The 72,089-nt window shown below is 43.7% G+C and overlaps 1 protein-coding gene and 1 long non-coding RNA gene across 2 annotated transcripts; both read left to right on the forward strand.

Moving 5' to 3' along the window:
* The first annotated feature begins 9,827 nt into the window (after positions 1 to 9,827).
* Positions 9,828 to 47,489, forward strand: LOC132394762 (low-density lipoprotein receptor-related protein 8-like). The gene is made up of 18 exons (XM_059971171.1): positions 9,828 to 10,032; positions 13,250 to 13,465; positions 17,089 to 17,235; positions 21,607 to 21,836; positions 24,990 to 25,116; positions 25,223 to 25,401; positions 27,258 to 27,444; positions 30,076 to 30,288; positions 30,955 to 31,138; positions 31,692 to 31,893; positions 31,992 to 32,129; positions 32,919 to 33,116; positions 39,174 to 39,711; positions 44,657 to 44,782; positions 44,855 to 44,953; positions 45,148 to 45,381; positions 47,261 to 47,364; positions 47,454 to 47,489. The coding sequence occupies exons 1-18, from the start codon at positions 9,828 to 9,830 to the stop codon at positions 47,487 to 47,489; spliced, it is 3,363 nt and encodes a 1,120-aa protein (XP_059827154.1).
* A 112-nt stretch (positions 47,490 to 47,601) lies between these two features.
* On the forward strand, positions 47,602 to 58,294 carry LOC132393718 (uncharacterized). The gene is made up of 3 exons (XR_009512052.1): positions 47,602 to 47,735; positions 48,939 to 49,023; positions 58,210 to 58,294. It is a non-coding gene; the product is annotated as an uncharacterized LOC132393718 (long non-coding RNA).
* The last annotated feature ends 13,795 nt before the right edge of the window (positions 58,295 to 72,089 follow it).

Consider the following 72,089-nt stretch of genomic DNA (forward strand, 5'->3'; position numbering starts at 1 on the left):
CTGGCATACATTCCTGCAAGAATGTTAGTACCCTTCCAGTTCAGATGTAGACCGTCCCTTCGAAACAGATCCCAACGTCCCTGGAACAAAGACCAATTATCCAAAAACCTGAACCCTTCCTTCCTGCACCATGCTCTCAGCCTCGTATTAATGTGCATAATTATTCTATTCTTCGCCTCACTCGCACATGGCACAGGTAGCAATCCTGAGGTTGTCACCCTGGAGGTCCTGCCTTTCAGCTTCACTCCTAACTCCCTGAACTCTCTAAGCAGGACCCCCTCACTCACCTTACCTACATCGTTGGTCCCTACATGGACCACTACATCTGGGTTCATGCCCTCGTTCTCAAGAATAGCCTGCACCCGATCTGAGATGTCCCAGACCCCAGCACCAGGGAGGCAACATACCATCCGAGACTCCCGATCTGCCCCACAAAATCTCCTATCTGCCCCCCTGACTATAGAATCCCCTAAAACTATCGCTCTCTTCTCTTCCCTCCTCCCCTTCCTAGTTGAGGGTTCAACCTCTGTGCCAGAGGCAGGACCACTACAACTCATTCCTGGTAGGTCATCCCCATCAACAGTATCCAGTACGGTATACTTATTGTTAATGGGAATGGCCGCAGGGGTGCTCTGCTCTCTCTGCCTGCTCCCCCTGCCTCTCTGGACCGTCACCCATCTGCCTACTTCTGTGACTACCTCCTGATAACTCCTATCTATCTCTGCCTCTGCCTCCTGAATGATCCGTAGTTCATCCAGCTCCCGCTCCAACTCCCTAACTCGGGCTGATAGGAGCTGCAGCTGGATGCACCTTTTGCTGGTGTGGTCATCAGGGACAACTGTGTTGACCCTGACTTCCCACATACTGCATACGGAGCACACCACTGCTCTGACTGTCTCCCCCATACCTGAACTGGATTGATAGAATAAGTCTAAAAAGCACCTAGCGACCTTACCTTCTTCCCCTCAGCGAGCAATCACACAGGCTTACCGAAGTCCCCTTACGCCGAAGCCCACTTAGCCAAAGCCCAGGACTCTGCTTCCACGGATTCCGCTGCCCGCTCTGAAAAGAAGTCCTGCCTTCTTTTGAACACCTGATAAGCATTAAGCAACTGTGACAGCCTTTGGTTAGTGCTACCATTTGGGCTGCAGTTGCTTGTTGATCTCACACTGAGAGCTTAGAGTAAGTGCCAGTCTAGTTGGATTTTTCTCAACCATACACATACGAAAAGCTCTGGCTCTCCACTTTTCAGCGCATGAAGCTCTAACTTCATATGTCACATTTACCTTCAGTTTGCCTTTGGGAGACACTTTTTCACCTATGCAGGTCTTTCACGTCACTGAGGAATTCTATACTGTATGGTAGAAAACAGTTTGTTGTAGTCAGCTTCTGGAACTATGTATCCAGTTCCATTTTCAGTTTTACACCGGAATCATCTATTGTAATCCAGATGACTTAGTGATTTCCTTCAGTTATACTATGCAGTTCTAGGCATGACAGTTCACCTTTGTCAGGCTCTGTGTTCTGATTCTGTTTTACATTCAGTAACTTCATGCATTTGCTTCATTTTGTGTTTGAGACTTTTCATTCAGTTGTGCTTTTTCTCTGCCTTGCATATTCTCTCTGATACTTTCTGCAAACTTTTTCTTTGATCCAACAGTTATTCGCATCATGGGAGGATTTACCACATCAATAACATTTTTGGCTTTTTGCACCATTCAGCTATATTTTGTGCATTTCACATTCTAACCTACTTTTCTGAAGCTCTGCTGCATCTTTTGTTGCAGTCTCTAATGATATTGCAATGGTCAATGCCATTGGTTAGGTCTCCTTCTGCCAGTAGCCTTGTTTGAATGCTTTGACTATGCATGCCAATATAAGCATGTCCCTTAATGCATCAGAAAGTCCATCTCCAAAGTCAGAGTACTAGGAACGTTTGCACAGTTCGCAGAGCATTCAGAAAGACTTTCATTGTTTCACTGGTTCACTTTTGTAAAATCTAAATCTCTCAGCTATTACCAACGGTTTAGGGCTCAAGTGATTCTGTAAAATTGCAGCAATTTCATTGAATGTCTTGCTTGCTTTTCAGGGGTTGTGTAAGAGACTACGTTCTTGCTTTTCAGCGGTTGTGTAAGAGACCGCATTCTTGCTTTTCAGAGGTTGTGTAAGAGACTGTGCGTTCTTGGGTCCATTAAGATAAGAAGCATAGGGGCTTTCTATTGTTCCTCCATGTCGTTTGCATTACAATATAGTTAAACTCTCTTGATATCTGATTCCCAGCCTTCATTAGGGCTATCAAATTCGTCAACTTTCCTGACTGAAGATATCCACATTATTTTCACTATAAATTCAGTGTGTCTTTCACTGTTACTCATGGGTCCTTCGGCTTTCTCGTGCAGTTTCACTCAAGTAACTATCAGTGCAGTTTGTGATATTTTCTGACATTCAGTTCATACTCATCGGCAATTTGTTGTGTCTGTGCACAACTACATATATTAAGCAAAAACACAGACACGGGAAATAGCTTTAACTGGTGTATTCTCATTGGAGCAAGAGAGAAAACACTACACATGCATAGACAACAATCTATACATATTACTCTAAAAGAAATAGATCCATACATTACACATACCTTACTATAACTATAACCCTGCTCCACGTTTAGGATCAGAGTTCTACAAATTATATTATGACCAAACCATTTCTACTGATAGGACAATTCATAATGACTGTCCGGATATAATATTACAAGATAAACAAGCAAAAACAAGTTATTTAATAGTCATAGCCATTCCAAGCACACTTAACATACAGAAATCAATAAGTGAAAAATGCCAGAAATATGCTGAATTAAAAGAGGAAATTGAAAGACTATGAAACATGAACAGGGTATACATTGTCCCTATAGTAATATCTACAACTGGTGTCATCCCAAAGTCACTACACAATAGCATTAAACAATTAGAGGTACACAGTAATATCTATGTAAGTCTTCAGAAAGCCACAACACTAAACGCCACTAGAATAGTCCAAAAGTTTCTAGCCACTGAGAAATAAGTGTGCTTGGCTATGCCCGTACCTTGAGCTGGGGAAAACACAATAATAACCTTATTTATATATCATCTTTAATTCATTAAAATGCTTTACATAAATTGTAAAGACAAAACAATTTAGTTATAATAATGAGACAAAATTAGAAAGCATAAGACAAACATTATATAGAATAAAATGTAATCGAATATACCAAATTAACATCAACATAAGACATAGGAGCAGAATTAGGCCATCTGGCTCATTGAGTCTACTCTGCCATTCTATTACGGCTGATCCTTTTTTTTTCCTCCTCAAACCCAGTTCCTAGCCTTCTGCACCCATTTCTCTTCCTTCACACACTACAACATCAGGCATACTGCTGGTATCTCTCACAGTGAAGTCTAATGCAAAATTCTCATTTAGTTTAGCAGCTATCTCCTTGTCCATTATTTCTCTTGCCTCATTTTCTAGCGGTCCTATATCCAGTCTTATTTCTCTTTTATTTTTAACATACTTGAAAAACCTGTACTATCCACTTTGAAATTATTTGCTAGCATATTTCATCTTTTCCCTTCTAGTGATTTTTATAGTTGCTTTCTGTAGTTTTTTTTTTAAAAACTTCCCAATCTTCTATCTTCTCACTAGTTTTTTCTTTGTTGTATGCCCTTTCTTTTGCTTTTTTTCCCTTGTCAGCCATGGTTGTACTATTTTACCATTTGAATATTTCTTCATTTTGGAATACACATGCCCTGCACCTTCCTCATTTTTCCCAGAAATGCACGTCATTGCTGCTCTGCTGTCATCCCTGCCAGCAGCTCCATCCAATTTACTTTGGCCAACTCCTCTCTCATATCACTGTAATTTCCCTTACTCTACTGAAATACTGCTATATCAGACTTTACTTTCTCCCTATCGAATTTCAAGTTGAACACAATCATATTATGATCACTGGTTCCTAAGGGTTCCTTCACCTTAAGCTCCCTCATCACCTCTGGTTCATTACATTAGACCCAGTGCAGTCTAACTGATCCCTTAGTAGGCTCAATGACAAACTGCTCTGAAAAGCCATCTCATAGGCATTCAACAAACTCACTCACTCTCTTGAGCTCCATTAGCAACTTGATTTTCCCAATCAACCTGCAGGTTAAAATTTCCCATGACTACCATAACGTTGTCCTTTTGACTGGCCTTTTCTATTCTGTGCTGTAACCTGTGGTCCACCTCCCAGCCACTGTTGGAAGGCCTGTATATGTCAGCCATCAAGGTCAAATCAAGTCTCTTTTTATTGTCATTTTGAACATAAACTGCTGGTACACTACACAGTAAAAATGAAGCAACGTTCCTCCAGGACCATGGTGCTACATGAAACAACACAAAACTAAACTGGACTATGTGAGACAACTCAAGCCTACACTAGACTACATAAAATAACACAAAACTACTCTAGACTACAGATCTACACAGTACTGCATAAAGTGCACAAAACAGTGCAGGGCAGTACAATAATCAATCAATTAAATAAATAATTAATAAACAAGACAATAGGCACAGTAGAGGATAAATTTCAATATAATGATGTAGATGTCAGTCTAGATTCTGGGTAATGAGGAGTCTGATGGCTTGGGGGAAGAAACTGTTGCACAGTCTGGTTGTGAGAGCCCAAATGCTTCGGTACCTTTTGCCAGATGGCAGGTGGGAGAAGAGTTTGTATGAGGGGTGTGTGGGGTTCTTCACAATGCTGTTAGCTTTGCGGGTGCAGTGTGTGGTGTAAACGTCTGTAATAGCAGGAAGCGAGACCCCAATGATCTTCTCAACTGACCTCACTATCCGCTGCAAGGTCTTGCGTTCCGAGATGTTGCAAATTCCGGACCAGGCAGTGATGTAGCTGCTCAGGATACTCTTGATACATCCTCTGTAGAATGCGGTAAGGATGGGAGGTAGGAAATGGACTTTCCCCAGCCTTCGCAGAAAGTAAAGACACTGCTGGGCTTTCTTGGCTATGGAGCTGGTTTTGAGGAACTAGGTGAGATTCTCTGCCAGGTGAACACCAAGAAATTTGGTGCTCTTTACAATCTCTACCGAGGAGCCATCGATGTTCAGCGGGGAGTGGTCGCTCCGTGCCATCCTAAAGTCAACAACCATCTCTTTTGTTTTGTTCACATTCAGAGACAGGTTGTTGGCTCTGCACCAATCTGTTAGTCACTGCTCCTCCTCTCTGTATGCTGACTCATCATTCTTGCTGATGAGATCCACCACGGTCGTGTCATCGGCAAACTGATGTTTTGGTTTGAGCTGTGTTTTGCTGCACAGTCGTGGGTCAGCAGAGTGAACAGCAGTGGACTGAGCACACAGCGCTGGGGGGCTCCGGTGCTCAGTGTGATGGTGTTGGAGATGCTGCTCCCGATCCGGACTGACTGAGGTCTCCCAGTCAGGAAGTCTAGGATCCAGTTGCAAAAGGAGGTGTTCAGGCCCAGTAGGCTCAGCTTTCCAATCTGAGCTGAGGAATGACTGTTGAATGCTGAACTGAAGTCTATGAACAGCATTCGAACATACGTGTCTTTTTTGTCTAGGTGGGTGAGAGCCAGGTGGAGGGTAATGGTGATGGTGTCATCTGTTGAGCGATTGGGACAATACGCAAACTGCAGGGGGTCCATTGAGGGGGGTAGCAGGGTCTTGATGTGCCTCATGATGAGCCTCTTGAAACACTTCATGCTGATGGATGTGAGTGCAATGGGACAGTAGTCATTGAGGTTATGGGATATGGAGAGAAGGCAGGAACGGGGTACTGATTGTGTATGATCAGCCATGATCACATTGAATGGTGGTGCTGGCTCAAAGGGCCGAATGGCCTATTCCTGCACCTATTGTCTATTGAGGCAGGACACTGAAGACTTCTTCGCCACAGGAATGATAGTGGCGGCCTTGAAGCACGTTGGAACGACAGTGCTGCTCAGGGAGATGTTGAAGATGTCAATGAGAACATCTGCCAGCTGGTCTGCACATTCTCTGAGCACTCTACCAGGAATATTGTCTGATCCAGCAGCCTTCCATGGGTTGACCCTGCACAGGGTTCTCCTCACATTGGCCACGGTGAGACACAGCACCTGGTTATTGGGAGGAGGAGTGGTCTTCCTTGCCACCACATCATTTTCTGCCTTGAAACGAGTGTAGAAGTTGTTCAACGCATCTGGGAGGGAGGCATCACCCACACAGTCAGGTGATGTTGTCCTGTAATTGGTGATGTCCAGGATGCCCTTCCACATGCGCTGCGTGTCGCCGATGTCCTGGAAGTGGCTGTGCACGCTTTGCCCCTCTGATGACCCTGGACAGTTTGGCCCTTGCTGTTGTTAAAGCTGCCTTGTCGCCTGCTCTGAAGACAAAGTCACGGGTCCTCAGCAGCGCACAGGCCTCTGTGGTCATCCATGGCTTCTGGTTAGTGCATGTACTAATGGTCTTGGACACACTGAATTCATCAATGCACTTGCTGATGTAGCTGGTCACTGATGCTGTGTACTCCTCTAAGTTGGTGGAGTCGCCATCGGTTGCAGCCTCCCTGAACATGTGTCAGTCAGTGTGCACAAAGCAGTCTTGAAGAGCAGAGATGGCTCCTGCTGGCCAGGTTTTCACCTGCTTCAGAACGGGTCTGTATTCCAGTAGTCTAATTCCCTGTGTAGGGCTCTCAGTACCATTAACTGGTGTTAACTGTTCAGGCTAACAAAATGGCTTCTCTGTAATGTTACTTAATGATGTAATGGGTTCCTGTAGCTGGAATATTTGGGTTATAACTGTAGATAAAGGGGTTACAACCAATGGAGAATTGTTAAGCTATCTTGTATGTGTGAACTGAACGGGAGTTTGCGGTCTTTTTCGGGAGGCGAGTGAGGAGGACGGACATGTGAGGAGCGGACAGCGGTTCCAGAGCGGCGGATACTGGACGTCGGAGGTTCGGACAGTGGCCGAAGGCTCAGAAGGTCGTTGTGGATGGAACTGGAGGTGTGAGCTCCAACGTATTAAAATATTATGTGCACAAAGTGATAAACTTACTGATTTGGCGCCTTTAGGTTATCTGTTTCTACTAACCCATGACTAAGAAACAACTATAAAGTTGCAATTATTTACTCGCCTTTGGTGTATTGTCTGACATTTGTGTTGTGAGCATGCACTGGGGTCCATTACACTGTATTTACACTGAAGTATTGCACCGTTGGTGGGGCGACGGCGGTTCACCCTAGACAAGTGGAGGTAAACTGGGGGCACAGATGCTACACCTAAGAAATCAAACTTTTGCAATGTTCCTTAAATGAAAGAACACAGTCTTAGTAATATGGTTAGTATGTGATTTGTAATTTAGCTCAGTGTCAAATATGACACCTAAATTCTTTCCTTCTGGCTTGATTTGTAAAGCCAGATGATCAAGCTTATTCTAAAATTCTTACTTTTGTTGTTACTTAGTTTAAGGAAATTTGAACTCATCCAGTCTGTAATGATAGTAAGACACGAGGCTAGAGGGTTTAGAGTTGTAGGATCATCTGGCATCAGAGACAAATGCACTGGTGTGTTGTCTCTATAGCTGTGGTAATTCATCTTGTGTTTTGAAATAATCTGACCTAATGGAGGCATGTAGAGAGAGAACAACACTGGGTCAAGAATTGATCCTTGCAACACAAAGACAAAATCATTCATTAATGAGCAATACTTGTCGAGAACAAAAGTGAAGAAAGTGAGTCCATAGTTTGTGGGAACAGTTCAGTTATGAGAAAATCAGAGAAGAGAAAATCTGCAGATGCTGGAAATCTGAGCAACACACACAAAATGCTGGAGGAACTCAGCAGGCCAGGCAGCATCTATGGAAAAGACTACAGTCAACGATTTGGGCCGAGGCTCTTCGGCAGGACTGGAGAAAAAAAGATGAGTAGATTTAAAAGGTGAGGAGAAGAGAGAGACACAAGGTGATAGGTGAATCTTGGAGTGGGGCGGTGAAGTAAAGAGCCGCGACGTTGATTGGTGAAAAAGATACACGGCTGAAGAAGGGGAGTCTGATAGGAGAGGACAGAAGGCCATGGAAGAGAGAAAAGGGGGGAGCAGCACCAGAGGAAAGTGATGGGCAGGCAAGAAGATAAGGTGAGAGAGGGAAAAGGGGATGGGAAATGGTGAAGAGTGAGCCATTACCAGACTTTCTGGAAATTGATGTCCATGCCATCAGGTTGGTGGTTATCTAGACGGAATATAAGGTGTTTCTCCTCCAACCTGAGTGCTGCCAGAACAAGTGGAATCTCCCAATGGCCACCCAGTTTAATTCCACTTCCCATTCCAATATGTTAATCTAGGCCAGGGCCTCATCCACTGTTGTGATGAGGCCACACTCAGATTGGAACAACACCTTATATTCTATCTGGTTAGCCTCCAACCTGATGGCATGAACATCAGTTTCTCAAATTTCTGGTAATGCATCCCCACTTCACCATTTCCCAAACAGCTGGTGTTTCTCTCTCCCCCCCCCCCCCACCTTTTAAATCTATTCCTAATTTTTTTTCTCCAGTCCTGCTGGAGGGTCTCGTCCTGAAACATTGACTGTAGTCTTTTCCATAGATGCTGCCTGGCCTGCTGAGTTCCTCTAGCATTTTGTGTGTGTTGCTCAGTTATGGATCAAGTGAAGTTGAGTGATGTTATCCCCTCTGGTTCAAGAGCCTGAGGGGATAATGTGAGGGGTAATAACTGTTCTTGAACCTGATGGTGAGGGTCCTGAGACTCTTGTACCTTGTACCTGATGGCAGCAGTGAGAAGCAAGTATAGCTTGGATGTTGGGTTTTGTGATGATGGATGCTGCTTTGCTGCAACAGCTCACTGTGCATAATGGTGAAGACTGTGATAAACTCAGCTGTATCCATCACCTTCTGTAGGATTTTCCATTCATTGGTGTTTCCATACCAGGGTATGATGTAACCATTCTCCACCTCACAACTATAGGTGTTAGTCAAGTTTTAGATTACATGCCTGATCCTTGCAAAATCCTCAGGAAATAGGGCTGCCATGCTTTCTTCGTAATGGCACTTACAGTCTTGACCCAGGACAGATCCTCTGAAATGATAGCACCAAGAGATTTAAAGTTGCTGACCCTCTTCACCTGTGATCCCCAATGAAAACTGGCTCATGAACCTCTGGTTTTCCCCCTCCTGAAGTCAATGGTTTTGCTGACATTGAATGGGAGATTGTTGCTATGGTACCACTCAGCCAAATTTTCAGTCTTCCTCCTATATGATTCGTCACCACCTTTGAATCAGCCAGTAACAGTGACACTTCTGTGGAAAAGAAAGGTTTGTACAAAAACAGGCAATCTGTGAGTATTACCCAGCAGTATCAAGTGTTAGGTTAGGTTAGGTTAGTTCGTTAGGTTTCCAAAAAAAAAAATAGAAGGATTTTTGGCCTAGGCCTGTGTTTAAATGAAAATGTGAGACATCCAAGATTGGATGTTGGAGGCTCGTAGATGAATATAATTTAAATTTCACATAGGCACAAGGTTAACAAACTAACATGTCTCATTTGTCATTGGACATGGAGAAGAAAGTCAAGCCTCTGAGTGAAAATGAAACTATTCAGCTCACTGGTGTCTCCCTTGTGGAAAGTCTACAGTGTTAGCTAGTGTTGATCTTTTTTTAATCTAACAACTGATAGCAGATATTGTTAATCTTGAATACTTCATTTTCTATTATGCATTAATTATTACAAATTTCCTGACTGTCTCCTAAAAGATGTTGTACATTAACTATATGACTGGAATTTGAGCTTGGAAAAGGATGATCATTGCTTTGTTTGTAGTCTCAACTTTGGATACTTGGGAGGTTCAACAGGATTCCAAGTCAACACTAGAGTGTGATCGAACATTCTTCCTTTGTAAGGATGGATCCGAATGTGTCAGTTTTGAATACCTTTGTGATGGTGACCAAGACTGTCCTGATGGGTCTGATGAGATGGACTGTTCTGAAATGTGTGATGAACCAGGTATCTACCTACATCAATCTTTTCAGAAATCCTCAAATGCGATAATTCAACAGGGCAATTAGTATGACTGATTTAATACAAATGCTATTTTCCCCTCTTGGAGGGTTTTCCCAATTAAACCAACTAAATCAATTCTTTACTTGCAACAAATGTCTTTCCATAACATCATTGTTACAGAGCAATGTAGAGGCCCCAGGCTCTGACATAGAAACATAGAAAACCTACAGCAGAATACAGGCTCTTTGGCCCACAAATTTCTGCCAAATGTGTCCCTACCTTAGAAATTACTAGGCTTACCTATAGCCCTCTATTTTACTAAGCTCCATGTACCTATCTAAAAGCCTCTTAAAAGACCCTATCGTATCCACCTCCACCACTGTTTCCACAGCCCATTCCACATACTCACCACTCTGAGTAAAGAAACTTACCCCTGACATCTCCTCTGTACCTACTCCCCAGCATATTAAACCTGTGTCCTCTTGTGGCAACCACTTCAGCCCTAGGAAAAAGACTCTGACTATCCACACAATCAATGCCTCTCATCTTATACACCTGTATCAAGTCACCTTTCATCCTCCATCACTCTAAGAAGAAAAGGCCAAGTTCACTCAACCTATTTTCATAAGACATGCTCCCCAATCTAGGCAACGTCCTTGTAAATCTCCTCTGCACCCTTTCTATGGCTTCCACATCCTTCCTGTAGTGAGGTGACCAGAACTGAGCACAATACTCCAAGCAGGGTCTGACCAGGGTCCTATATAGCTGCAACATGACCCCTCGGCTCCTAAATTTAATTACACGATTGATGAAGGCCATTACACCGCACACCTTCTTAACCACAGAGTCGATCTGCATAGCTGCTTTGAGCATCCTATGGACTCTGACCCCAAGATCCCTCTGATCCTCCACAATGCCAAGAGTCTTACCATTAATACTATATTCTGCCATCATATTTGATCTACCAATCTGAACCACTTCACACTTATCTGGGTTGAAATCCATCTGCTACTTCTCAGCCCAGTTTTCCATCCTATCAATGTCCTGCTGTAACCTCTGACAGCCCTCCATACTATCCACAACACCCCCAATCTTTGTGTCATGAACAAACATAGAAACCCCTCCTTCCACTTCCTCATCCAGGTCATTTATAAAAGTCACGAAGAGTGAGGGTCCCAGAACAGATCCCTGAGGCACCCCATTGGTGACTGACCTCCATGCAGAATATGACCTGTCTGCAACCATTCTTTGTCTTCTGTGGGCAAGCCAGTTCTGGATCCACAAAGCAATGTCCCCTTGGATCCCATGCCTCCTTACTTTCTCAATAAGACTTGCATGGGATACCTTATCAAATGCCTTGCTGAAATCCATATACACTACATCTACTGCTCTTCCTTCATCAATGTGTTTAGTCACATCCTCAAAAAATTCAATCAGGCTCGTAAGACACGACATGCACTTGACAAAACCATGCTGACTATTCCTATTCATATTATGCTTCTCCAAATGTTCATAAATCCTGCCTCTCAGGATCTTCTCCATCAACTTACCAACCACTGAGGTAAGACTCACTGGTCTATAATTTCCTGGGCTATCTCTACTCCCTTTCCTGAATAAGGGAAAAACATCCACAACCCTCCAATCCTCTGGAACCTCTCCCATCCCCATTGATGATGCAAAGATCTTTGCCAGAGGCTCAGCAATCTCCTCCCTTGCCTCCCACAGTAGCCTGGGGTACATCCCATTTGGTCCTGGCAACTTATCCAACTTGATGCTTTCCAAAAGCTCCAACACATCCTCTTTCTTAATATCTGCATGCTCAAGCTTTTCAGTCTGCTGCAAGTCATCACTACAATCATCAAGATCCACTTCATAGTGAATAAAGTATTCATTAAGTACCTCTGCTATTTCCTCCGGTTCCATACATACTTTCCCACTGTCACACTTGATAGGTCCTATTCTTTCACATCTTATCCTCTTGCTCTGCACATACTTGTAGAATGCCTTGGGGTTTTCCTTAACCCTACCTGCCAAGCCCTTCTCATGGCCCCTTCTGGCTCTCCTAATTTCCTTCTTAAGCTCCTTCCTTTTAGCCTTACAATCTTCTAGATCTCTAACATCACCCAGCTCTCTGAACCTTTTGTAAGCTTTTCTTATTGACTAGATTTATTACAGCCTTTGTACACCACAGTTCCTCTACCCTACCATCCTTTCCCTGTCTCATTGGAATTTACCTATACAGAACTCCACACAAATATCCCCTGAACATTTGCCACATTTCTTCCGTACTTTTCCCTGAGGACATCTGTTTCCAACTTCAGCTTCCTATTTCCTGCCTGATGGCCTCATAATCCCCCTTTCTCCAATTAAATTATTTTCTAACTTGTCTGTTCCTATCTCTCTCCAATGCTATTGTAAAGGAGATAGAATTATGATCACTATCTCCAAAATGCTCTCCCACTGAGAGATCTGACACCTGACCAGGTTCATTTCCCAATACCAGATCAAGTATAGCCTCTCCTCTTGTAGGTTTATCTACATGACAATGAAATCATTGCATCTATATGATCAAATTTCCTTCAGTTGTTCTGTAGCCTTCTATGCCCTGGTGATTCAAATACTCATTCTTCTAATCTGGGAAGTGAGCTGCTCCCTTGGTTGGCATTGCATTCTCTATTGACTGGGGAAAATAGGGCAACATCTGCTCTAGGGCTTCTTGACTATAGAACCAAGGTTTAGAGTTTGACCCAATAAGTGTTAGCAAGAAACTCCACATATCCTGCAAGGGGGCCGCAAAATCTTCAGAAGATCTTGAATCTGTTCCAGCTGTTACCATCTGGGAAACGGTACCACAGCACAAAAGCCAGCACCAACAGGCTCTGGGACCGCTTCTTCCACCAGGCATCAGACTGATTAACTCACACTGATTTGAATGTATTCTATGTTACATTGACTGTTCTATTTATTATAAATTACTATGATTGCACATTGCACATTTAGATGGAGACGTAACGTAAATAATTTTACTTCTCATATATGTGAAGGGTTTAAGAAATAAAGTCAATTCAAATCAATTCCACTCAAATTCAAGGAAGATACATAGTGGCCTAGATTGCTTCCAACACATTGTGACATCTGTCTTCTGATGAATTGTCTCTTATCTTTAATTCTTCTAACTGTTTTGAATCTGGGCACTGACTTTTTCCTTCTCCATCTCTAGATGCATTTAAATGCCTAGAAGGAATTAGTTGTATTCAAGGTCATCTACGTTGTGACGGTATTGCTCAATGTCAAGATGGATCTGATGAAAGGAATTGCTTTCAAGAATCTGACCCATGTGGTTTCTGGTGTGATGATCACCAAAGATGTATTCCTTCTGATTGGAAATGTGATGGCAGTGAAGACTGTAATGATCAAACTGATGAACTAGGATGTGGTAAGAGGAGCGAACAATTTTGAACAGTTAAATATTTTATATTATCCCACCACCTACTAGATTGTGCGAGTATCCCTAAAGCTGATCCTTTAAGGACCTGCATTAATAAGATGAACTCTATCTTGGCATAGCTTTCATTATAACCATATGACAATTACAGCATGAAAAAAGGCCATCTCGGCCCTTCTAGTCCGTGCCGAACACTTACTCTCACATAGTCCCACCTACCTGCACTCAGCCCATAACCCTCCATTCCTTTCCTGTCCATATACCTATCCAATTTTTTTTTAATTGACAAAATCAAACCTGCCTCTACCATTTCTACTGGAAGCTCGTTCCACACAGCTACCATTCTGAGTAAAAAAAGTTCCCCCTCGTGTCACACCTAAACTAATGCCAAGAGAACTTCGATGAAAACTTTATAGAATAGATGTTTCTTAAAATGAAGCATGCTCCATACAGATTCAAATTTAGTCCTTAGAAAGCAACCTAAAATGGACCAAATGCAGTTGAAATTCAAATACTTTGGACCATGGTTCAGCAATAGAGTCTGCCAGTCTGCTTAATTGTCTCTAATTAGGACACTGGGAGCATACAGATCTTGAACCTAAGAAATTCTGCAAAAGTTGTAAATCCAGGGCAACACATACAAAATACTGAGAAACTCAGCAGATCAGACAGTACACACAAGAAAATCTTCAGATGCTGGAAATTCAAGCAACACACTCACAATGCTGGTGGAACACAGCAGGCCAGGCAGCATCTATAGGGAGAAGCGCTGTCGATGTTTCGGGCCGAGACCCTTCGTCAGGACTAATTGAATGGAAGTAAGAGATTTGAAAGTAGGAGGAGGAAGGAGGAAATACGAACTGATAGGAGAAGACGGGAGGGGTGGGGTGAAGCTGGGAGACAAAGATTATTGGCAAAAGGTATATGGAGCTAGAGAAGGGAAAGGATCATGGGACGGGAGGCCTCGGGAGAAAGAAAAGGGGAGGAGAGCACCAGAGGGAAATGGAGAACAGGCAGAGTGATGGGCAGAGAGAGAAAGAAGAAAAAAAAGAGGAGAGAAGAACAAAAAAAAATTAAATATATCAGGGATGGGGTAAGAAGGGGAGGAGGGGCATTAACAAAGTTAGAGAAGTCAATGTTCATGCCATCAGGTTGGAGGCTACCCAGCCAGTATATAAGGTGTTGTTCCTCCAACCTGAGTGTTGCTTCATCTTGACAATAGAGGAGGTCATGGAAAGAATGGAAATGGGATGTGGAATTAAAATGTGTGGCCACTGGGAGATCCTGCTTTCTCTGGCAGACAGAGCATAGGTGTTCAGCGAAATGGTCTCCCAGTTTGCGTCGGGTCTCCCCAATATATAAAAGGCCACACCAGGAGCACCAGATGCAGTATACCACACCAGCCGACTCACAGGTGAAGTGTCGCCTCACCTGGAAGGACTGTCTGGGGCCCTGAATGGTGGTGAGGGAGGAAGTGTAAGGGCAGGTGTAGCACTTGTTCCGCTTGGAAGGATAAGTGCCAGAAGGGAGATCGGTGGGAAGGGATGGGGGGAATGAATGGACAAGGGAGTAGCATAGGGAGCGATCCCTGTGGAAAGCAGAAAGTGGGGGGGGAAACGTGCTGGGTAGTGGGATCCCGTTGGAGGTGGCGGAAGTTACGGAGAATTATACGTTTGATCCAGAGGCTGGTGGGGTGGTAGGTGAGGACAAAGGGGATCGTATCCCGATTGGGGTGGCGGGCGGATGGGGTGAGGACAGATGTGCGGGAAATGGGAGAGATGCGTTTGAGAGCAGAGTTGATGGTGGAAGAAGGGAAGCCCCTTTGTTTAAAAAAGGAAGACATCTCCTTCACCCTGGAATGAAAAGCCTCATCTTGAGAGCAGATGCGGTGGAGATGGAGGAATTGTGAGAAGGGGACAGCATTTTTGCAAGAGACAGGGTGGGAAGAGGAATAGTCCAGGTAGCTGTGAGAGTCTGTAGGCTTATAGTAGATATCAGTGCATATGCCGTCTCCAGAGATGGAGACAGCAAGATCAAGAAAGGGGAGGGAGGTGTCAGAAATAAACCAGGTAAATTTGAGGGCAGGGTGAAAGTTGGAGGCAAAGTTAATGAAGTCAACGAGCTCAGCATGCGTGCAGGAGGCCGCACCAATGCAGTCGTCGATGTAGCGAAGGAAAAGAGGGGGACGGATACCTGTATAGACTTGAAACATGGACTGTTCCACAAAGCCAACAAAAAGGCAGGCATAACTGGGACCCATGTGGGTGCCCATGGCTACGCCTTTGGTTTGGAGGAAGTGGGAGGAGCCAAAGGAAAAATTATTGAGAGTAAGAACTAATTCCGCTAGACAGTGGAGAGTGGTGGCGGGGGGAATTGGTTAGGTCTGGAATCCAGAAAGAAGCGGAGAGCTTTGAGACCTTCCTGGTAGGGGATGGAGGTATATAGGGACTGGACATCCATGGTGAAAATAAGGCGGTGGGGGCCAGGGAACTTAAAATCATTGAAAAAATTCAAAGCGTGAGAAGTGTCAAGAATATAGGTGTGAAGGGATTGAACAAGGGGGGATAAGACAGTGTCAAGGTATGCAGAAATGAGTTCGGTGGGGCAGGAGCAAGCTGAGACAATGGGTCTACCTGGACGGGTAGGTTTCTGGATCTTGGGTAGGAGGTAGAAATGGGAAGTGCAGGGTGTGGGAACTATGAGGTTGGTGGCAGTGGATGAGAGATCCCCAGAGCTGATAAGGTTGGTGATAGTATAGGAGACAGTGGCCTGGTGCTCCTTAGTGGGGTCATGATCAAGGGGTAAATAAGTGAAGGTATCAGAGAGTTGTCGCTGTGCCTCAGCCAGGTAGAGGTCAGTACGCCAGACAACAACAGCTTCCCCCCTTATCAGCAGGTTGGGATAGTGAGGTTGGGATTGGTGTGGAGGGAGCGGAGAGCAGAGCGTTCGGAAGGAGTTAGGTTGGAATTGGAACAGGATGCAGTGAAGTCGAGAAGGTTGATGTCCCGTCGGCAATTAGCAATAAAGAGATCCAGAGCAGGCAGAAGACCAGAGCGGGGTGTCCATGAAGAGAAGGAAGGTTGAAGATGGGAGAAGGGGTCATCGGTGGGGGTAGGAGAGTTCTTGCCAAAGAAATAAGCTCGGAGACGGAGCCGGTGGAAGAAGAGTACAGCGTCATGGCGTACGTGGAACTCGCTGAGGTGTGGGCGAAGGGGGACAAAGCCGAGCCCTTACTGAGGACAGAGCGCTCTGCCTCAGAGAGTTGAAGGTCGGAGGGAATGGTAAAGACCTCGCACGGATGAGAGATGGGATCAGAGGGGGGAGGGAGGCTGGTAGTGTCAGTGGAGAGGGAAGGGTTGGGGTGAGAGGAAGATGGAGCCTCTGAGGGCCCAGGAGCTGACGATGGGATCTGAGGGAGAGGGGATTGCAGAGTGGTGGTGGGGGAAGGGGAGACGGGAGTCACAATCGCAGCATGTGAAGACCCGGCCTGGAGTTCAAGGCTGGAGTCGCAGTCGGTGGTTGTACAATCGCTTTGAAGCTGTCCATGGTTGTTGGAACCCGTGTTGATGATGCTGGAGTCCGGGTTGTCAATATGCCCTGGGTTGCTGGGACAGCCGAGATCGACGGCCGGGGCCAGTCCATGGTCATTGGAACCCGCGTTGATGGTGCTGGAGTCCGGGTTGTGAAAATGCCCTGGGATGCTGGGACAGCCGAGATCGACGGCCGGGGCCAGTCCATGGTCGTTGGAACCTGTGTTGATGGTGCTGACAGTTGATGGATCAGACAGTATCTGCAGAAACTAACAAAGAATCAATATTTCAGGCCAAGACCCTTCATCAGGACTGGAAAGGAAGGGGGAAGAAGCCAGAAAAAGAATGGTGGGTGGGGGTTGGGGAGAGGAAAGAGTACAAGTTAGAAAATGATAGGTGAAGTCAAGTGAGGGGACGAAGGTGAAGTGAAAAGCTATGAGGTGAGAGGTGGAAAAGGTGAAGGGCTAAAGAAGGAGGAGAGGAGAGTGGACCATGGGATAAAGGGAATGAGGAGGGGCACCATAGGGAGGAGAGAAGAGGAGAGGTAATGGAGAGCCAGAGTGGAAGAAGATAAAAGGGGAGGGGAAATTATCAGAAGTTAGAGAAATCAATGTTCACACCATCTGGAATATGAGGTGTTGCTCCTCCTGTAGAGGAGGCTATTGGCCAATGTGTCAGAATGGGAATAGGAATGGAAGTTAAGGAGGTTCACTACTGCGAATCCTGCTTGTGGCAGAAGGAGCAAAAGTGCTCGCTGAGATAGAGATGAACATGCAGATCTTTTCCTGAGCAAACTTGCAGTTAGAGATGACTAGAACCTGGAAATAATGGAATAAATTCCCACAGTACAGCACACAGAAAGCCTTTCAGCCCACTATATCTATACCAGCCAGTAAGAACCCACTGTCATAAAACTAAACAATGTTGGAATTACTCTGCAGGGCTGGTCACATCTACAGGAGAAATAATTAGCAGGTCAGGTCACATCTACAGGAGAAACTGTTAATGTTTAAACTCAAAGACCCTTTGTGGGACTGGGATAAAAATGAGAAGCTTGTTGGGCTGCAAGGAATTTGGAGACGGGGAAGTGGAAAACCAGGGTGTCTCTGGAACCAGCCCGTAAATTATTTTAAATGGTCAGTTAGTGATCTGAGAAGCATCTTCCTGGACTAGAAACCCATCCCGTTCCATTCCATTCACCTGCATGGGCATTTCACATTTTCCTTCAACTCCTCTTGCTTCTCCCAGCTATAGGCATTCACATGGGGCTGGCTATGCCTGTCTTTTTGAGTGTCTGGCACAGTCTTTGGTTTAGTCTTATCCTGGCCAGTTCCCTGACACTTTTTCGAATACATTGATCACTGCATTGGTGCTGCAGAATCTGAAAATTCATTACTTTCCTGCCAATTTCCACTCTACTTTTGCATGTTCAATCTAACTCTTATCATCTTTTTCTGGATCTGTCATATCTTGAGGACTAGCTACTAACATCCATTACAAGCCTGCCAGCTCCCACCGTTACACTGACTGCTTTGTTCTGCCCTGTCTCCTATAAATACTCTATTCCATTCTCAGGTCCTCCATTGCATTTGCTCTAAAACTTTTGGACAGAGTTATAGATAAGGAAAATGCAATCAGAATTTTTCTACTGAGGTGTGTGAGACTAGAACTAGAGGTCATTGGTTAAGGGTGAAAGGTGAAATCATGAGGAAGAACTTCAATCAGTGAGTGGTGAGAGTGTGAAATGAACTGCAAAGTGAAGTGAAGTGATGAATGTGGGTTCAACTGCAACACTTAAGTGAAGTTTGGATAGGTACATGAATAGGAGGGGTATGGTCCTGGTGTTCATCGGCAGATAAACAGTTTGGTATGGACGGCATCTCATTTCAGTGCCTCTGGAGAGTCCCACTAAATACTCTCTTTGAGCCATCTTGTTTTGGAAAACACTATGGGGGGAATGGGTAGTAGCTTGTTGGGGGAATTATTGCCATGTACAATCTCCCTCAATTTTACCTACCTCCTGTTAAATTGCAGTTCCTCTTAGCCTGCTGCTCGATGGCAAAGAAACTCATTCCAGGCAACATCCTGGTGAATCTATCACAATCTTCTCCTTATGTAGCACTCTGGATGTGGCCTAACCAATCTTACAAAGATGTAGCATAACATCCCTGCAATGGTCAATGAAGATAAGCTTCCCATATGTTGCCTTTATCACTCTATCCACCTGTGTTGCCATCTTTGAGGGTCAATAGCTGGATTTTGGGATTCCTCTGTACCTCACAATTCTCTCAGGTTTTAATTTCCCATATTCATATCCTAGCTAGTCCCAACATGTGCAAAGCAAAGTGTTTCATGAGATTAATCTCAGTCTGCCATTACTTCAGCTCTTCAGCTGTTTAGTATTTTCTGTATCTCAATACGATGGTTCTTGCTATCCACAATAGTATCCCGTCTGCTGCAAACTTGGTATATGTGGTGAACTACATATACCTGTCTGGACACGCTACCCCCCCCCCCCCCGCCCCCTCCCCCCACTGCTGACTGCTCCTGTGGCTCCTCCCACAGACGATTGGAGCCACAGCCCCTTCCTCAGTCTCCAGGATGTTGTGTGATGGTCACTTACTGCTTGTGCTTTCTTCCAGCCAATAAAAGCCTACCTTAACCCACGTCTCAGAGTTATTGGTGGTGCATCAGTATATAACAAACAATATGGGTTCCAACACTGATCCCTGTGGTTTACCAGATTTGCAAAACAAAAGCAATCCTCCACCCATTATCCTCTGTCTCCTTTACAAAGACAAATTTGAATGTAATTTGCCTTGGATTCCATGTACTCTAATCTTACTGGACTGTGATTGAAGTGAGAATGAAGGAAAAGCCATGTCAACTATATTTAATGCACTGCCCTGTCGTCCAAAAGGCACTTGGTTATTTCAGATATCTAACCAAATTAGTGCAACTGCTGTCTCCATACATAAATTGCTCCTTTGAACCCTATAGGGAGAAATATTCTTCCTGGTTATTATCAAACTCATATCATATCAGATATATCCCTTGATTTCCCCTAATCTAGTCAGCTAGTGTGGTGTTAATTCATGGCCTCTCTGCTCTACTATAAATTCTCTTCTAGATTCAATTATCAGCCTACACTGCTTTTCAATCTCTTTCTGGGCCAGAATCCTTTTGCTTGGCCCACTTAGCTCTTCCCGGTTCAATTTCTTGACTCGTCTGCTTTGTAAATCCTGGCTGAAACTGCTTTTTCATCTTTACAGAGACTGCTTTTTTCTAATATTATTGCACAAGCTTGACTGGTCTAATTCCAGGAAAGTTTGTTTTTGTTCCCACTTTAACCGGAAGGCTGGCTATAAATACTATTCCAATTAGACATGGAATAATTGGCAAGTGACCTTCCTGTCAAGCCAGTAACAACGCTGACCCAACATGAGGCGGTGGAAATGATACTATATACAGTTCTACTACAATTGTGCAAATGGTATTATGCAACTACTTGTTCACTTGTATCTTTGACCCTGTTCTCGAATATCCATGAGAATATCCCCATCTAAGGATGGGGATCAAGCGCAAGTAATTGGTTGACAAATATGAATATTTGACTGTTAACCAAAAAAAATAGAATTTCAAAAGGGGTGGTGAATCTATGGCGCACTTGCCTAAGATGACAGTGCTGCCCCTTGATTAAACCCCACCTATAATAACAAGATATCTAATGATTATCTTTAATGCCAAATTAAGTAGAGAATTAATTTCCTTACAACCCAAAAGCAGTTTTGAAATCATCACAGAAATGGTGTACATATGCATTGTAAGCAGCTGGCCCAGTTGGCATTGGCTTCGCTCTGCTAATTTTTTTTCTGTCGTTTGTGATTGAATACTGGATATTCAGTGATAATAATGTAAATACTGTGTAGTTTTGTTTTATTTTATATGTGTGTGTGTATATATATATATATATATAACAACTGTTGTCTAAATTTATTGATAATTGTGTTTACTCCCTCCAGCTTGTTCAGAATGTCAGATACACCAACAAATGCTCTGAATACATTAACCCCTTCATTGCTGGGATAATTCTTGTGAACCTTCTCGAGACCCTCTCCAATGCTAGCACGTTTTTTTTAGATATGGGGCCTGCAACTGCTAGCAATAGTCCATGTGCTGTTTGACCAATGCCTTATAAAGCCTCAATATTACATCCTTGCCTTTATATTCTAGTCCTCTCATAATGAACATTAACATTGCAATTGACTTCCTCACCAGTGACTCAACCTGCAAGTTAACATTTATTGAATGTGAGAAAATTTTCTAGATTATCACCAGTTTAGACACAAACTCCCAAAAATGTTCACCACCTCTGAAACTGTCCATGCCTTCAGATTTTGATTGCATCTTTTTTTCTCCTGGCTAATTTGTAAATCATGTACCTTTGTTTACCTTACACTAACACATATCGGTTAACAATGTTACTGCAGAATACTGTGGTTCATTTGACTCTGGATAAGCTGCTAGACATGGACTTCCTTTGCAAATGCTTTCTTTTGGCCATTGATGCTTATGACTTGTTATTGTTTCCTTTCCATGCAGAGTGTGGTAGTGATGACTTCATCTGTGATGATGGGCAATGTATTTCTCTGGCTTTCCACTGTGATTTGAAATACGACTGCAGGGATAAATCAGATGAGCACAACTGTATCAAATCCAAGAAGGTTCCATGCCAACCTGGAGAAATTATGTGTCCTGTCAGCAAGGAATGCATAGTAAATGAGTGGTGGTGTGATGACTATGTAGACTGTGGTGATGGAATGGATGAACAGGTACATTTGGTAAAATTAATTGCTACAGTAACTCATGCAAAATATCCCAGTCATTTTGAGGGAAGAGAAACAATCAGAATTTGGTGTTTCCATAAGTTTTCCAAAATGGAGGCAGCCAAGAAACTTCAGCAGCTGACAGAGGTTTTGATTACCAAGCTAGTTCAGGGTTAGATCCAGTGATCTTCCAAGAAATAGACCGACTAGCATTCACTGCTTCATAAATAAGTTTAGCACATTACTTAGCTAGGACTACCCAACATCATTTGGTGGATGGCTTTCATCAGCCAACACTCCAACTCTAAAGCACAAATTAATAATCTTCTATGTAGGTTCGAAGACCCGAATCTGTGCTCCAAAGAAGCTGATACACTTTCTACTCTTTATTACCATAAGCTAATTTAGTATAAACATTGCATACTCTAATTAATCTTCAATCACAAAATTATTTGCTATACAAAAGCATTTCAGTAATGGCTTCAATTACATTGTGCAAATATAGATAATCAAATTTGCTGAACAATATAAACTAAAACTGTGAATGAACACTTTGTTCAAGCAACATTTATGAGCAAAGGCATGTAGTTAATATTTTGGATCAGACCCTGCATCAGAACTTTGGGAAGAATTAACAGTGAGGGAAAAGTGCAAGATGCGTGGGATCGATCTTGGTTGTATGTTAATTTAAACTTAAATCTGAAGTTTTTTTCTGTTCCTTAGTTTTATGTTTTCCTGTCATGGGATGGCTGTGTAAATATGCTGTACTGTGTCTGCTCTATGATATGCTGTGCTACTTTGTAAAATAAGAATAGATAATAATAAAAATTTGAATTACAAAAAAAACTGGGAGGAAAGAACAAAGATTAGCAACATATAACAGTAAATAAGGGGTGATGGGATAGAAGCTGGTAGATGATGGGCAGGAGGATGAAGCAGCTGGGAGAGATAAACAAAAATATGAAATACAGTCAATTGTCCATCAAGCAGAGGGTAAGATAAATGAATTACCTAAAGGTTAGATTTGTAATTCTGAACTGTAATCTACCAAAGGAAAAGGAGATGCGTTTGGCTTCTCTGTAGCAATGGAGAAAACAGAGAGATCATTGGGAGTGGGAAGGAGTTAAAATGACATGCAACCAAGAGCCCTGTGGTAATTGTAGACAGAGCATAAGTGATCTGCAAAACAGACACTGAATCTAATCACAAACGAGAGAATCTGCAATTGCTCGAAATCCAAGCAACACGCACAAATGCTGGAGGAACTCAGCAGGGCAGGCAGCATCTATGGAAAAAAGTATGGTCGATGTTTCAGGTTGAAACCCTTCGGAAGGACTGGAGAAAAAAAGCTGAGGAGTAGATTTGAAAGGTGGGGGAAGGGAGAGAGAAACACCAGGTGATAGGCGAAACCTGGAGGGGGAGGGATGAGGCAAAGAGCTGGGAAGTTCATTGGTGAAAGAGTGAGAGAGACCAAAGGCCATGGAAGGAAGTAAGTGAGGGGTGCGGGAGAGGAGCATGCTGTCAGGATGAGGATCCCTGTGACCCGCACAGGAGTACGTACGCTGTCAGGATGAGGATCCCTGTGACCCGCACAGGAGTACGTACGCTGTCAGGATGAGGCTTTCTGCTGAAGCGATTGTTCCCTGATTCCAGAAGTCTGGCTTCCCCTTTATTATTTTATGAAGCCCGCTCACAGATTTCAACCATTTACCATGCATCTACTTTGATGACTCCCCTGGCATTTTTCCAACGGTTCCACTGTTTGCTTCCCGTTAACCCAAACCTTGAAACAGAAATATCCATGAATTCAAACTTCCGTTCCACGTGAGGCAGATGCACCTATTCCAACATGGTCTACTGCATTCTGTGCGCACAACATGGTTTCCCTGTTCAGTGGTCAAATAAAGTATGGACTTGGTGCTTGCAGACAGCATGGGTGCAATTATAAGCATCTGGTTGTATGTCATGTTGAATCTACAGAATTTCCAACTCTCATCCGCCTGCCCTCTGCCTTCTATAGAGACCAAATGCAAATTGTAAAAATGGCTCATTCCACTTTGATCACTTGCAACCCAGTTGTGAAAATGCTGAATTTTCTAGTTCTGCATAACCTACTCCATTAGTGCACCCCACCCACCCAACGTTTACTTATCCACCATTTTATTGGTCTCTGTCTCCCTGCCCTCACTATAAAACCTGGCTTCTGTAAGGAGAGGTTGACTGTACTGGCTGGAATTCAGAATGAGAGGAGATCTTATAGAAACATATAAAATTATGAAAGGGATTGATAAGATAGAGGCAGGAAAGTTGTTTCCACTGATAAGTGAGATTAGAACTAAGGGATATAACCTCAAGATTCATGGAAGTAGACTTAGGATAGAGATGAGGAGGAACTGCTTTTCCCAGAGAGTGGTGAATCTGTGGAATTCTCTGCGCAATGAAGCAGTGGAGGCTACCTCAGTAAATATATTTAAGACAAGGTTGGATAGATTTTTGCATAGTAGGGGAATTAAGTGTTATGGGGAAAAAATAGGTAGGTGGAGATGAGTCCATGATCTTATTGAATGGCGGAGCAGTCTTGACGGGCCAGATGGCCAACTCCCACTCCTATTTCTTACGTTCTAATGTTCTTCATCAGACTATAGCCATCTGGTTCCACCTATGACCTATTAGCCTTTACCCACCATGCCATGTATTGTTATAAAGGGCAATCTTTCCTCGTTCCCTCCCTCAGTCCTGATGCAGGGTATCTATTGGAAATAGCCTTTGAATATTAACTTTTTTTAACAAATTAACATTTGTTAATACTATAAGTATACTCCTAATACTCCCAATGGGTCCATGGTGATGTAGTATTTAATGTGATGCTTACAACTCAGTGTGTTGGAGTTCAGAGTTCAAATTCAGCCCCCTTTGTAAGGAGTTTCTACATCCTCCCTGTGAATGTGTGGTCTTCTTCCAGCTGCTCTGGTTTCTTCCCATGATCCAAAGCCATAACAATTAGTAGGTTAATTGGTCATTGTATATTATCCTGCAACGAGGCTGAAAGGGCATTTCTCTGTATCTTTAAATAAAATAAATAAGGAAAAATATCTCTAAATAATATAAATAAAATAAAAACCTAAAATATAAAATTGCTGAAGCCATTCCACTTTACAGAACTGCAAACTTTCAGAGAAGCCATGCAAGGAATTTCAGTGGCAATGCCACAACTCTCAATGTATTCCTGACTTCTGGCATTGTGATGGGCTGAGAGACTGCAAGGATGGCAGCGATGAGATGACATGTGAGTCATGACCCACGTAGGTTTGCTAATCCAGAGCAGTTTACTTTTACTAATTAGCAATTGAGCTTAACCTCCAATTTTCTTTCTTCTTGCTCCCTGTCAAAAGGCCAATCAAGACAGTGCAAAAGTTTTGAATTCCAATGTGCTACATCAGAGTGTATCAATATGAATTTGGTCTGCAATGGAAAATCTGATTGTCCAGATGCTTCTGATGAAGGTGGAAATTGTAATTCACAAGAATGCATAAACTGTATCAATGTATGTTACAGGACACCAAAGGAGCCCGTAAGTATTTGCCAAAATATGGAGATAGGCACAAACTTGCTAGTTGTATTATAATTTGGATTGACAGTGATCATTCTGGGAAGTTTCTACCTAAACTCATATTTCTTACCTGACTTTTCACAACTCCAGCTAATGGTCAGTAGTTGGATTCAACCAGTTACTTCTGCTTGAGTCTGTTTTGAGCAGATTGGGAAAAAGTAGCAAATAGCCTTCTCTTGTGTCCTTCAAGCACATCCAGGTTTTTCGGTACACTAGAAGGTGCCTGCCCCAGTTATGTGAAAAAATGAGTTCAATTCATTTCAAGTTTAATTGTCATTTAACTATAAATGAATACAGCCAAATGATACAGCGTTACTACGGGGTCAAGGTGCAAAGACACTGTAAGCACACAACAGATCACAATCACAGTCCCAAGGCCCACCTCCCCCACCCAACTGCAACAATGTAGAATATGCCAGAATATATATATACTCCAGACACCCTCCGACCACCGATATCATCTGTCAACTGGCCTCCAAAGACATCTAGGCAACACCATGGCTTTGAGGCCCAGTCTTTGCACATACAAAACAGAACCAGACAAATATAACTGTGTATAGTCCAGACCCGTCAGTCCATTTTCAATCTTCAGTTGCTACAACTGTGCTATGCCCCCGCACACCATAGAGTGCGATGGCTCAGGCGCCTCACCTCCAGTGGCTGAAAAGCAAGTGACCCTGCAGCTTGAGTCCCAACTCCACCGAGTGCCACTAAAAAATCTGCAGTCGGCCACAACAGAGCTTGTCTTCTGCGAGTGAAGCCCTGTGAGGGCAGCTCCGACTCTGTTCTGGGCACCGTGCCACACCACCCTTGGTGAAGTGTTTCAGCTTCATTCCCTCACTCCATGTGGCTGCAAACAGGTGACACCGTGGCTTCAGGCCTTGTCCTTGCTACAGCCGAGGACTAGGCCTTCTTCATCCACCCCTGCTCATGTCCAATAAATCAGCAAATTAAACTTGCAGCATCCCAGATTAACAATGTCCAAAGAGGTCTTGCAACCATGATGGCCACTTACTTTAGACTGTGAGCCTCCATCGATTCAGGCAGCTGCTTGAATTAATTTATGATCTAGTATTAACTCTAAACTCGATGCACTAGAAAGAGTTTCTACTTTGATCTCCAACCTGGAAATTACTTCCTTCTCAATAAATATGAATTCTAATCCTTGTCTAGTTTGGGCAGCTGTAAAATGGGAGGCAGGATTTCTTTTTTTACTGTAGGCCCCTCCATGAAGTTCAGTAATGGAGTAGTATCCTTTCAGCACTTTTTTATCCTGGTCATACAAATGCCAGTTTCTCATGCTTTTTAGCCCAAAGGACAGAGGCACATTGCTGAGTTTTGAATACATACTGAGTGCAATTGTGAAATAATGAGGAAACCTACCCCCTCCTCCTAAATTAGTGGCTATTGTCAGATCTGAAGGGAGGAAAGAAGGGGAAAAGGGCGGCATCTATGTATGAAGAGCAACAGTTGTCAGTTTCTCAGAGTTATTTACAGTTTTCATCTTGTGGTGAATTAATGACAAAGATGTTTAAAAATTCCACTCAGTGATAGTGAGGAAAAGACTACTCCACTAAATGTTCAAGAACATGACATCATCAGTAAGGCTCGCTCTTTCATTGTCACCTGTATGTGTACTCAATTGAATTTTTTCATTTTTCACCCCACCTCGAAGCACTTTTGAAGAACAATGCAGCCATTATTATTATTTATCTTAAATTTCCACAATGAAACAACTTAATCTGAAATTATCTTGCTGGTAATTTGAAATTTGCTATATATGTAGACCTGAACCAGAATTAATTGCTGTATTGCAGATGTGCGGCTGTTCAAATGGATTTAAACTCATGGCTGACTTGCATACCTGTGTTGATATTGATGAATGTAAAGAACTAACAAGCAGACCTTGCAGTCAAATATGTCTGAATAAGAACGGAACCTACAGCTGCAGCTGCTACCCCCATTATCTGCTGAACAATGATGGACACAGCTGCAAAGTAACAGGTAAGCCCAATCTTCCATTACCTGTTTTAAGTATGAATTTCAAGATTATTGTACAAACAATTGCACAGTATGCTTGTTAGGCATTACCACAACTGTTACTTGTCCTGGATTAGTGTAACTGATTCTCATTTATGCCCTGTTTCCTACTTCCCAAAAGATGCAGTTCCCAATGTAAAGAGCCTATCTTGTACATTCTTATCCATTTTAACGCAAAGCTCCTAATGTTAATTTGGATTATTACTGGCAGTGATACCAAACCAAAGCTGTGCTTGTATATAAGCAACTCCCTTCAGTTGACTATATCAATAACTTGTTTGAACCACATGAGTTTTAAATCTAACAGGATTGTGTTAATACCCATACTCCCTCTCCTTAGAAATACCAAGTGCACTTTTTATGGCTATAAATTCTCCTCAGTGCTAGTTGTCTAAGACATTTTATGGCAGTCAATTCTGTCTAGATACATGTGGCAGGGCTGATCAAATTGGATTGTTTTAACATTGCAACAAAAGCAAGAATCATGCCCTCTTTGCACTGTCCTTCTGAAATAACCACAGTATTACTTTACACCTGGCTGTCACCTCAGACTTGCCTTTTGGGTTATCATGTAGAACAGGCAAAGTATTTGATACCAAAGCAAAATAGAATCAAGGCATTTGTTATGTGTGCTGAACAAACCAGATGGAAATGGGGTCCAGAGCTGACCCCCCCCCCCAGAAACGAGAGAGAGAGAGAGAGAGATGATTTATGTAATATGGCTTCTTCACTGATGGAAAGGTAAACAACCTTTTGCTACAAGGACACTTCTTTGCTCGTTAACATTCTTGCTGAGACAGCAGGGAGTGGCCTAGTTTGATGGACATGGACATATTGAGTTGATGGATGGCTGATACCGCATCAAGGGGAGATAAAAGACAGGTTTGCGGAGACACAGACAGACACACCGGTGGACACTGAAAGAGTGTTGAGCACCCACAGGAAGGTAGAGGCCTGGAGGATCAGTCTGGAGCACGGTGGATGAAGGCAGACCAGTGGGGACTTGTGTGTGTGTCCGCCCTTGCCTGGATGATAAGTCCATCACTGAAGAACAGTCTAGCCTGGTATGGAAGGGTCATAATCGGTGACTCCAATGGTACAATGGAACAAGAAGACGATGGAAGATTTGCCTGCTGCAGCTGCTCACATCTCGCTCGCTCTCTCTTTCTCTCTCTCACTCCAACATTGCTACACAACAGCAACTACCTCAGCACGAACTTAACTGAACTCTATATTCTTTTATGACAATTCATTTACCCCTAGACTTTGATAGAGCTTGGTTATGATTCTTATTCCTGCACTTCTTTATTTATTGCTAACCTGTTTTATATTGGCATTTTTGACATTGTATTACTTAGTTTACTAATAAACACCGTTAGTTACAGTACCACCAGACTCCAACGTATCAGTCCATTTCTGCTGGTCTGTTATCCCAGTTACAGGGTACGTAACAACTTTCACCCTGACTTGTTTTACCACTTACAAGATAATGGCTGATCATAGCATTATTCTTTTTCCAGTCCCAATCTCATATCTTTATTCCTACTAATTCAAAAATCTAACAGATTTTAGTTCAGAGTTATGAATTTCAGGCTCTCAAAGTTCAGCTACCCTTCAGTCTGTGACAGCTTGCCCCTTTGAAGACTGACCTGCTCAAGACTCCTAGCTCAGGAAACATTCTTCTTGAAGGGTATTATATTTCCAGAGAGATCACCATTCCTCAAATACCCCAGCCTACTGTCTTATCAGATGTCGGAATTGCTATCCCAAGAACTAGTCTGGTGAATTGTCTCTGCATTTACTGTATTACAAGTGCATCTTTGAGCAAAATTATGCACGTATTCCAGGTGTGTCCTCTCTAAAACCCTACATAGCTAGCTCTTAATTCTGAATGGTTACCTAATATATCCTCGACTGACAGGAAAGATGACCTACCATGTGCCTTCCAATTGCCTGTAACTTCAGTGACTTTATAGTACCCATGCCTCATTAAACGCTTCCCAATTTCACCATTTTAAACAATACTACTTTCTGCTAATAGCTTTTTGTAGTTCCACATTACACCCTCCTGGCTCAGTGTGAACACTTGAACTGTTCAGATATGTTGTTTTATTTCATCTGCAAACATGAAAGTATTACTTGGTCTCTTGGACAAATCTGGTAAATGATTGGTGATTCAGTGCCAATCCCTATTGTGTTTCAGTCTGTCGCCCAGAGAACCAGTTTATTCCTCCTTCCATTAACTTCTATCCACTCTCCCATGGACTTGCTATGAACAGTGGCAATGTTCTTTGATTGTATCCAAGTCTTGATGTAACTTCCTTTTTATATTAAAATCTTAATTAACAAAATCAAAATTAATTTACAAAATACATCATTTTGATCTAATTTCACACCAATTGTTTAATGCTAATTTTTATACGTAACATCTGGAGCAACACCCCAAAGAGGGTGATTTACAATTCATTGACTCCACAATGCTGAAATTAAAATTATTAGCTTTTTTAGTTCTTTGAAGGCAGTAGAATATTATTCTGGTCACTTATGTATGCAACAAAAAATTAGAGGCTTACTGTCCAATTTGCTTTGTAGGAGCCGAGCCTGTTCTTCTTGCATCCATCCACCGTGATATCCTGCTGTATGGATTACACAGTGAGAAAAAGAATATCATTTCTGCTATTACAAAGAATATAATGTTCCCCCTGGATTATGATTGGAAGGAACAAGTAATCTTTTGGGCTGACACTTATTCTAAGAGTATAAATTGGATGAAATTGAACCAACATGATAAAGGAACCCTGATTGAAGGTCAGTTAAGAAACAAAGCTTCTCTTTGAATCTTGAGCTTTCATTTCAATACTGTATTATGGTTTCTCATTCAGCCATTCCAAGTTTACTTTACAGTCATAGAGTCATACTTTGTGAAACAACAGTAACTTGGATCAAACTGCATCTGAAAAGAATGTTAACAATTCAGTCCAATGAACTCTCAATTAGCTGTTTCCTCTTTCCTGTTTATTTTATGCTTCCAATAACCAATATTTTGACTTACAAAATACACTTTCACAATTGACACGATTAACTCCTGCGCCCAGTATGGTGAAGGTCAGATCATTAGAAGTACTGAAGAATCTGAAGGTCAAAGGGAATGAAAAGAGCTGGATCAGACATGATATTCAATGTCAGGGCAACTTGAAAGTTCAAGTGACCACTCCTGTGCTTGTATTAGTATTGAATTTTAAATATGCTATCCTATTGGGCGGGGGTAAATTATTGCAGAATTGTGTTCTCTGCACAATTTGTAATTAATTGTGAGAATAAGAGCTGAAAAATGAAGCCCTGAAAGAGTTAGGTCAGTACTTAATTGTTACCAGCTTCAAGTGGATGAAAGAGGGAGAATTTCTGCTGATTTAATCTTGAGTAATATCCAATTTGTTAATTATTTTTTCTTGTTCAACATGTCATCCTTTCCAGGAATATGGTCTGACTGTATAGCTGTTGACTGGGTGGGCAGAAACCTTTACTGGACAGATGGTGTATCTAGTCATATTCTGGCAGTAAAATTGAATTCCACAATGCATGAAATCAAAGAACATGTGGTTGTAATTGGCACAGATATAGAGCAACCTCTCTCTTTAGTTTTGCAGCCACTTAATGGGTAAGTCCTAAATTTTGCAATGAAATTGTATGTGCGTTCCATATGCAAAACTGATTACTTAGGTGGTAAATTCAATGTGCTTTTTTTTTAGAAATTTCCTTACTTGGTTGCATCTGGAATTCCCAAGGGAGAAAATGTCACTCTAGCCACAAGCAAATCCAATGGCTTGAAAAGCAGAATGACATCAAAGCCATATGTTGTGAATCTGTTGATAATTTGGTTCAAGATGGAATAACATACATTTTGAACCTCTGATTCATCTGCCAAAACAGTTTAGAGTAGAAACTGAGGCGATAGGAATAGACTGGTGGGAGGGAACAATACCCAGTGGCTGGATAGTTGACAATTAAGTGTGTTAATAGAATTGTTGTTCTAAAGAGTAGCGATCTGGATTCACTTCCTGACAAGAATGATCACATAAAACTTAATGCCATTCAGAACTATTTTTTTTTTAAATTTGGAATGTACTAATCAGCTTTCTAGGCCATAACATAATCTTAAGAAATAAAATTGGAAGGAACCATTTATCGTGTATATGTTTTCTACAATGTAGACTAATGTATTGGGCTGAGATTGGAGGAGAGCCCCACATTGAGAGAGCAGGCATGGATGGAACAAACAGAAAAGTAATTATCAAGCATGGGCTTGGATGGCCAACCAGCTTGACACTTGACCAGCTTGACTGGAAATTGTTTTGGGCAGATGGAAAACTTCATTGCATTGGTGTGTCAAATTTAGATGGCACTAGGATAAAGGTACTGTCATTTGTTAAAAACCTCACTTAATTAATTAATGGTGAAATAAGGTTCTGAATAATCATTCTAATCAGTTTTTCCAGTTGGCGTATACTCAGAGGCCATTTGGTGTAGCTGTATTTGAAGATAACATATACTGGTCTGATGTGGAATTGAGAAGTATTCAAAAAGGTGACAAGAGACTTGGAAAGAACAGGACCGTACTCCTGAAACATGATCAAGCATACAGCTTGAAGGTAGTATTTTTCTTGCAAGTAAGTTTGTCCGTTAAAGTCCTTATCTCAAAGGTTCTTGCGCAGGGATTGTTAATTTGTAATTGTACTTGAACTGAGGCAATTAATGTAAGTCGACCCCAAGCAGTCTGGAGGAAATTTGTGAGTCAGATAGTGTTGACAGCATTTTGTGTTTTCCATTGTGATTACCTTCTATAAAGATTCATTTAGTTAAATACATTGTGGTCAGCTTCATAGTGCACTTCCAACAATTCTGTGGATCACCAGACCAGAACACTGGCCACTAGTTTAGTAAAACAACTATCACCAATAACCCCAGTGAAAGCAAATAAACTGTCCTTGTAGATCAGTTTGAAAGGTAATGTTGGGCTACATTTGAGCATTGCTCTAGCAATAAGTTTCTGTGTTCTTAATGAAGTCAATATGATGTACTGGGCTCTCAGCTTTGTAGCCCCTTCCCCTCTTCTACACTCTAGGGGCACCCATATGAGAAACTGTGAATTGAGGCATGAAAGAAAGAAAATGGAAAATGGTTAATACATGAGTGGTTGGACTGCGTTGTTTCCTAAACTCTGAACCCAAATGACTTTGGCCCAAAATATTGGACTTGAGTGACGTGTGTTTAATATTAAATGTCAGGGCCATATTAGAACATGAATTGCTGACCAAGGAATTCAAAAGCTGAGAACTTCAGGTCAGTCAGCATGTGTAGCGGAACAAGATTTACTGCTAATCTAGAGTTTAATTGCTCCACACATATTATGCTTAGTAACATTGAATTTTTACTTGCAGATAATTCATGAGGTGCTGCAACCACCAATTTCAAATCCTTGTGAAAAAATAGGCTGCTCACATTTCTGTTTGTTGGGACCTGGGTTAAAGGGTAGCTGCCACTGTGGGCCAGAAATGCTGCTGGCAGACAACTTAACCTGTGTAAAGTCAGATGATGAGCCTTTTCTGTTGATGGTATCTCCCACAGTCATCACTCAGGTGAGATTTTCTATGCAAGCTAACGAAGTAAGAATTGATTATTTGCACTCTTGATATTGGCTCTAGTTACTGCAATTGGATCCATCAACTTACAATTGTAAAAAAATACCAGTGGCAGCTGCCTAAGACAGTTGCTTCAAATTGGTCTCAAAACATGGAGCTTCAGGGAAAGTTAAAAACAAGCTCAAGCTTTCGTGAAAGCTAACATCTCAAGTTTAATACTTTTGCAGGAAGCTTTATACTCTTTGAAAAAGATTTAAAAGGTACTATTGTTTTACTTAGAAATAAATAGATAAAACTGCTTCATTAGAACAGTTGACATTCACAAATTTCAGATGAGCTCAATGAGCTCACTTTGACCATGGAGGACCAATCACGAACTCCCACATCCCCTGATTTCAGTCTCTGAGGCCAATGCGTGAGCAGCCTGAAGGAAGGTGAACCCACAAGAAGCATCCAGTCCAGATGGATACCTGACAAAGTACTAAAGACCTGTGCTGATCATCTGGCTGGACCTTTCACTAAGATCTTTAACCTCTCACTTCGGCATTCTGAAGTATGCACCCTTCAGCAGGCTTCAGTTATACCAGTGCCCAAGAAGAGTGTGGTGACCTGCCCCAGTAACACTTACATCCACTATGATGAAGTGGCTTGACAGGTTGGTGATGAAACATATTAACTCCTGCCTGAGAAGTGACTAAATCTGCTCCAATTTGCCTACCTGAGCAACAGGTCCACAGCAGATGCCTTCTCATTGGTTCTTCACTCAACCCTGGAACATCTGAACAGCACGGATAATTTTATTGACTATAGCTCAGCATCCAAAACTATCGTCCTCTCAAAACAAGTCAATAAGGTCTTAACCTTCGCCTCAATATCTCTTTGTGCAATTGAATTCTCGATGTTCTCAATTGCTGATCCCATCAGTTTGGACTGGCAACAAGATCCCCTCCATGATCTCCATCAGCACAGGTGCACCACAAGGCTGGGTGTTTAGACCCCTGCTCTACTCGCTTTACACCTATGACTATGTGGCTAAGTACAACTCCAACGCTATATTCAAGTTTGCTGATGACACCACTGTTGTCGACCAAATCAAGAGTGGTGATGAATGGGAGGGAGGTTGAAAATCCGGCTGAGTGGTGTCTTAACAACAACCTCTCACTTAATGTCAGCAAAACCTAGGAGCTGATTATTGACTAGGAGAAGAAAAGCAGAGGACATTGAGGCAGTCCTCATCAAAGGATCAGAGGTGGGATGAGTCAGCAACTTTAAATTCCTGGATGCTATTATTTTGGAGGAACTTTCCAGGGCTCAGCACGTAAGTACAATTACTAAAGGAGCATGGCAGCACCTCCATTCCCCAACAGGAAGGCCTCAAAGCTTTCTGCTTCTTTCTGGATACCAGACCCAACCAGTTCCCCTTCACCACCACTCTCCTCTGCCTGGTGGAACTGCTCCTCACTCTTAAAAATTTATCCTTCGGGTCCTCCCACTTCCTTCAGACAGAAAGTGCAACCATTGGCATTCACCTGGGTCCCAGCTATGACTGCCTTTTTGTCGGCTCTGTGGAACAGTCACTCCCCACTTTTCCTACATCAGATCGATGACTGCACTGGTGCTGCTTCCTGCACCCATGCTGAGCTCATCAACTTTGCTTCCAACTTTCACCCTGCCCTCAGATTTACCTGGTCCACTTCCAATACCTCGCTCCCTTTTCTCAATCTCTTTGTCTTTATCTCTGGAGTTTGTTTATCTACTGATATATTTTATAAGCCCACTGATTCTCACAGCTACCTGGCTACCTGGACTATACCTTACTCTGTCACTTGTAAAAATGCCATCCCCTTCTCTCAGTTCTTCTGTCTCTGCTGTTTCTGCTCTCAGAATGAGGCTTTTCATGTCCTCCTTTTTCAAAGAAAGAGGCTTTCCTTCCTCCACCATCAATGCTGTCCTCACCCACATCTCTTCCATTTCATACATATCTGTCCTTACCCCATCTTCCCGACACCCCACCAAGAATAGGGTTTCTCTTGTCCTCACCTACCACCCCACCAGCCTATACATCCAGCACATTATTCTTTGTAACTTCTGTCATCTCCAATAGGATCCCACCACCAAGCACATCTTTTCCTTCCCCCTCCTCCCACTTTCTGCTTTCCACAGGTATCATTTCCTATGCAACTCCCTTGTCCATTTGTCCCTCCCCACTGATCTCCCTCCTGGCACTTTCCCTTGCAGGCAGAACAAATGCTACACCTGCCCCTACACCTCTTCCATTCAGGGCCCCAAACAGTCCTTTCATGTGAGCGACACTACACCTGTGATTCTGTTGGGGTCATCTATTGTATACAGTGCTCCTATATATCGGTGAGACCCGACGCAGATAGGGAAATTTCCCCGCTTAGCACCCGAAAAATGGGATCTCCCAGTGGCCATTCATTTCAATTCTACTTTCCATTCCCATTCCAACGTGTCAGCACATGGCCTCCTCTATTGCTGCAATGAGGCCACACAGGCTGGAGGAGCAGCCCCTTATATTCCATCTGGGTAGCCTCCAACCTAATGGCATGAGCATTGATTTGTCAAATTTCTGGTAATTGCCCCCCCCCCCCCTTCACCACTCCCCATTCCCTATTCCCTCTCTCATTTTATCTCTTTACCTGTCCATCACCTCCCTCTGTTGCTCCTCCCTTTCCCTTTCTTCCATTGCCTTCTGTCCTCTCCTATCAGATTCCCCCTTCTCTAGCTTGTTATCTCTTTCACCAATTGACTTCCTAGCTCTTCACTTCACCCCTTCCCCTCTCACAGTTTCACCTATCACCTAATATCTTGTACTTCTTCCTCCCCTCTCCCCACCTTCTTATTCTGAGTTCTAATATATTTTTTCCAGTCCTGATGAAGGGTCTCAGCCCAAAATGTCAACTGTTTACTCTTTTCCAAAGATGCTGCCTGACCTGCTGAGTTCCTCCAGCATTTTGTGTGCATTGCTTTGACTTCCAGCATCTACAGATATCCTCTACATTCTTAGGAGTCTGTAGAGATTTGGAATGACATCTAAAACTTTGCCAAACTTCTAGAGATGTGTAGTGGAGAATATTTTGATTGGTTGCATCACGACCTGGTATGGAAACATCAATGTCCTTGAACCTACAAAAAGTACTGGGCATCGACCAATGCATCACAGGTAAAGCTGACCCCACCATTGAGCACATATACATGAAACACTGTCACAGGAAAGTAGCATCTATCATCGCTGACCCCCACCACTTAGGACATGCTCTCTTTGCACTGATGCCATTAGGAAGAAGGTAGAGGAGCCTCAGGACTCTCTCCACCACATTCAGGAACAGTTACTATCCCTCAACCAACATCCTGAACCAAAAGAGATAACTTTAGTCAACTTCACTTGCTCCATCATTGAAATATTCCCACAAACAAGAGTCTCACTTTCAAGGTTACTCATCATTTCATGTTCTTAATTTTTATAGCTTACTTATGTATTATTATTATTTATTTCTTCTTGTATTTGCACAGTTCTTCACTCTGGTAGAATGTCCAAGTTGGTTGGTCTTTCATTGATTCTGTTATGGTTATTTTTCTATAGATTTTTGACTCTGCCTTGTGCAGCTGGATCTTGGACTTCCTGTCAGATTGCCAGCATGTTGTAAGAGTAGGCTACCTCACCTCCAACCCTCTGACTCTCAATGTAGGAACTCCTCAGTCCCCTCCTGAGTCCCCTCCTTTACTCCCTCTATACCCATAACTGTATTCCCACCCACAGCTCCAATAAGCTAATTAAATTTACTGACAGAACTACATTGATTGGCTTTATCTACAGGGAAGATGTCATCTCTCTGACTCAGTGATGTCAAGAAAACAACCCCTCCCTCAGTGAAACAAAACAAAGGAGCTGGTTGTGGATTACAGGAGGAATGGAGATGGGCTAACCCCTATTGACATCAATGGATCTGGGGTTAAGAGGGTAAACAGCTTCAAGTTCCTCGGCATCCACATCACTGAAGACCTCACGCGGTCTGTACACACCAGCTGTATGGTGCAAAAGACACAACAGTGCCTCAGATGGTTGGGGAAGTTTGGTATGGGCCTCCAAGTCCTACAAACTTTTTACAGGGGCACAACTGAGAGCATCCTAACTGGCTGCATCACTATCTGGTATGGAACTGTACCTTCCTTAATCACAGGACTCTGCAGAGTGTGGTGTGGACAGCCCAGCGCATCTGTAGTTGTGAATTTCCCATGATTCAGGACATTTACAAGGACAGGTGTTTAAAAAGGGCCTGTAGGATCATCGGAGACCCATACCATCCCAACCACAATCTATTCCAGCCGCTACCATCCGGGAAGCGGTACCTCAGCATAAAAACCAGGACCAACAGGCTCCAGGACAACTTCTTCAACCAGGCCATCAGGCTGATGAACTGGCATTGATTTGAGTGTACTCTATATTACATTGACTGTTCTATTTATTATAAATTACTATGATTGCACAATTAGTCAGAGACGTAATGTTAAGGTTTTTACTCCTCTTGTATGTGAAGGATGTAAGAAATAAAATCAATTCAATTTACTTCAGTGGAGCCAAAGCATGTACCACCAGGCTCAAGAACAGCTTCTACTCTACTGTTATGGAACTTAAATGGTTGCCTAGTACAATAAAATAGACTCTTGACTTCACAATGCACCTCATTATGAACCTTATCATTTACTTGCACTCCCCTTGTTCAGAATACACTTTATTCTGCATTGCTGTTGGATTATCTTGCTCTGCCTCCATGCACTGTGTGAAGAAGTGATCTGTATAAGCAGAATGTAAGACAGGTTTCTTACTGTATTGAAGAGTGTTCAAGCATTCAACATTGTTAAATCATTTCCAGTACAGAAATCTGAAGCAGAATAAAATAATTCCTTCTGCAATTTCAATGCAGCAGAAGAAGAAACACAATAAGAAGACTGAAATAATAATAAAAATATAATGAATATAAATACATAAGATACTTTATTGTATATACAGAGATTGATTGTATGTCCATAAAGTGATGCTATGCACAGAAGTGTCTATAAATAAGGTGACTGACAAGAAATGATAAAGTAATGGTTGTAGTAAGTCAAAACTGCCCATGATCAGGGTGGGTGGGATCCTTCACAATGTTACCCACCAAAAGATTTGACACCTGATATGATTCATTACCTAGAACCACATCCAGTGTTGCCTCTTCTCTAGTGGGCCTGTTTATATATTGTGTCAGGAATCCTTCCTGGACATACCTAACAAATTCTGCCCCACCTGACCCTTTTGCACTGAGGAACTGCCAATCAATATTAAGGAAGTTGAAATGATACATTTCATTGTAATTTTCAATGTAGATATGAGAAGTTAAGCTAAATCTGCCATTTTGTAACTGTGGTACAAGATCATCTAGCTTATTACTGCATATTTGATGCACCATCAATAACTCTCGGAGACGGGAGGCGAACGATAGGCTTTTATTAACTGCAAAAGTGACCACAACATCTTGGAGACTGAGGGAGGAGCAGTGCCTCCAATCGCCTTTATACAGAGGTTTGTGGGAGGAGCCACAGGTGTAGTCAGCAGAGGGGCGTGTCCAGACAGGTATACACATAGTTTACCACAATATTGCACGCTTTTAAATATAACACCATCATTCCTGTATTCACCACACTTCTATTTTGTCTCCATGTTACCTAAAGTTAAATTCTTATCCCTTTCTAAGCTATTTATTTGATCCTTTATTCATATAAGAACCAGTTGGATGGAGAAAGCCCTTTAGTTTGAATTGATATGATTTTGCTTGGATTGATAAGATGCTCTATTAGATGAAAATAGGAGTTTCCCGGTTACACCAACCAAAAAGCCAAGCTGTTGCAGTACTTGGGCAAACTTTTAGTTCTTGCCTGTTATAATTAATTATAGCACAACATTTATCTAGTTTCAGTAAAGTAGTGCTTCATCTCAGTTACTATCCTAAAGGATTGTAATTTTGACATTAATTTCAGTATTTTGTAATCTTCTAGATATATCTGAATCGTCTAGACCAAGGCAAAGGATTGAAAGATTTACCAGAACACTTAGTTCACCAGCTGATTAACATGCAAGTGACTTCTGCTGATTACATCTGGAAAGACAAAGTGCTCTACTTTGCAGCGTCTGATCAAGGTCTTATTGGTCATCTAGTGATGAGGCCTAATATTTCCTCATGGCAGAAGATTCTCCAGCCTAATATTGAGATCATCTCTTTAACAGTGGACTGGTTAGGCAAAAATCTCTACTGGATCACCAACAAACCTTGTGGAATTGAAGTCGCATCTGTTGATGGCCTTTATCGACTTGTGTTAATAGAGCATCTCAGTCGTTCAACTTCTCTTGTATTACATCCCCCTTCAGGCATCATGTGTTTCTCTGAGTGGGGGTCAGAAAACCAAGGAGATGGTCCAAAGATTGAATGTTCTTTCATGGATGGACAGAACCGAAAAGTTGTTTGGAAAAAGTGTCGCCTTCCAACTGGACTGGCAATTACAGAATCTGGCACTCGGCTTTATTGGATTGACTTGGGCAAGTGCTCGTAAAGAGCTTTTAAGATGCAGCTAGTAAACTTCAGGACTGCTTGAGTTTAGACTAATCTACTCTGCTTTTGAGGCAGTTTGAAAGTCATAGAGTCAGAAAACACTACAGCTCAGAAACAGGCTTGTCAGCACATCTAGACCATGCTCAACCATTAATCTGTCTAGTCCCACCAACTTGTATCCAGATAATAGTCCTCCATACCCTTCCCATTCATGTACCTATCCAAATTTTTCTCAAATATTGAAATCACCATCCACATCTGCAATCACCACTTGCGCTAGCAACTCATTCCACACTCTCACCACCCTCTGATTGAAGAAGTTCCCCCTCACGTTCCCCTTAAATATTTCAACTTCCACCTTTAGTTCATGATCTCCAGTTGTTGTCTCACCCAAACTCAGTGGAAAAAGCCTGCTTGAATTTACCCTGTCTATACACTCATAATTTTGTATACTTCTATCTAATCTTCCCTCAATGATCTATGTTCTAAGGAATAATATCCTAATCTATTCAGTCTTTCCATATAACTCAAGTCCTTAAATCCCAACAACATGCTTGTAAATGTTCTCTGCACTCCTTCAGTCTTATTTATATCTTTCATGTAGGTAGGTAACTAAAACTGTGCCAACTTATTTATGCCTCACCAACGTCTTATTCAAATACAAAATAACTCAATAGATTGAATTCTGAAGGTCAATGTACCAAAAGTTTTCTTGAGAACACTATCCACCTATGACACTACTTTCAAGGAATTATGGATCTGTACTCCCAGATCCCTCTGTTTTGCCACACTCCTCAGTGCCCTGCTGCTTACCATGTAAAACCAAACCTGGTTGGTCCTACCGAAGTGCAACACCTTCCTTTTGTCTGCATTAAATTCCATCTGCCATTTCTCAGACCATTTTTCCAGCTGGTCCAGATCCCACTGCAAGTTTTGATAGTCTTCCTCACTGTTCTTTACACCCCCCAGTCTTGGCGTCATCCACAAGTTGCTGATCCAGTTAACTACACTATCATTCAGATTGTCGACATAGATAACAAACAACAATGAACCCAACGCTGATCCTTGTCACATGCCACAAGTCACAGGCTTCTAGTAAGAGAGACAACCATGTACTACTACTCCCTGGCTTCTCCCACAAAGCCAATGTCTAATCCAATTCACTACCTCATCTTGAATGCCAATCGACTGAATCTTTTTGACCAACCTCTCACGTAGGACCTTGTCAAAGGTCTCGCTAAAGTCCATGTAGACAACATTCACTGCCCTACCTTCATCAACTTTCCTGGTAACTTCCTAGAAAAACTCTAAGATTGGTTGTACGGTACTTAACATGCACAAAGCCATGTTGACTATTCCCTAATCAGCCCTTCTCTATCCAATTACTCCTACTGTATTTCTGGTCCCTTGGAATACCTTCCAGTAACTTTCACACTGTCAGGCTCACCAGCTTAAAATTTCCTGGTATATTGAATTGAATTGAATTGAATTTCGGTTTATTGTCATTTAGAAACCACGACTGCAATGCAGTTAAAAAATGAGACAATGTTCCTCCAGAATATCACAAAAGCGCATGACAAAACAGACTACACCTGAAAATCCACATAATGTTTGGCAATCCCCAAATCCAGAGTCTGGAGAGGCTGCTGTGAATTAATATTGCACTACCATCTTAGCGCATTCCCCGGAAAGGGGCTGCAAATCCACCAGACAAAACAAGACTACCCAGGCACACCAAGTCAGGAGACCATCTCTACCACCCAACAAACCAAAACTTAAAGCTACAAGATCTACACAAAACTGCATAGTTACATATAGTTATAGTTAACATATAGTTATAACAGTGCAAACAATACCATAATTGATAAAAAAAAACAAACCATGGGCACAGTAAAAATAGTCCAAAGATGTTAAAAGACTATAAGGTCGAAAGAAACCACCACACAGTTTCCACAAGTCCTCAGGGTCCCAATAGACTCGTCATCACACGCAGGTGGCAGAAGGGAATATCCCCACTATGGACTTCCATGGCGCCGCCGGATTCAGCCTCGCAGATGCAGCACACAGTGAAAGCGCCCTGACCGCAGTGGACTCCAAGTCCGTCGATCCTCCGACCACCCCCTCTGGCACAGCCTCTCCAAGCACCATCCTCTGCCGAGCACACTACAATGCCCCTGCCACCGGCCATCAGCAACATGACCCCGAGGACTGAGGGCCTGTTTTTCCCAGCAGACTCCCAGACCTCACAGCAGCAGCAGCAAAAAAGAAGGCCTTCCTGGAGATTTCCAGATGTTCCTCCATGCTCCCACATCTGTTTTTCATCAGATTAGGATTGCTCAACAAATAACAGATATCAGCTCTGGAGAGGCCACTGCAAACTGCGTCATGCCGCCATCTTGAAGGCCATCTTAAAGCCTTTCTTAAACAGAACAATTTAGCTATCTTCCAACCCCCTGGTACCTCACCCATGGCTAAGGATGTTCTAAATATCTCTGCCTGGGCCTGTGCAATTTCTGCACTAACCTCCCACAAGGTCCCAGGGATCCCCTTGTCAGGTCTGGGGATTTGTTCATCCTAATTTGCTTCAAGACAGCAAAAACCTTCTCCTCTTGTAAGTTGTGTAGAATCCATAATCTCACTGCTTCTTTGCCTCAGTTCTATAGACTATATGTCTGTCTCCCAAGTAAATACCTCTACAGATTTGCTTCTCTAAATCCCATGGACAGTTGGGTGGTCTATAACATAAACCCATTAACGTGATCAAAGCTTTCTTAATCCTTAGTTCTACTCATAAAGCCTCACTATACGAGCTTGCTAGAATGTCCTGTTTGAGCTCTACCATGACATTTTCCTTGATGAGTAACACAATCCCTCCCACTCTGTCACATCTAAAACAACGGAACCCCAGAGTACTGAGCTGCCAGTCCTACCCCTTCTACAACCAAGTCGCACTAATGGCTACAACGTCATAATTCCAGGTGTTGATCCATGCCCTGAGCTCATTGCCTTTCCCACAATATTCTTGCACTGAAATATATGCAGCTCAGAACATGACTCCCACCATGCTTAACCTTTGGATTCCTGAAGTTGTATGCCACAAATTGTCTTTCTCCACAAGCAATCTACTATCTATTCTGTTCTGGCATTCTGGTTCCCATCCCCTTGCACTGCTGGTTTCAATTCATCCCATGCTGTACTAGCAAACCTTCCCACAAGGATATTAGTTCCCCTTTCAGCTCAGGTGAAAAACCGTCCTTTTGGTACAGGTCACACCTTCCCTGTAAGAGAGCCCAATGATCCAAAAATCTGATGCCCTCCCTCATGAATCAATTCCTTAACCTCTATGATCTTCCTGTTTCTGGCCTCAGTAGCATGTGGCACAGATAGCAATCCTGAGATCACATCATTGGAGGTTCTGTCCTTTAACTTAGCATTTAAATACCTGTCCTCACTTTGCAGGACCAGATCATCCTACCTACCCATGTAATAGGTACAGACGTGGACCACAACCTCTGACTGCTCACCTCCCGCTTAAGAATGCTGTGGACTTCATCCAAGATGTCTCTGACCCTGGCACCTGGGAGGCAACATACCATCTCGGAATCCCATTCTCATCCACATAACCTCCTTTCTGTTTCCCCAAACTACGTATAACCTATCACTGCAGCTTCTTCCCTTCTTCTTCCCTATCTTCTTCCCTTCTGAGCGACACAGCCAGAGTCCTGACTGCTGTGTCTTTCCTCTGCTAGGTCATCATCCCCCGCAACAGCATTCAAGCCTGTTGTTGAGGGGATCGGCCACAGGGGTACTCTGCCTGTCCCCTTTCCCTCTCTTGTCAGTCACCCAGTTACCTGTGTCCTGCACCTTGGCTGTAACTAGCTTCCTGTATGTTCGGTCTATCACCCCTTCAGCCTCCGGAATGATCTGGAGTTCATCCAGTTCCAGCTCCACTCTTGAACATGGTCTGTTTGAAGCTGCAGCTGGATGCACTTCTCGCAGGAGTAGTCATCAGCAGCACTGGAGATCTCCCAGCCTTGCCACCTCCCACAAAAGGAGCATTTCCCTATCCTGCTGGCATCCTCACTGGTCTAAATAGACAAGAACAATGGAAAAAAGTTTAAATTACAAAAGAAATCTACCCATGACCTATGCCTCTCCTCTCAAAAACCTCAAAGAATATTTTACAGTGTCCTTAACATTTTAACCACCCTCATTTACAGGGTGTAAATGTTTCAAGCAGTTTTTAAACTGTCCTACTCAGCCAGGTTTTCTTAATGTCAGGATATGCACACTTTCTGACAAAAACAGAGGCAGAAGCTTGGATATCAATCTTTGGTAAATTCAGCCTATGGTAGATGCCTGTTTTTCCACTAATTCACTGAAGGAAATTGCAAGAGTATTTTATAGTGTCCTTAACATTTTAAGACTTGTCTTTGGTTCAAAATTGTATGAGTCCTATAGCTCAAGCTACTGAAACATTCTGTAAGCCATTACTTCCAGTTAAATGAGCCAGCATCATGATTTAACTCCTGGTTGGGAACTTGTTTCTGATTCTCTCCATTTCATTCTAATTGACAACGTAACAAATGATTTTAATTTTTAACGGGTGGTCCTATGATTTATCAATGGGAATTAGAAACTGTTTAAATCATCATTGTGGAGGTGCCAGGGGAGTATTCTGTGCAAGAATAATTGACAGTTACACTAATATATTTTACATTTTAGTCTTTTAACCAAGCTTAAACCCCATATTTGGTCAACTTGAGCTCGACAAGTCATGATATTTAATGTAATTAGAATGATATTGTAGTTGCACTTGGCAAGACTACAAGTCAAGAATTACCCATTACTGCTTTCTTCAAAACTTGAACTGTAATATTGGGCTGAAGACTAATCCTAATAACCAGTTGTAATTTTATTCCTGTTCTTCAGATAATAATGTTATTGACAGTATTCTCTTGGATGGTTCAGAATTTCAAGAGGTGAAAACAGGCCTCGGGGTTCATTCGGTGTTTGCATATTGGGAGAACACATTGTTTTGGACAACTGTACATAATGGTAAGTTTTTCACATTTGACCATGATTCCTAGTTCATACCTTGCATCATAATTCTAAGTTATTTCTTGACAGGTTACACAAAATTGTGGTACAGTGCAAAGGGACAAGAGAAGCAGTGGTTTGAAGTGGAACAGAAAATTATTGGTCTTAAAATATATAATAGACAGCAAGGTAAGTTTCTATCAACTAGCTATATACCAAGGTTTTGAATTGGGAAGTCTGTAAAATAAAGGCAAATGTTCTTTAGCTAAAAATCTCAAGTTTTGAATGTTTTCTATTTTATCCCTTCTAGTAAGCCCTACTGTGATTATCCACTCACAGTAGTGTACACTAAATAATACTGACTCTTTCTATATTTGCTGCAGGAAATAATTTCTGTTCAGAGGGAAATGGTGGCTGTAACCATTTGTGCCTACCATACCCTGGAGGTAGAACCTGCAGATGTTCCACAGGATATCGCCTTGTCAATGATAGTACTTGTGAAGTTATGGGGTGTCCAAAACAGACTTGGCCTTGCCTTGATGGTTTTGACTGCATCTTGAATGAACAAGTTTGTGATGGTGACAAACATTGTACCGATGGATCAGATGAAATGGAATGTAAGTTTATTCAAATAATTTCAGCAACTGTTCCTGATTACAATCCTGTGCTTTGCAATTTGGCTTTTCAGCTAGCTCCTGCAAAGAGCAATGTAATTGGTCTTGTTCCATGGCTTAAACCCTCCTGCAAATGTTAACATTTTCTGGTGGTTGCAGATCAATCTGCCCTTCAGGAAATGCAACCTGATCACAACATATTGCATAATGCCCCCCCCTTAACTGCAGTATCTCTGGTTACAGATCTTGCAGAAATAGATTTACCTTTATTCTATCAAATTTGTGTGTTAACTGTGCAACCTACAGCACAATACAGGCTTTTTGGCCCACAAAGCTGTGCCGAACATGTCCTTACCGTAGAACTACCCAGGCTTACCCATAGCCCTCTATTTTTCTAAGCTCCATGCATCCATCCAGGAGTCTCTTAAAATACCCGATCATTTCTGCCTCCACCACCACTGCTGGCAGCCGGCAGAAGTAGGTAAAAAACAAGAAATTATAGGCCAATTGACTTCAGTGTAAAATGTTGGGGTCCATTATTAAGGACAAGGTATCAGGACATTTGGAGGCAGATTACTTTAGAGGCCGAAGTCCACATAGTTTTCTTAAGGGGACATCTTGCCTGATAAATATGTTGGAATTATTTGAGGAATTAACAAGCAGAATAGAAAAAGGAGAGTCAGTGGATATAGTTTAATTGGATTGGTCGAAGGCCTTTATCAAGGTTCTCTTATCTAAGCAAAATAAGAGCTATTGTATTACAGGATAGAAGACTGGCTGACTGGCAGGAGGCAGAGTGAGAATAAACAGGCTCTTTTCTGGTTGGTTGCCTATGACTAGTGGTGTTCCACAGGGGTTGCTTCTGGGATTGCTTCTTTTGATGTTATATGTCAATGATTTAGATGACAGAATTGATGGCTTTGTGGCCAAGTTTGCAGATGCTATAAAGATAAGTGGAGGGGCATGCAGTGTGGAAGAAGCATGGAGTCTGCAGAAGGAGTTAAACAAATTAGGAGAGTGGACAAAGTGGCAGATGGAATATAGTGTAGGGAAATGTATGTATGGTCTTGCTCTTTGATGGAAGGAATAAAAGTAATTTTCTAAATGGGGAGAAAATTAGGAAATTAGAGGCGCAAGGGTCTTGTGAGTTCCTGTGCAGGATTTCCTAAAGGTTAATTTGCAGGTTAAGTTGATGGTTAGGAAGGCAAATGCAATGTTAGCATTCATTTCAAGAGCATGTGAATATAAGAACCAGGATGTGATGATGAAGCTTTGTAAGGTATTGGCCAGACTGCATAGAATTTAATGGGTCCCTTGTCTGAGAAAGGATGTGCTGGCATTGGAGAGGGTCAGAGAAGGTTCACGAGAATGATCCTGGAAATAACAGAATCCACATATGAAGAGCTTTTTATGGCTCTGGGCCTGTACTCACTGGAGTTTAGAAAAATGAGAAAATTTGAAACCAATCAAATATTGAAAAGCCTTGATAGAATGATGTGGAGAGGATTTTGCCTACAGTGGGCGGGTCTTGGACCAGAGGGCATAGCCTCAGAAATTAGGAGGAATTTCTTCAGCCAGAGGGTGGTGAATCTGTTGAATTCATTGCCATAGACAGCTGTGGAGCCAAGTCACTGGGTATATTTAAAGCAAACAATTAGTAAGAGTGTCAAAGATTACAGGGAGAAGATGGGAGATTGGGGTTGAGAGGGATAATAAATCTGCCCTAATGCAAAGGCAGAGCAGATTCAATGGGGCAAAAGGCCTAGTTCTGCTATGGTTTCATTATTTTATGTTCTGGTGGAAAGGAACCAAAATCTAAATGCTTGGAATTCGTAGATGGTTTATTGATTGACCTTTCTGGATCTGCATGTTATCTTTACAGGTGATATGTGGAAGGGACCTGTACAGACAAGCAATGTTTTACCCAACAGTTCTACTGCTGAAGTTGTCTTCTCCCAACAAATGGCCACTTCAAGGTGGCTTCCAGTCAGTTCCACAGCCTTCAGAGAAAGTTGGCTTCCTCATACAGATACTGCTCCAGTCACGTCCAGTTATGGCATTTCTCTGCACCTTAGTACAATGACACAGAGTCCTTCTGCAAACCAGACTGATGAGGATTTCAATGTGACTGAAGCAGGAAGGTCTGGTTTGTGCACAGATGAACTGTGCAGCATGCAAGGGAAGTGCTCTGTAGTTAATGGCTTGTTAATGTGCAAATGCCAAGAAAGATACACTGGAAGATTCTGTGAGCACTTGGTAATGCCAGAAATCAGCGTCCCCCTCATTCTGGGAATTCTTGTTGTGGTATTGCTTGTTACTGTTGGAGCATTCTTCTTGAGGAGAAGAATTGGAAAAAGGTTTGTACTTGAATATTCTGAAATAGTAGATAACAAATATTTGGACTGAACAGTGCAATATTTGAATTGGATAGGTAAATATCGGAACTAAATTCCATAGGTTCAAAGATTCATTTATAGATAGCCATGAAACCGAGGAAAAAGAATGGCAGCAGGATTAGCAATGCCCAAATCCCTCCTCCCCACAAAAAAACAAGAAAGATCAGGCAAAAAAACACAGAATACAAAAAAAAACCGTAAGACTGAAAAAAAAAGTCTACAGGCCAAGTCCACATCCAAAACCTGGGGAACATTCTTCCTCTCCATAGCAGAGTGATCTCACCAGTGATAAAAAGGCAGTACTCCTCTCTGCAGCAGAGCAATCTCACCAGTGATAAAGAGGTAGTCTCCCCTCTCCATAGCAGAGCGATCTCACCAGTGATAGAAAGGCAATCTCCCCTCAGGCAGCAGAGCAATCCTACCAGTGGTAAAAAGGCAGGCAGCCAGTATTTCAATTGCCCTTGTCACTTCACTTGTGGAACCAGAGAAGCTTTAATCGATGAAATGGAATCGAACATCAGCTCACAGCCTTCTTTCCACAAGGTTCTTGAACACTGCCTCTGCTCCCCGGAATCCCCTCGGAGACTACAGAGCGCAGAAGCACCCACACAATCTCTGAACTGAAAATCACAGGCTCCAACAGATCCAGAATCAGATTCAAGACAAAAAAAAAATGAATGTAGAAGACATAAAAGAAGTGAAATTAATGATTTCATGATTTATCCAGAAAATGTTGACTAAAGGATTATGTACGCAGGTGCCATCTTGACTGGGAGCCATAGATATTTCTTCTTAATACAAATTGATAAATAGTTTGCCCAGCAATTAAAGTAATTTAGCCTAATTCTTGTTTTTAGATGGGTGTGTAAAACTGCCTTCTATTTATTGGCTGTTGCTCCTGCAAAGTTTCAGATATTGCTGCACCCAAGATCAAGCCTAGAACACGTGCTAAAATTTCCATTCAAGTTCTAACCAGGTCTCTTCCTGTTCTAACAGCCAAGCAAAGAATAGTTGATAGGGGTTTAATAGTGCATTGAAATAGTTATTTGTAATATGATTGTTGACTATGTACTCTTGCTGTCAAACTCAAAGTTGGGGAGAAAGAGGAAAGCGAAGTTTTCCAAATGTAACCAAGATATGTCAAAAATACTCTTTCTTGTGCAGGAAAGCTCATGCTAACTTGCAATTGACTGCAACGGGACACAGGAACCAGATCGCAATGAATGAAGCTTCTGTAGTGGTACCAGAGGTAATGTAAAAATAGAACTTCAATAAATATGTTTCCCTCTACCTTCTAGAAATAGAAAGAGTTCAAAATCTTTGCTTTTATAAAACATATCTATGCAGTTAAAACTGAAACAATTTGGGACCATAAATCATAAAGTAGTCAACTCAACTCTTATTATTTATTTTTAGATACAGCTCTTCTGGCTTACTGAGCCGCATCACTGATTTACCCCTAGTCTATTTACAGGACAATTTAATGACCAATTACCCTACTAACTGGTACAACTTTGGACTGTGGGAGGAAACCAGAGCACCTAGAGGAAACCCATGTGCTTCACAGGAAAGATGTACAAACTTTCTTACAGAGGATGTCAGAATTGAACTCTGAGCTCTGACACCCCAAGCTGTAACATCGTCATGCTAATCACTGTGGCACCCCACTACTCTGTCTATTCACTAGTGTTAAATAGGTGTATTCTGTATCCAATTAGCAGATACTGAAACAAGAGTAAACTAATCAGTTGTATGGCACGTTCATGTTCATCTAGCAGACTAATTCCATTTACCTGTAATAGAACTATTTATGCCTTGCCTATTTCAGAGTTTATATAAACACTTCTGAAATATAGTGACTTCATCTCATTCTATCACTTCTGACAAGCTCCAAATGTCAACCATCTGGGAAAAGATGTGGTATTAAATCCTCAAATGCCCTTTAAAACACTTCCTCTTCCGAAACTGATGCCCTCTTTTTTTTGACACACCTACCATGAAAAAAAGACCTGTGACCATATCTTATGACCTTGTAACAGGTTGCCCCTTGCTTCCAGGGAATCCAAGCCTAGCCCATCTAGTCACTTCCCCAGAATAAATGTACCTTACTCCAGGCAATATCCGCGTGTACCTCCTTTATATTGTCCCCAGCACAATCACATGCAACCAGAAATTGATGAGGCAATCAGAAATGTACACAGCACCCCTGAAGTGGACTAACAAACATTTTATAAATTTGCAAAGTAACATCTTGAGTTTTCTATGCTATACCCTGACCATGAAGGCAAATGCACAATGTGTTGCCACTCCAGAATTATAGACAGAAATCCTCAGCTCACTGTTCCTCAGCATTACTTCTGAAGAAATTTGCTTTGGTCATATCTTCCTTAGAACTCCCAAGTTCCATGAGACAATTAGTTATTTTTCTCTATAGATTTTACCTGACTATTTTGCTTTCTGATTTGTCTTGAATGCTCATATCAGACTACAGATTTTGTCATCTGAACTCAGAACTAACTTACTTCCTTTCTTTCTTCCCAAAGTAACAAAGTCCACACATATATCTATGATAATAAATCTGAATCTGCCCCAAAGCTACAGAGCAGGTGCTGAAAATTTGGATTAATATAAATAGGTGCCTGCTGGTCAACATGGGTGTGGTAGACCATTTTCCATATGTGATTCTATCATTAAGTTATCAACATCTGTGACCCAAGACTGCTTTGTGTAATAGGCCACAGTATTCCATTTGAGGTCTGACTGTTTTCAATGCTGGAGCATAACCCCTGCTCTCATGTTCATCTTTCTCACCTGTTAAGCTCTCTATCCTACTTCTCTCTTAACCACATTATCCATTTGTAACCCAGATGCTTCCAACAAAGATAGCTGCTGTCTCCGATGAGATTGTGGTTCAGACTTAGTTGAATATTATGTTCATAAAGATGATTTTGGGGATGGAGAAGGGAGTTAGAGGTCAGATTAGGGTCTAGGCACAGGATGTGGAGGAAATGCAAGTCAGGCCTTCACTCTGCACTCAAAAGTCAACAATGTGGATGGGTATGAAAGACATCTGTGGATGTTGGGCTGTCCCAGGATCAAATTGAGGACTGCCAGGAACTGCTTGCTCTTGCTGATAACATCCATGCACAGGACATGTCCCGTAGAGTCTTGGGCTATGTTTATTCCTTTTCATAGATACTGCCCAGTCTGCTGAGATCCTCTAGAATTATATGTGTTTTGCCTATATGCAGTATGTGTTTTTGTGTGACTAGATGTTTACTTGCAATATGATATGTGCTACATGTGCATTGTGCTGTGTGTGACTGTCAGTTCTGTGTTTTGGACCTTGACCCAGAGGAACACTGTATCGATTGGCTGTATCCATGGATATTCATGTATGGTTGAATGACAATTAAACTTGAACTTGAACCATGAGGGCCAGTCAGTTGACCAGAGTTGAGGATCCTGTCATCAGCTAGACCTGAGCTCAAAACTGAGATCGAATTCTGAATGACAATTGTCGCAGTGTTTCAGTGGAGTAAGGGAAATTACAGTGGTATGAGAGAGGAGTTGGCCAAAGTAAAGTGGAAGGAGATCCTGGCAAGGATGACAGCAGAGCAGCAATGGTGTGAGTTTCTGGGAAAATGAGTAAGTTGCAGGATAGATGTATTCCAAAATAAAGAAATACTCAAATGGCAAAATTATACAATCAAGGCTGACAAGGGAAGTCAAAGCTAATGTAAAAGCAATAGCGAGGGCATACAACAAAGCAGAGATTAGTGGGAAGGTAGAGGATTGGGAAGCTTTTAAAAACCTACAGAGAGCAAATAAAATAATCATTAGGAGGGAAAAGATGAAATATGAAAGCAAGCTAGCAAACAATATTAAAGTGGATAGTAAAAGCTTTTACAAGTATGTTAAAAAAAAAAGAGATGAGAGGGGATATAGGACCACCAGAAAATGAGACTGCAGAAATAATAACAAGGGACAAGGAGATGGCAGATGAGCCAAATGAGTATTTTGCATCAGTCTACACTGTGGAAGACACTAGCAGTGTATCGGGTGTTGAAGGGTGTGAAGGAAGAGAAGTGGGTGCAGTTACTATTACAAGGAAGAAGGTGCTCAAAAAGCTGAAAGGCCTAATGGTACACAAGTCACTAGGACCAGATTCCCTGCACTCTAGGGTTCTGAAACAGATAGCAGCAGAGACTGCGAAGGCATTAATAGTGATCTTTCAAAAAATAACTGGTCTCTGGCATGGCGCCAGAGGACTGGAAAATAGCAAATGTCACTCCATTCTTTAAGTAAGAAGGAAGGCAGCAGAAAGGAAATTATAGAGCAGTTAGCCTGACCTCAGTGGTTGGGAAGATGTTGGAGTCAATTATTTAGGATGAAGGTATGGCATACTTGGTGACACAGGACAGGATAGGACAATCTTGTCATATCCTTAAGGGGAAATCCTGCTTGACAAACCTGTTGGAATTCTTTGAGGAGATTACAAGTAGGATAGATAAAGGGGATGCCATGGATGTTGTATATTTGGAATTCCAGAAGACTTATGACAAGGTGCCACACATGAGGCTGCTTACCAAGTTAAAACATAGAACATAGAATAGTACAGCACAGTACAGGCCCTTCAGCCCACAATATTGTGCCGACCCTTAAACCCTGCCTCCCATATAACTCCCCCTTAAATTCCTCCATATACCTGCCTAGTAGTCTCTCAAATTTCACTAGTGTATCTGCCTCCACCACAGACTCAGACAGTGCATTCCATGCGCCAACCACTCCCTGAGTAAAAAACCTTCCTCTAATATGCCCCTTGAACCTTCCACCCCTTACCTTAAAGCCAGGTCCTCTTGTATTGATCAGTGGTGCCCTGGGGAAGAGGCACTGGCTGTCCACTCTATCTATTCCTCTCAAGAGCCTGTGGTATTACAGGAAAGTTACTAGCGTGGTTAGAGCATTGGCTGATTGGTAGGAGGCAGCGAGTGAGAAAAAATTAATCCTTTTCTGGTTGGCTACTAGCGACTAGTGGTGTTCCACAGCATTCAGTGTTAAGACCACTTCTTTTTAGGCTGTTCAATTATTTAGATAATGGAATCAACAGCTTTTTTGCCAAGTTTGCAGATGATACAAAGATTGGTAGAGGGGCAGGTAGAGTTGAGGAAACAGGTAGGCTACAGAAGAACTTAGATTTGGAGAATGGGCTAGAAATTAGAAAATGAAATACAATGTTGAAAAATGCATGGTCATGCACTTTGTTAGTAGAAATAAGTGTGCGGACTATTTTCTAAATGGGGAGAGGATCCAAAAATCTGAGATTGTGTACAGTTTTGGTCACCGAATTACAGGAAGGATATTAATAAGATTGAAAGAGTGCAGAGAAGGTTTACAAGGATGTTGCTGGGACTTGAGAAACTGAGTTACAGAGAAAGGTTGAATAGGTTAGGACTTTATTCCCTGGAGTGTAGAAGAATGAGGGGAGATTTGATAGAGGTATATAAGATTATGATGGGTATAGATAGAGTGAATGCACTGAGGCTAGGGGAGAAAAAAAAACAGAGGACATGGGTTAAGGATGAAGGGGGAAAAGTTTAAAGTGAACATTGGGGGGGGGGTTCTTCACACAGGGAGTGGTGGGAGTGTGGAATGAGCTGCCAGATGAAGTGGTAAATGAAGAGGTCACTTTTAACATTTAAGAAACACTTGGACAGGTACATGGATGAGAGGTGTATGGAGGGATTTGGTCCAGGTGCAGGTCAGTGGGACTAGGCAGAAAAATGGTTTGGCACAGCCAAGAATGGCCAAAAGACCTGTTTCTGTGCTGTAATGTTCTATGGTTCTAAATGGAGTCCTTGTCCAGAACACCCTAAAGATTAATTTGCAGATTGAGTCAGTGGTGAGGAAGACAAATGCAATGTTAGTATTCATTTCTCGAAGTCTAGAATACAAGAGCAGGGATGTGATGCTGAGTCCTCACCTATTGTGAACTGTTTGGGACTCATCTAAGAAAAGATGTGCTGGCACTGGAAAGGATTCAGAGGGAGTTCACAAGGATGATTCCAGGAATTAAAGGGTTATCATACAGGGAACGTTTGATATCTCTGGGTCTGTACTTGCTGGAATTTAGGAGGGCTAGGGGGATCTCATTGGAACATTGAAATGTTGAAAGGCCTAGAGGGAGTAGATGTGGAAAGGATGGTGGGGGAGTTTAGGACAAGAGGGCACAGCCTCAGAATAAAAGGAAGTCCATTTAAAACAGAGATGCTGAGAAATTTCTTTAGCCAGGAAGTGGTGAATTGTGGAATTTGTTACCACAAGCAGCTGTGGAGGCCAGGTTGTTGGCTGTATTTAACCTAGAGATGGATAGGTTCTTGATTGGACATGGTATCAAAGGTTACGGGGAGAAGGCCGGGGAGTGGGGCTGAGGAGGGGGAGAAAGGATCAGTCGTGATTGAATGAGGGTGTGGACTCAATGGGCCAAATGGCCTAATTCTGCTGCTAAGTCGTATGGAAAGTTGAATCCTAATTAGTGAAGACCGGGAGGACTGTGTGTTTTGAAGGAAGCAAAAGGGCATGTTTTGCTGGAGTTTCTGTTGCTTTGTTGTGATCGCTGGTGTTCTGCTGAGCGTTGTGGTCAAGCCATGTTGGTGCCAGGATGTGTGATGACACTTGCAGACTGCCCCACCACATACATGGTGTATCAACTTACATGTCATAAAACAATCTGAATCTGTCCTTTCTATCAAAACACAATGATTTTCATGACTTCAAGCCTACTAATCGGACCACTCATCTACAAGTGTGTGTGGGGGGGAGGGTGGGGTGATGACAGGGAAAGGAATGTAAAAACTACTCATGGACAACTGAAAAGCAGAAATGCTGGAAGTATCAAACAGCATTGAAAACATCTGACATTTTGGATGAATGACCCTAATCCACAAGTAGGATAGAAGTTTGTCTCTCAGGTGCCAGGGTCCACAATGTTTCTGAACATGTCCACAATATCCTGAAAAAGAAAGGGTGAACTAGAAGTCGTGGTATGTATCGGTGCCAAAAACATAGGTCGAAAAAGGGAGGAGGTCCAGAAAACAGAATATAGGGAGTTAGGAAGGAAGCTGAGAAGCAGGGTAGTAATCTCAGGATTGTTGCCTGTGCCACCCAACGAGGAAAGAAATTGAATGAGGAGGCAGATAAATGTGTGGCTGAAGAATTGGAGGGGCAGCAGGGATTCAGATTTCTGGATCATTGGGACCTCTTCTGGGACAAGTGTGACCTCTATAACAGGGATAGGTTGCACTTGAATCTGAGGGGGACCAATATCCTTGTGGGCAGGCTTGCTAGAGCTGTAGGAGTGGTTTAAACTAGTGTGGCAGTGGGATGGGAATCAGGAGCTGAGGATGAGCCAGCAGGTTTACAAGTAGATAATGGATGTAACATGAATGCAAAGAAGGACAATCCAATGATTGGGTACAAATGGAGATAGAGCAAAGAGTTAATTTGTACCATAGAGGCAAAATTGGTGAAGAATGCAGGACTGAAGGTGCAATATTTAAATGCATGTAGCATTCGGAGTGAGGTAGATGAACTCGAGGGACAATTAGATATTAGTCGGTATGACGATGTGGACATCACTAAGTTGTGGCTGAAAGAAGGACATAGTTGGGAGTTGGTAAGAGATGGAATTACATATCCAGAAAGAGGTGACATAGGGTCAGAGAATGTTGAACCTTTGTAGGTGGAGTTAAGAAATTGCAAGTTTAAAAATCCATTATGGGAATCATAGATAGGCCTCCAAATAGTAGCCAAGATGTGAGGTTGAGATTGCAAAGGGAGCTGGAAAGGACATGTATTAAGGGTAATGACACAATTGTAACGGTGGACTTCAATATGCAAAGGGATTGGGAAAATCAGGTTGGTGATAGCAAGAGAGGGAATTTGTTGAATGCCTATGAGATGGCTTTTTAGAGCAGCTTGTGTTGAGCTTACTATGGGAAAGGCTGTCCGAGGTTGGGTGTAATGCAGATTTTATTAGTCAGCTAAACGTAAAGGAACCCTTAGGAGGCAGTGATCATAATATGGTTGAATTCATACTGCAGTTTGAGAGAGTCACATGGATTAGTAACACAATGGAATAAAGGGATTTACAGAAGCATGAGAGAGGAGCTTACCCAGGTGGAGTGGAGGAGGATACTGACAGGGATGTCAGCAGAGCTGAGGTGGCTGAAGTTTTGGGGAATAGTTCACAAGGCGTAGGCCAGATATATCCCACAGGAGAAAAAGTTCTCAGATGGCAAGGGTAGGCAACCATGGCTGACAAGTGAAGTTAAGAACTGCATAAAAGCCAAGGAAAGGGCATATAAGGTAATAAAAGTGAATGGGAAGTTGAATGATTGGGAACCTTTTAAAATCCAACAAAAGACAACTAAAAAAGCTACAAGAATGGAAAAGAAAATATGAGGGCAGGCTGGCTGATAATATACAGCAGGATATTATTTTTTCAGTTATATAAAGAATAAAAGGGAGGTGAGAGTTGGTATTAGATCACTGGGAAATGATGCTGGTGAGGTAGTAATGGGGGACAAAGAAATGGCAGATGAACTTAATGGATACTTTGCAGCTGTCCTCACTGTGGAAGACACTAGCAGTGTGCCAGAGGTCCGTGAGTGGCAGGGAGCAGGAGTATGCGCCATTGGTATTACAAAGGAGAATGTTCAAGGCAAACTCAATAGATCTTAAGGTGGATAAGTCACCATGGCCAGATGAACTACATCCCAGAGTCCTGGGAAAGGTTGCTGAAGAGAAAACAGATGCATTGGTCATGATCTTTCAAGAATCACTTGATTCTGGCATGGTCCCGGAGGACTGGAAGGTTCCAAATGTCACTCTACTCTTTATGAAGAGAGGAAGACAAAAGAGAGGAAATGATATGTTAGTGGTTGAGAAAGTGTTGGAGTCCATTATTAAGGACGAAGTTTCGGGGTACTTGGAGATTAATGGTAAAATAAGTCAAGGTCAGCCTGGTTTCTCTATAGGGAAATCATGCTTGACAAAACTGTTAGAATTGTTCAAGGATGTAGCAAGCAGGAGAGGCAGTGGTTGTCAGACTGCTTACAAGATAAAATCCTGTGGTGTTACAGGAGAGATACTGGCATAGATAGAGGAATGGCTGACAGGCAGGAGGCAGTGAGTGGTAATAAACAAGGCCTTTTCTGGTTGGCTGCCAGTGACTAGTGGTGTTCCTCAGGGGTCAGTATTGGGACCACTACTTTTCACATTATCAATGATTTAGAAAGTGGAATTATGGCACATGGGCAAAAAAGTGGCAATTGGAATACAGTGTTGAGAAATGTATGATAATATATTTTGGTAAAAGAAACAATAGTGCATTATCTAAATGCACTAAATTATCTAAATGGGGAGAAGGTTAAAACATCAGAGGTGCAGAAGGACTTAGGAGTCCTCATGCATGACTCCCAGAAGGTTAATTCACAGGCTGAGTCGATGGTAAAGAAGTCGAATGCAATGTTGGCATTTATTTCAAAGGGAATAGAATATAAATGCAAGGAAATAATGGTGAAGCTTTATAGGACATTCATCAGGCTGCACTTGGGAGTATAGTCAACAGTTTTGGGCCCCTTAACCCAGAAAAGATGATTTGTCCTTGGAGAGGGTCTAGAGGAAGTTCACAAGGATGATTCTGGGAATGAAGGGGTTTATATATGAGAAGCGTTTGGCCACTTTGGACCCGTACTCACTGGAATTTTGAAAAACGCGTGGGGAATTAGTGTTTGGGTGTTTTTGATTTGCTATTTTAGCTGGTTCAGTACAACACTATGGGTCAAATGACTGCACTCTTCCAATTGACTAACTTCCCCTCCCCTTTCTTCCCTATCCACTTTCCCCTCCTCCATTATTCTGGCTTCTCCCCATTATTTTCAGTCCTGATGAAGGCTCTGCGGATGAAATGCCAACTCTTTACTCCCCTCCATAGATAGCATCTGTCTTGTTGAGCTCCTCCTGCATTTTGAGTGTGTTGCTCACAGTTTACAGCCTGTTTGTTGTCTAGTTTTGTCTTTTGTAGCTTTTTTGATAGCAAGTGGCTTGTTGAATTGATTCCAAAGTAGCTGATGAGCCAATCCATTGTCGAACTTCAAACCAAAGCAGTTAGCATCAAGAAATAACTTTATGGAGAATTGGAAAAGATCACATTTTAACTAGTGAAAACAATCCAATTCAAAACCAAATCGTGATGATTTGAATTAATCTTCAGACTAACTTTGTTTCCAGTGCAGTTAACTTAATCACTGTCTCAGTGCCGAAAGTTGGCAGAAAGTGTAAACTCTCTTTGACTGACAAATGTTTCCCTGCTCTTTTTGTACAAATACCAGCTGGTTTTAAAAAGTCTAAAAGTTTGTCTAATCTGTTCCAGGAACCACAAGTATCAAGCTGAAGCTTCAGAGTACTTCTTAGCCAACATATGTTGAAATTGGCATTTTAATGAAGTAAATATTTGCAACATATTTGTGATGGTTGATTTAATTATTCACATTTTTCACTTCATGTTAATATACCCTTCTGCAACAAATTTAATTCATATTTTATATGTGCAATGGCCAAGCTGATCAGTTTCTTCTTCCCCCACACTGCCCCCATTTACCATTCTCTCCCTAAAAGATTCCCAATATTGTTTAATTTCTCTGTTGCCCTTGTCTCCCTCCAGCCTCTGTCCTCTGTCCCCCTTCCCCACCCCCAGCCTGGCTATGTCACCATTTGTCTGCTTCCACCTATGACCGTGGCTCCCAATTCCTCTGCTACTCTCCCTTCTGCCTATCATTCACCTCGCTTCACCACATAATACCTCCTACCCCTGAATCAGCCACTTTTTTACCAGAGGCATCATGTAAAGAGGCATCAGAGAGAGATGTATAGCATGTATAGGCAACAGGGAGGAAATAAGATGCTTGAGGAATATAAAAAGAGTAAGAAAATACTTAAGAAAGAAATCAGTAGGGCTAAAAGGAGACATGAGGTTGCTTTGGCAGTCAGGATGAAGGATAATCCTAAGAGCTTCTACAGGTATGTTAAGAGCAAAAGGATAGTAAGGGATAAAATTGGTCCTCTTGAAGATCAGAGTGGTCAGCTATGTATGGAGCCAAAAGAAATGGGAGAGATATTAAATGGGTTTTTTGCATCTGTATTTACTAAGGAAACTGGAATGGAGTCTATGGAAACAAGGCAAACAAGTCGAGAGGTCATGGAACTTATACAGATTAAAGAGGAGAAGGTGCTTGCTGTCTTGAGGCAAATCAAGAGTAAATAAATCCCCAGGACCTGACGGTATTCCCTCGGACCTTGAAGGAGACTAGTGTTGAAATTGCAGGGGCCCTGGCAGAAATATTTAAAATGTCAATATCCACGGGTTAGGTGCCAGAAGATTGGAGGATAGCTCATATAGTTCCGTTGTTTAAAAAAGGCTCAAAAAATAAGCCGGGAAATTATAGTTTGACATTGGTAGTAGGTAAATTATTGGAAGGAATACTAAGAGATAGGATCTACAAGTATTTGGATAGACAGGGACTTATTAGAAAAAGTCAGCATGGCTTTGTGCATGGTAGGTCATGTTTAACCAATCTATTAGAGTTTTTCAAGAAAGTTACCAGGAAAGTGGATGAAGGGAAGGCAGTGGATGTTTTATACATGGACTTTAGTAAGGCCTTTGACAAGGTCCTGCATGGGAGGTTAGTTAGGAAGATTCAGTCACTAGGTATACATGGAGAGGTAGTAAATTGGATTAGACTTTGGCTCAATGGAAGAAGCCAGAGAGTGGTAGTGGAGGATTGCTTCTCTGAGTGGAGGCCTGTGACTAGTGGTGTGCCACAGGGATCAGTGCTGGATCCATTGTTATTTGTCACTGTATCAATGATCTGGATGATAATGTGGCAAATTGTATCAGCAAATTCGCTGATGATACAAAGATTGGAGGTATAGTGGACAGTGAGGAAGGTTTTCAAAGCTTGCAGAGGGATTTGCACCAGTTGGAGAAATGGGCTGAAAAATGGCAGATGGAGTTTAATGCGGACAAGTGTGAAGTATTGTACTTAGGAAGGTCAAACCAAGGTAGAACATACAAGGTAAATGGTTGGACACTGAGAGTGCAGTAGAACAGAGGGATCTGGGAGTACAGATACATAGTTCACTAAAAGTGGCATCAGAGGTGGATAGGATCATAAAGAGAGCTTTTGGTACATTGGCCTTTATAAATCAAAGTATTGAGTATAAGAGTTGGAACGTTATGGTGAGGTTGTATAAGACATTGATGAGACCGATTTTGGAATATTGTGTGCAGTTTTGGTCACCGAATTACAGGAAGGATATTAATAAGGTTGAAAGAGTGCAGAGAAAGTTTACAAGGATGTTCCTAGGATTTGAGAAACTGAGTTACAGAGAAAGGTTGAATAGGTTACGACTTTATTCCCTGGAGCGTAGGAGAATGAGGGGTGATTTGATAGAGGTATATAAAATTATAATGGGTATAGATAGAGTGAATGTAAGCAGGTTTTTTCCACTGAGGCGAGGGGAGAAAAAACCCAGAGGTCATGGGTTAAGGGTGAAGGGGGAAAAGTTCAAAGTGAACATTAGGGGGGGCTTCTTCATGCAGAGAGTGGTGGGAGTGTGGAATGAGCTGCCAGCTGAAGTGGTGAATGCGGGCTCACTTAAAGTAAAACATTAAAGGTTGACATTTAAGTAAAACTTGGACAGGTATATGGATGAGAGAGGTTTGGAGGGATATGGCCCGTGTGCAGGTCAGTGGGACTAGGCAGAAAATGGTTTGACACAGCCAAGAAGGGCCAAAAGGCCTGTTTCTGTGTTGTAATGTTCTATGGTTCTATCTTCTCTCTGCACTCAGTCATGAAGCAGGGTCTGAAACACTGAAAATTTATCTATTCTACCTTAGCTGCTCAATCAGAAGAACTCAGCAGGTCAGCCAGCGTTTTTAGAAGGAAATTCAACAGTTAATGTTTTGAGCCCAAGACCTTTCAGGTCCTGATTAAGCATTTTGTGCATGTTGCTCAAAAATTCCGATATCTGCAGAAACTTGACTCTGCTTGATCAGAGTTCCTCCAGCAGTCTGTTCACAGAAAACCAAGTGAGTAACGAGGAAATGGTCAGGTCTACGGGTACTTTCATAGAATTTAAATGTACCCCTGCTGGGAAATTTGTACCACAAATTTGACACTATTTGAAATGCTTTCAGCTGTTAGGTATACATCATCTGATTGATTCCGATATATTGGCTCACATTAGGACCAGAACATTTTGGCCAATTAAGTGACTGCTCCGACTAGCCAAAGTTTCATAGAAATAGTTTAAAAGTTTTAAAACAGTGGTCCCTAACCACCAAAGCCGGTGCTACTGGGCTGAGAGGAAATGATATGAGTCAGATGCACCTTTCCTCATTCCCTGTCACCCCCACTGTTGAACTTGAACGCACACAAGGTCATCAGTTGCCTAAATACAGTGACACCATATAGGGATCACTGGTTGGCCTCGGGTGGCTGGTGAGAAGTTCCCTTGCTATTGGCCTGGAGCGCGGACAGATGGGCGCCGCCTCTAAACCTGTTTAGCACACCGAATGTTCGTGAGGAACCCGGTGCTAAAATATTCACAGATGACCTAATTCGGGCTCATGGTTTCGTAAGTAGCAGAGCAGCTTCCTCGCTGCGATCTCCTGAAAGTCATCTCTCGAGCCAAACTTTTGTTGGCCAATAAATCCTACCTACCTACCGGGGGTGGGGGGGTACTGTCGTACTCCTCATCACTCAGTCGGTCGATCTCTCCGGACTGCAACTGCCGCAGCCCCGGCAGGGGGACCTCCGGCACTTACCTTGTCCTCTCACGCCACCCACGACCAGCCATACCTGGCCAAGATATCTGGAGGCGGGCGGACAGGAGACTGGAGTTCGAGCCCGGAGGCTGTCTAATGAGGCAATGAAGCCCTGAAAGACTTTGAGTCCAAGCACCCTGCACTTAAAGACAAACTTGTTGAGTTTTTTGAGCGAAAGAAAATGTGAGCAAGCGGGACAGAAGCAAGTGCTGAGAGCCATGAAAACTACTTTGTGGAATAGACTGGACATAAGGAATCCCTTCGAGTATCGCTGTCTCCCATCACTCCTCGATGGGACCATCTTGTTGCAGGGAAACAAGCCCAGGGCTCCCACTGATTCAGCAATATTGGTGTGTTGCAATGATTTTATATGTTCATATGAGTAAAATATGCGCTGTGTCCAAATGTTACTTAAAACGTTATGATGCTATTGATTTATAAATGACTTACAATTGACTTATCACTATATTCATGCAAGGAAAATATGCACTGTGTATTTAATATTAAATTCATTTAGATAAACTCTTTTAGAAATGAAATTGAGTGTATTAGTCACTTATAAGTGACTTATAGTACACTTGTCACCTATATTCCGGTTGTGATTAACACTCCCCCCCCCACCGTCAGCCAGTCCACAAGAATATTGTCAATATTAAACCGGTCTGCGGTGCAAAAAAGATTTGGTGACCCCTGTTTTAAAAGACAAACTACTGTTAACTGACAAGCAAATTATGTATTTGAATAAAATACAGAACAAATTAGAATACACTACTATTATAGTACTTAAAACTGTCTATTAGTTCCGACAGTGACAGGTATCCTGTTGTAGAGAATTTTTAAAGTGGGAACATTGTTGTTTTGTGGATGTTTTATTCTCTTAACCTACAAAGGGTCTTCCTTGGTTGCAGCGGTTGACCATGATTTCTTCTGTGCCTTGGTATGCACTTTGTTCTGCACAGAGCACTGCAGAACCACCTTCCTGGTCATTGGAGCTCACTGTAGATCTCATCCGCCCAGTCCGCCTGAGCTGACTTTGCATGTGTTGACAGGCATGTCCCTACCTGACCGGGGCATGAGGCACACTGACTACCCTAGTTTAGCATGTCTATGAAAATGGTGTAACAAGGTGTTCCTGCTGTCGTGTGCATACAGCTCCTTGGAGACACAGGTGAGCATACACAGCTCCTTGGAGACACAAGTGAGTGTACACAGCTCCTTGGAGATATAGGTGATTGTATATGGGTGAGCATATGCTGCGTGTTCTTTTGATTGACTGTAACCAAACAAAATCAGCACATACACTTAGAGCAGATAATGGTCTGCAAACAATGCTTTTGACGATTGCATCCTCCAAATCTTTATTTACATTTTACCATTCAAGATGATTGTCAATGGCTTCATAGTTTCTAACTTGTTGAATTAGTGAAATCAGTTCATTTTCACTCCCAACTGTTTCTGACCACTCCAAGCCTGAATGCTTGAAACCACAGTGAGCAAAACAGTTCTGAAAAGACCTACTGTTTATTACTCACCAACTATTCTTGACAAAAAGTCTCTGCTTTTTGAACACAGATACATGTGATGGTACTTAAATTCTGTTCACTCTAAGCAGTGTACAGTGTCTAATGGTCACACGACTGACACTAGTTAGAAACTGTTCAGCGACAGTCTCCTGACCCAATTAAGGGGCATTATGTCCCAAATAAACAAAGGGAACACCAGCTATTTTCTCAATTAGTCTTTGTTCTTTAAGAATTACCCCAAATAAGCGAATGCTCCGACTAAAAAAAAAGAAGAAGAAAGCCCTTAACTCTGAGTGAAGTAATCGGGACGGCGTCATGATGACATTTTTTTTAAGCAAGCTATCTTGTTTTTACAAGGCTGAGTTGCTAGCTCGATGCTCAACCCAGCACGGATGGAAAGCGTGCAAGAGAACCGGCTGGATTCAAACTCAGGAGCCTTTGCTCTGAAGTCTTGGTGCTGATGCCACTATGCCACCAGCCGGCCACCCTGATTAACTGATGGCCCAATTAACCAGAATTCACCGTACTATGACTTTCTTTTCATTTTGTTCACACACACCCACGGAAGCAAACAATTAGCTTTCCTGTCAATTTGTCCATAAAGCAGACAAATATATTACTATGTTTAAAGTTAAATGAAGTGGTGATTGTTTTTTAGCATCAATGCAACCACTTGGCTATGACAAATAAAAGATGGCCTCATGTGATTTGCACAAACTGGCTACTGCAGGGGACAGGAAAAGTTAAGTGCAGCAAATAGAGGAACTAATGATTGCAAATTAATGCACAGCATGATTCTATAATTTATTTAGATGGAGAATATTTTAATCCTTGCTAGCATCCTAGAAGTTTCTTTTGGAATTCTTTATCAGAAGGTAAACTGAATATGTATCTGCATGTTCATGTACATCTGAAATGTCTTGCAACTATGATAGAACACAGAACAGGACAGTATAAGATCAGGCCCTTCAGCCCACAAAATCCGTGCTGATCATGATGCCTATTTGATGCCATGATGACTTCGGGATTCACAAATTGGGATGAGTACAAAGTAAAACCAATGGTTTTCTCAAGTTTAACAGAAAGCAGTGAAAATCATATCTAAAAGTATTGTATTTACTGATAATGGTGTATTCTACAATATATAACAGGATTTGTGGGGCAAAAATGATTATGGTTCTCACCCTCTAAACATTACAGCCTTAGATTATTGGGTACAATTTGGGGCACTGTGTGGAGTTTGCACTTTTCCTGCATGCTGTGGGATCCCCTGGGTGCCCTAGTTTCCTCAAATACCTTAGACATTCCTGGGAGGGTAATCAACCATCAGATGGTAGAGTGTACATGAAACATGCAGCAGGAATGTTTTGGGGAGGGGTAAATTGATGGGCATGCAAAAATGGGAAAGATTGGAAATAAATGTTTGATGTTCAGTAGATATTGAAATGTCCAAGGAACTATTTTTAAGGCCATCTCCACCTTGGCTCAATATTGCCTTCCTTGGTTCTATATCTCTTCACTTTACCTGACAATCTAATTGGAATTGTTGCAGCTCATGATAAAAATTTTTGCAGTGAGTACTATTGTGCTCTGCTCAATACATTACACGTTACATACCTCCCTGAACCGATCCCCATCAGCAGTATCTACATGAGGCATCAAAGATGCCGACCATCCGAGCCATGCCTTGCTTTCATCTACAATTAGGCAGAAGGGGCAGAAGTCTGAACTCCCATGCAACTAGGTCCAAAGAACAACTGACAAGTCTGGAGCATTAGGCGTCATAGAAACCAAGGAGAGCTAGTTAGGTGGAATCAAAATTGCCTCAGAGCTAGGAAGCAGAATGCAGATTCTGAAGGTTGTTTCTTGGAATGGCGGCCAGTGATTATGGCGCGCCACAGGGATTGGAGATGGGACTCTTGTTATTCATATTTATATAAGTGATTTGGTCGTGAATGCTCAAGGCTTGATCAGTACGTTTGTGAATGACGTGAAATTATGTGGGGTTGTTGATAGTGAAAAAGGTCAAGAAAAATTACAGGGGCATTTTGATCAATTAGAGAGGAGGCCTAAGGAGTGGCAAATGGATTTCAATGGAAAAAAGTGTGAGGTGATGCATCTTGGAAAGTCAAATGAGTGTAAAGCTTATAGTATGAATGGCATAACACTAGGGAGTATAATGGAACAGATGGACCTAGGAGTAGGAAGACAGTTCATTGACAGCTGTTTCACAGGTACACAAGGAAGGCATTTAGCACACTGGCCTTCACCAGTCAGGGCACTGAGAACAGCTGTTGGGAAACTCACTGATGAGGCCGTGCTTGCAGTATAGTGTACAGTTTTGGTCACTCAGTCATAAGAGAGGTGTAAAGAGTGCAGACACAATTTGTGAGGATATTGCTAAACTAGAGAGGGTGGTTATAAGGAGAGGTTGGATGACATATAGAAATGTTTAAAATTAGAAGAGACATAGACAAGGTGGATAGTAAAAGTCTTTTCCTGAGGTTAATGGAGTCCAAAACTAGAAGGCATAGATAGAAACATAAAAAACCTACAACACAATAAAGGCCCTTCCACCCACAAAGTTGTGCCAAATATGTCCCTACCTTAGAAATTACTAGGCTTACCAATAGCCCTCAATTTTACTAAGTTCCATGTATCTATCTAAAAGCCTCTTAAAAGACCCTATGGTATCCGCCTCCACCACCATTGCCGGCAGCCCATTCCACACACTCACCACTCTCTGAGTAAAAAACCTACCCCTGACATCTCTGTACCTGCTTTCCAGCACCTTCAACCTGTGTCCTCTTGTGACAACCATTTCAGCCCTGGGGAAAAAGCCTCTAACTATTCACAACATCAATGCCTCTCATCACCTTGTACACTTACGTCAGGTGACCTCTCATCCTCCATTTCAAGGAGAAAAGACGGAGTTTCTCTTAACCTATTCTCAGAAGGCACGCTCCCCAATCCAGGCAACATCCTTGTAAACCTCCTCTGCACCCTTTCTATGGATTCCTCATCCTTCCTGTAGTGAGGCGACCAGAACTGAGCACAGTACTCCAAGTGGGGTCTGACCAGGGTCAGAAATAGCTGCAACATTGCCTCTTGGCTCCTGACTTCAATTCCACAATAGATGAAGGCCAATACACCGTATGCCTTCTTCACCACAGAGTCAACCTGCACAGCTGCTTTGAAAATCCTATGGACTCGGACCCTAATTGGGTGAGGGAGGAGGGAGGGGGAGGTTGATGCTCTCCTGAAATGAGTGAGGGGGGAGGGGGAGGTCGATGCTCTGCTGAAATGGGTGAGGTAGGGATGAGGGGGAGGTCGATGCTCTGCTGCAATGGGTGAGTGAGAGGGGGAGGTCGATACTCTGCTGAAATGGGTGTGGGAGGGAGCAGGCGGAGGTCGATGCTCTGCTGAAATGGGGGAGGAGGGAGGGGGAGGTCGATGCTCTGCTGAAATGGGTGAGGAGGGAGGGGGAGGTCGATGCTCTGCTGAAATGGGTGAGGGAGGAGGGGGAGGTCGATGCTCTGCTGAAATGGGTGAGGGAGGTGGGAGGGGGAGGTCGATGCTCTGCTGAAATGGGTGAGGGAGGAGGGAGGGGGAGGTCGATGCTCTGCTGAATTGGGTGAGGGAGGAGGGGGAGGTCGATGCACTGCTGAAATGGGTGAGGGAGGTGGGAGGGGGAGGTCGATGCTCTGCTGAAATGGGTGAGGGAGGAGGGGGAGGTCAATGCTCTGCTGAAATGAGTGAGGGAGGAGGGGGAGGTCGATGCTCTGCTGAAATGGGTGAGGGAGGTGGGAGGGGGAGGTCGATGCTCTGCTGAAATGGGTGAGGGAGGTGGGAGGGGGAGGTCGATGCTCTGCTGAAATGGGTGAGGGAGGAGTGGGAGGTCGATGCTCTGCTAAAATGGGTGAGGGAGGGAGGAGGGGTAGGTCGATGCTCTGCTGAAATGGGTGAGGGAGGTGGGAGGGGGAGGTCGATGCTCTGCTGAAATGGGTGAGGGAGGGAGGAGGGGGAGGTCGATGCTCTGCTGAATTGGGTGAGGGAGGAGGGGGAGTTCGATGCTTTGCTGAAATGGGTGAGGGAGGAGGGGGAGGTAGATGCTCTGCTGAAATGGGTGAGGGAGGAGGGAGGGGGAGATCGATGCTCTGCTGAAATGGGTGAGGGAGAAGGGGAGGTCGATGCTCTGCTGAAATGGGTGAGGGAGGAGGGAGCGGGAGGTCGATGCTCTGCTGAAATGGGTGAGGGAGGACGGAGGTCGATGCTCTGCTGAAATTGGTGAGGAGGGAGGGGGAGATCGATGCTCTGCTGAAATGGGCGAGGGAGGAGGGAGGTCGTTGCTCTGCTGAAATGGGGGAGGAGGGAGGGGGAGGTCGATGCTCTGCTGAAATGGGTGAGGGAGGGATGAGGGGGAGGTCGATGCTCTGCTGCAATGGGTGAGTGAGAGGGGGAGGTCGATACTCTGCTGAAATGGGTGTGGGAGGGAGCAGGGGGAGGTCGATGCTCTGCTGAAATGGGGGAGGAGGGAGGGGGAGGTCGATGCTCTGCTGAAATGGGTGAGGAGGGAGGGGGAGGTCGATGCTCTGCTGAAATGGGTGAGGGAGGAGGGGGAGGTCGATGCTCTGCTGAAATGGGTGAGGGAGGTGGGAGGGGGAGGTCGATGCTCTGCTGAAATGGGTGAGGGAGGAGGGAGGGGGAGGTCGATGCTCTGCTGAATTGGGTGAGGGAGGAGGGGGAGGTCGATGCACTGCTGAAATGGGTGAGGGAGGTGGGAGGGGGAGGTCGATGCTCTGCTGAAATGGGTGAGGGAGGAGGGGGAGGTCAATGCTCTGCTGAAATGAGTGAGGGAGGAGGGGGAGGTCGATGCTCTGCTGAAATGGGTGAGGGAGGTGGGAGGGGGAGGTCGATGCTCTGCTGAAATGGGTGAGGGAGGTGGGAGGGGGAGGTCGATGCTCTGCTGAAATGGGTGAGGGAGGAGTGGGAGGTCGATGCTCTGCTAAAATGGGTGAGGGAGGGAGGAGGGGTAGGTCGATGCTCTGCTGAAATGGGTGAGGGAGGAGGGGGAGGTCGATGCTCTGCTGAAATGGGTGAGGGAGGAGGGGGAGGTCGATGCACTGCTGAAATGGGTGAGGGAGGTGGGAGGAGGAGGCCGATGCTCTGCTGAAATGGGTGAGGTAGGATGGGGAGGTCGATGCTCTGCTGAAATGGTTGAGGGAGGAGTGGGAGGTCAATGCTCTGCTGAAATGGTTGAGGGAGGACGGAGGGGGTGGTCGATGCTCTGCTGAAATCGGGGAGGAGGGAGGGGGAGGTCGATGCTGTGCTGAAATGGGTGAGGGAGGAGGGGAAGGTCGATGCTCTGTTGAAATAGGGGAGGGAGGAGGGAGCGGGAGGTCGATGCTCTGCTGAAATGGGTGAGGGGGGAGGGGGAGGTCGATACTCTGCTGAAATGGGTGAGGGAGGGAGGAGGGGGAGGTCGATGCTCTGCTGAATTGGGTGGAGGAGGGGTAGTTCAATACTGTTGAATTGTGTGATGGAGGAGGGGGAGGTCGATACTCTGCTGAATTTGGTGAGGGAGGGAGCAGGGGGAGGTCGATGCTCTGCTGAATTGGGTGATGGAGGAGGGGGAAGTCGATACTCTGCTGAAATGGGTGTGGGAGGGAGCAGGGGAGGTCGTTGCTCTGCTGAAATGGGTGAGGGAGGGAGGAGGGTGAGGTCGATGCTCTGCTGAAATGGGTGAGGGAGGAGGGAGGGGGAGATCGATGCTCTGCTGAAATGGGTGAGGGAGAAGGGGAGGTCGATGCTCTGCTGAAATGGGTGAGGGAGGAGGGAGCGGGAGGTCGATGCTCTGCTGAAATGGGTAAGGGAGGACGGAGGTCGATGCTCTGCTGAAATGGGGGAGGAGGGAGGGGGAGGTCGATGCTCTGCTGAAATGGGTGAGGCAGGAGGGAGGGGGAGGACGATGATGCTGAAATAGGTGAGGGGGGAGTGGGAGGTAGATGCTCTGCTGAAATGGGTGAGGGAGGAGGGGGAGGTCGATGCTCTGCTGAAATGGGTGAGGGGGGAGGGGGGAGGTCGATGCTCTGCTGAAATGGGTGAGGGGGGAGGGGGGAGGTCGATGCTCTGCTGAAATGGGTGAGGGAGGGAGGGGGAGGACGATGCTATGCTGAAATGGGTGAGGCAGGAGGGAGGGGGAGGTCGATGCTGCTGAAATGAGTGAGGGGGGAGGGGGAGGTCGATGCTCTGCTGAAATGGGTGAGGGAGGGAGGAGGGGAGTTCGATGCTCTGCTGAAATGTGTGAGGGAGGGAGGAGGGGGAGGTCGATGCTCTGCTGAAATGGGTGAGGGAGGGAGGAGGGGAGGTCGATGCTCTGCTGAAATGGGTGAGGGAGGAGGGGGAGGTCGATGCTCTGCTGAAATGGGTGAGGGAGGAGGGGGAGGTAGATGCTCTGCTGAAATGGGTGAGGGAGGAGGGAGGGGAGGTCGATGCTCTGCTCAAATGGGTGAGGGAGGAGGGGGGAGGTCGATGCTCTGCTGAAATGGGTGAGGGAGGAGGGGGAGGTCGATGCTCTGCTGAAATGGGTGAGGGATGAGGGAGGGGGAGGTCGATGCACTGCTGAAATGGGTGAGTTAGGTGGGAGGGGGAGGTCGATGCTCTGCTCAAATGGGTGAGGGAGGAGGGGGGAGGTCGATGCTCTGCTGAACTGGGTGATGGAGGAGGGGGAGGTCGATGCTCTGCTGAAATGGGGGAGGGAGGAGGGGGAGGTCGATGCTCTGCTGAAATGGGTGAGGGAGGAGGCGGAGGTAGATGCTCTGCTGAAATGGGTGAAGGAGGAGGGAGGGGGAGGTCGATGCTCTGCTAAAATGGCTGATGGAGGAGGGAGGGGGAGGACGACGCTCTGCTGAAATGGGTGAGGGAGGAGGGGGAGGTCGATGCTCTGCTGAAATGGGTGAGGGAGGAGGGAGGGGGAGGTCGATGCTCTGCTGAAATGGGTGAGGGAGGAGGGAGGGGGAGGACGATGCTCTGCTGAAATGGGTGAGGGAGGAGAGGGAGGGGGAGGTCGATGCTCCACTGAAATTGGGTGAGGGAGGAGGGAGGGGGAGGTCGATGCTCTGCTGAAATGGGTGAAGGAGGAGGGAGGGGGAGGACGATGCTCTGCTGAAATGGGTGAGGGAGGAGAGGGAGGGGGAGGTCGATGCTCCGCTGAATTGGGTGAGGGAGGAGGTAGGGGGAGGTCGAAGCTCTGCTGAAATGGGTGAGGGAGAAGGGGGAGGTCGATGCTCTGCTGAAATGGGTGAGGCAGGAGGGAGGGGGAGGTCGATGCTCTGCTGAAATGGGTGAGGGAGGACGGGGGAGGTCGATTGCTGAAATGGGTGAGCTAGGAGGAGGGAGGTCGATGCTCTGCTGAAATGGGTGAGGGAGGAGGGGGAGGTCGATGCACTGCTGAAATGTGTGAGGGAGTAGGAGGGAGGTCGATGCTCTGCTGAAATGGGTGAGGGAGGACGGGGGAGGTCGATGCTCTGCTGAACTGGGTGATGGAGGAGGGGGAGGTCGATGCTCTGCTGAAATGGGTGGGGGGAGGGGGAGGTCGATGCTCTGCTGAAATGGGTGAGGGAGGAGGGGGGAGTTCGATGCTCTGCTGAAATGAGTGAGGGAGGAGGGGGAGGTCGATGCCTTGCTGAAATTGTTGAGGGAGGAGGGAGGAGGAGGCCGATGCTCTGCTGAAATTGTTGAGGGAGGAGGGGGAGATCGATGCTCTGCTGAAATGGTTGAGGGAGGAGGGGGAGATCGATGCTCTGCTGAAATGGTTGAGGGAGGACGGAGGGGGAGGTCGATGCTCTGCTGAAATGGTTGAGGGAGGACGGAGGGGGAGGTCGATGCTCTGCTGAAATTGTTGAGGGAGGACGGAGGGTGTGGTTTCGATGCTCTGCTGAAATCGGGGAGGAGGGAGGGGGAGGTCGATGCTGTGCTGAAATGGGTGAGGGAGGGAGGGGGAGGTCGATGCTCTGCTGAAATGGGTGAGGGAGGAGGGGGAGGTAGATGCTCTGCTGAAATGGGTGAGGGAGGAGGGAGGGGGAGGTCGATGCTCTGCTGAAATGGGGTGCGGGAGGAGGGCAGGGGAGGTCGATGCTCTACTGAAATTGGTGAGGGATGAGGGGGAGGTCGATGCTCTGCTGAAATGGGTGAGGGAGGAGGGGGAGGTCGATGCTCTGCAGAAATGGGTGAGGGAGGACGGGGGAGGTCGCTGCTCTGCTGAAATGGGTGAGGGAGGAGTGGAAGGTCGATGCTCTGCTGAAATGGGTGAGGGAGGAGGAGGGAGGTCGATGCTCTGCTGAAATGGGTGAGGGAGGAGGGGGGAGGTCGATGCTCTGCTGAACTGGGTGATGGAGGAGGGGGAGGTCGATGCTATGCTGAAATGGGTGGGGGGAGGGGGAGGTCGATGCACTGCTGAAATGGGTGAGGGAGGAGCTGGAGGTCGAAGCTCTGCTGAAATGGGTGAGGGAGGTGGGAGGGGGAGGTCAATGCTCTGCTGAAATGGGTGAGGGAGGGAGGAGGGGAGGTCAATGCTCTGCTGAAATGGGTGAGGGAGGGAGGAGGGGGAGGTCAATGATCTGCTGAAATGAGTGAGGGAGGAGGGGGAGGTCGATGCCTTGCTGAAATTGTTGAGGGAGGACGGACGGGGAGGTCGATGCTCTGCTGAAATGGGTGAGGGAGGAGGGAGGAGGAGGCCGATGCTCTGCTGAAATTGTTGAGGGAGGAGGGGGAGATCGATGCTCTGCTGAAATGGTTGAGGGAGGAGGGGGAGATCGATGCTCTGCTGAAATGGTTGAGGGAGGACGGAGGGGGAGGTCGATGCTCTGCTGAAATGGTTGAGGGAGGACGGAGGGGGAGGTC

This window comes from Hypanus sabinus, chromosome 5 (genome assembly GCF_030144855.1).
Source record: "Hypanus sabinus isolate sHypSab1 chromosome 5, sHypSab1.hap1, whole genome shotgun sequence".
Lineage (NCBI taxonomy): Eukaryota > Metazoa > Chordata > Chondrichthyes > Myliobatiformes > Dasyatidae > Hypanus > Hypanus sabinus.

What these genes read in the sequence shown, in the direction of transcription:
- LOC132394762 (XM_059971171.1), top strand. Translation starts at nt 9,828, where the DNA reads ATGATCATTGCTTTGTTTGTAGTCTCAACTTTGGATACTTGGGAGGTT. An exon ending in CGTTGGAACCTGTGTTGATG is followed by an intron (nt 17,236 to 21,606) that starts GTGCTGACAGTT and finishes CTTTCCATGCAG; the next exon opens with AGTGTGGTAGTGATGACTTC. An exon ending in GCTTTATTGGATTGACTTGG is followed by an intron (nt 39,712 to 44,656) that starts GCAAGTGCTCGT and finishes CCTGTTCTTCAG; the next exon opens with ATAATAATGTTATTGACAGT.